Source organism: Callospermophilus lateralis, chromosome 1 (genome assembly GCF_048772815.1).
Source record: "Callospermophilus lateralis isolate mCalLat2 chromosome 1, mCalLat2.hap1, whole genome shotgun sequence".
Classification (NCBI taxonomy): domain Eukaryota; kingdom Metazoa; phylum Chordata; class Mammalia; order Rodentia; family Sciuridae; genus Callospermophilus; species Callospermophilus lateralis.
In genome coordinates this window covers 75,279,376-75,351,464 of record NC_135305.1, presented here as the reverse complement: position 1 = coordinate 75,351,464, position 72,089 = coordinate 75,279,376, and the positions used below count along the sequence as shown (strand labels likewise).

General features: G+C 34.1%; 1 protein-coding gene across 1 annotated transcript; it reads right to left on the bottom strand.

The window, feature by feature from the left end:
* Positions 1-13,988: 13,988 nt before the first annotated feature.
* Positions 13,989-58,370, bottom strand: Ahr (aryl hydrocarbon receptor). Its single transcript, XM_076835213.2, has 11 exons — positions 57,669-58,370; positions 46,516-46,703; positions 33,827-33,930; positions 29,919-30,008; positions 27,585-27,708; positions 24,513-24,643; positions 22,907-23,109; positions 22,143-22,252; positions 21,368-21,509; positions 18,009-19,251; positions 13,989-16,221 (listed from the first exon to the last, which is right to left on the bottom strand). Exons 1-11 carry the CDS (start codon positions 57,731-57,733, stop codon positions 16,075-16,077), a joined length of 2,547 nt encoding a protein of 848 aa, XP_076691328.1. The 5' UTR covers positions 57,734-58,370; the 3' UTR covers positions 13,989-16,074.
* Positions 58,371-72,089: the final 13,719 nt, after the last annotated feature.

Here is a 72,089-nt window from a genome sequence, read left to right as displayed (position 1 = left end):
GGGTTATTAGCTGGGGGTACTTTTGCTTCCAAAGGGACATTTGGAAATGTTATGGAGACATTTATGGTTGTCATGCCTGGGGTGGAATGCTACTAGCATCTAGTTTGTATAGCTAAGGGTTACTGCTAGACATCCTATGTATGTAGACTAGCCCCTCACAGTAAGCAAGAACTAATCCCCAAATGTCAACAGTGCCAAGGTTGAGAGACTCATCAATGAGTGCATGAAGAAAGGAATAATGTGTGTTAGGGAAGGAAACTTGTTATGAGTGAAAGCTAGTAGTTGTGTTCCCAGGGAATATTTTGCTAGTTGCCTAGTTGCAATTTTGCAATGTTGATTATTACTTAAGAGGAAGAAAAGCATGCTCCAACTGAGTGGGAGACACAGCTACGAACTTTTTAATCATGATAGGTCCCTCTGCCAAAGATACTCAGGAATAAAATTTGTGCATTAGTACAAACAGAAGAGGACATATCTTATGCAATCTACCTCCAACCTTGAAACTTTGCTTTTGAAATAAGCACTTGAAAGAAATTCTATTTGTTTCAGACATAGCAAAAGAATTCTCTGATGGGAACTCCCTACTATACCAGGAAATAATTCATGGTGGGAAGTCCTGAACATTTTTCTCTTGGAGGCTCGTGTCCACACAACTAGGCTAGAGTGTTGCCTAAAAATACTCAATATTCCAAAATGAGGGCCAGCAGTTTGGGTGCAGGAGGGAAGCTTGTGAGAAATTCAGACTCTCAGGACCTCCTGGACTTACTGGTTAGAGCCTGCAATGCAACAAGATCCTTCAGGGATTCCTATGTATATGAAGGATCAAGAAGCTTTGCTGATGATCTTCATTCCATGGTAATAAGGCCTATTTTGTTGACACCATGAATAAAAGGATTTTGCTGTTATCAAGATATGTGGGCATTTGTTTATGACCAGCAATGTTGCACTGAAAAAGTTAGTTTACCTTTTGGGCTTCAATATTCTCATTTGTGAAGATGAGAGGGTCTCTGAGTTCTTTTCTAATATTGCAAGAATTATAATGTTTTCCTCCAGTGTAAACACAATCCATAATGGTCTAGGTTGTCCTAGTAAGTGTAAATGTGTGAAGCACAGGGTCTCTGTCCAGTGCCTAGGATATGGTCAGAACTATATTAATAATCATTGAATTCTTATGCAATTATACCTCAACTTTGAAACAGCTTACTGAAGGGGTGTGCCTTGGGCCTGATCTTTACATAGGTATTCTTTGCCACCCTCGTTGCCAGAAAATTATGTATAAATTGACCCATTACCAAGAACCAGCTTAGCCTGAAGAAGCAGGTCCTGCTGGGAGTGTCAGCGTGGGTGCCGATGCCTTGCCTACTTGCTCTTGGACACCCTTATCTGGAAGCAGATTTCCCAGCCACTTTCTAGCCAACACTGTCTGAATGCAGAATGCTGGGTAGGGAGGGATCTTGAATCATAGCTCACAGAGGTGAAAGGAGATCTATAACGCCCCTTGTTTTAAGAACTACCTCTGGGAAGTGGTTTGGGGAGATGGTACCTCAGCCTCATTGTGGTGATCATTTCACAAAGTAATCATATATCAAAAGACCACACTGTATACTTCAAACAATTACATCTCAATGAAGCTGAAAATATATAAATGAATCAGACCACATATTAGGATATAAAAGTGTTACATTACATATAATATCTTAAAGAATATATTTAATTGGTTAAAACATTTTTAAGAGGTTTGTAAATAATAAAAATAGCAGGGAACGAGCAAGACCATACTGCAAATAAATCATAGAGGTCACCACCCCTCTGTTCTTGAAAAGTCCAGGAGAAACCCTCAAAATCTTTGCCTTTTAAAACGATGGGATAATTAAAGTAGGAAAGTAAAATTTAACTTTTACTATAAACTAAAGCATAGAAAATTTTTTTTAAAAATCATCATTGTACATTTAGTCAGTAAAAAACTCTTCTGTGATCTAGAGATGGGAATAATGTAACATTTCTTCATTTCTCAAACCAAGATAGACCTGATCCCAGCTGCCAAATACCAGACAGCAGGAAGTCCAGCATTACTTCTGCTCCCTGGGTCTTCAAGAATAACAAGGGCTTGTGCCTTGCTGCTTTGGCAGGTTACCACCAGGTGGAAGGCCTGGAGGTGGCACCCTGACTGGACATTAATGCAGACCCAGAGCAAATCTTCATACCAGGCTCTGCACACATCTGGCTGGCACTGCAGCTCCAGGAACATTCAGCCTCCTGCCTGGCCCCCTGCAGATGGCTTCATAGTGAGTACCATTGCCTCATAGCCTATACCACTCATAAACTGATGGTTTATGCCAGACCCTTTAGACACTCTAGGATTTTTAACTGGAGCATTTCAAGGGAGTTGACAGGTCTGGAACCTCCCTTGTGTATAATGGCACCATTGCAGAACCAGAATAACCAAGAAAAAAAAGAAAATCAGCTACCATTAACTTTGTCAAGATGATTCCAAGATGAACTATAAATGTTAAACAATCTCCTTGCATTCATTATATCTGTTATCATAGGTTCTAGCATTCAGGGTTGTGACCAAAATAAATTTTCTTCCTTTCATTCCATTCTTTGTTTTGTTCTTACTGAGCGAGTCATTCCAAAGTATGTGGTGGAGGAGGGGAGACTTGAATTTGATTAGAACAAAAATACATAAAATAACATGAACAGAAAGAAATAAATGCAAAATAACAGCAGAGAAAAGAAAGAGTAGGAGGTTAATGCAAACTAGTAAGAGGTGAAAATATAACTGTGTGGGCTATAACAACATAAAGCATTGTCATAGTTGTGCCCTGATTTGGTTTTAAGCTTCCTTTTGTTCAAATAAAAAGGGAGTTGTTTACAGTTTGATGAGGAGAGAACATGCTATTTTCCTAGTCCAAACAATAAAAACAAATGGTCTTTTCTAAGGTGTTTAAGTATGATCCCTATAGCCATCTTTCTCATACACTACTTTTCCTAGTAACTCTCTATGAAAACTAAGATAAAAACACCAGAAATTCAGGCAAATTCTTTCTGCAGATGGCCAAAATAACATGGCTGAACTACAAAGAGTTTTCTGATGGTCAATTTTGATCAAAAGAAGATTTTAGAATGTTTTTATAAATGAGACAGAAAAGAAAACACACAGTGGATACTTCAGATGTGAAGATAGCATTCAATCTCCCACCAAGTGAAAAGCTGGACTGGGGAATGAGGTAGAAGCATGCAGGAAATTCTTGAGTCTCTTTGCATAGGCAGCAAAATGGCAAGCAAGTTTAACATGGGCAGAAGCTTCATATCTGTTCTGAAGCATATTACAAAATAAGGACTCTGAGCCATAGAAAATACAAGTGAAGAGCCTGGGGTCTTTTACTTCAGATGAGATTTTTCTCAAGGTATCTTTCTTGGAACGTTGGCACCATAAGATGAGCTCTGAAAATGGTTTTGGGGTCAACTTTGGAAAATATTGCGGACCAAGGTTTTCAGAAAATCACAATGTACATTAACACTGAAGATCTTTATAAAGGAAGCTGATTAACTATACATTGTCCAGTGTTTCCCAAATTTATCTGGTCACCAAATTCACATGTTGATATCTCATGTGACTAATATTCTATATAACACACATGAAAAAACATTTTATTTTAGTTTGTGTCTGAAGACAGTGACTTAGCGTGCTATTGAGATTAAAAACCCTAAGAAAATATTACTGGGAAGAATGTCAGGGAAAGAAAAACAGAGGTCATTAACTCAAAGTTCTTACACAACCATAGCCAGAATGGATTCCTACTTGGCTGACTTTAAACAAGTATAAAATGAAAGTCAACCTTCCTTAATACTCCAAAAGGCTGGTGAAAATTTACATATGGAATGTTAGCCATACAATGATACTCAGAAGGGAAAGCTCCTTTCTATATTATAAAATCTGTTTGGTAACTTCAGTTTTGCAATGAATTGTCAATTTAAGGAAAATATGGTAGTCTTTTATACAAACATTCTGATAATTTTGTTTTAAACTGAAATAGTCTCATAATTTCTTAAATGTCCAATTTGCAGGTAAGGGCTTTTCTTTGATACATATGCTAGTGTAAGAATAAATTTTGTGAATGGTCTTTGTGCAGAGACATATAAAGTAAACTTTGTTATATATACATATGTATGTATAAGAAACAGACAGCAAGAGAAATGTATATACATATGTATGTATAAGAAACAGACAGCAAGAGAAACAATAAGAGAGGTAAATAGGGAGCCTACATCCTGAGAACAAATATTTACTCCTCACACTTCAGATAGAGCTCTAATCTCCAGAGTATACAAAGAACTCAAAAAATTAAACAATAAGAAAACAAATAACCCAATCAACAAATGGGCCAAGGATGTGAACAGACACTTCTCAGAGGAGGATGTACAATCGATCAACAAATACACGAAAAATGCTCACCATCTCTAGCAATCAGAGAAATGCAAATTAAAACCACTCTAAGATATCATCTCACTCCAGTAAGAATGGCAGCCATTATGAAGTCAAACAATAACAAGTGCTGGCGAGGATGTGGGGAAAAGGGTACACTTGTACATTGCTGGTGGGACTGCAAATTGGTTCAGCCAATGTAGAAAGCAGTATGGAGATTCCTTGGGAAGCTGGGATGGAACCACCATTTGACCCAGCTATTCCCCTTCTTGGACTATACCCAAAAGACCTAAAAAGAGCATGCTGCAGGGACACAGCTACATCAATGTTCATAGCAGCACAATTCACCAAGCTAGACTGCGGGACCAACCCAAATGCCCTTCAACAGATGAATGGATAAAAAAAAAAAAATGTGGCATTTATACACAATGTGATATTACTTAGCACTAAAAAATAACAAAATCATGGCATTTGCAGGGAAATGGATGGCATTAGAGCAGATTATGCTAAGTGAAGCTAGCCAATTCCTATAAAATAAATGCAGAATGTCTTCTTTGATATAAGGGGGAGCGACTCAAAACAGAGCAAGGAGAAAGAGCATGAGAAGAAGATTACCATTAAATAGGGATGAGAGGTGCCTGGGAATGGGAGAGAGAAGGGGAATTGCATGGAAAATGGTAGGAGACCCTCATTGTTATGCAAAATTTACATATAAGATGGTGTGAGGGGGAAGAAAAAAGAGAGAGAGAAACGTGTCACAGTAGATTGGGTAGAAAGAGGTGATGGGTAGGGAGGGGAGGGGAGGGGGGGATAGGAAGGGCAGCACAATACAACAGACACTAGTACGGCCCTATGCATAAACGTGGCTGTATAACCAATGTGATCCTGAAATCTGTACACGTGGAAAAATAAGATTACATACCCCATTTGAATAAAATGTATGATATGTCAAGATCATTGTAATGTTTTGAGCAACTAATAAAAAAATTTTTTAAAAAAGGCAAGCTTTCTAAATATGTAAGTAAAAAAATTCCAAGTTATGTTTCCCCTAGTAACTGTAATGAATTTCTTTGTGTAAATAATAAAGTAATAATATTAGTATGATGCACCATTGTGCAAAATAAATATAAATGGTAACTTACAAAAAAAAGAAACAGACATGATATATATATATATATATATATATATATAATATTTTATATATATGGTTGGAGCTGTATATAATATCCACAGGTGTGTGTGTGTGTGTGTGTGTATGCATATATATATAATACACATTAAAAAATTATATATACATATATATAAATAAATATATATCTCCTGTGATTTTAGGCATCCACTGGAAGTCTTAGAACATATCCCTGTGGATTAGTGGATCAAAATAGTTGGATTTGGAAATCAGATATCTTGAGTCTAATCTAATTTTTGATACCACCAGTTAATATTTGTGTAATGTTGAACAATCTTGGCTTCTTCCTTTTCAAGAAAAACTCACCTTATAGTGTAGTGATAAAACCAATTCCAATAATAGATCTGAATTTGCTGTGCAAATAAAGAATGACAAATATATGCTGTACTGTGTTCATATAAAAAGCATTCTGATAGTTTGGGTCACTTATGCTCATTTCATAGTCTTTTCTTAATCCTACTGGATGTTATCTTGAAATAGGTAAAAATTTAATATATATATTTTTTCATACACAAAGACCTGGGACACATATAAAGCATACCCAAAACAGCTTTGTGCAGAAAAAAAAAAACAAAAACATTTTAAGATGGATAAATGACACTGCTTATATATTGTCTAATCCACTGTAATAGAGTATTTTTCTTCTTGGATGAACCAATATTTTAGGTTTGTTTTTTTTTTTTTACAAAAACCAGAGACATTATCAGGGCCCTTCTTCAGAAACACATGTGAGGCTGTGAGCAACGCATTTCCTGGTTGCTCACCTGAGATAAATATCTGGACAAGGCAAGATGGTAATGTGATTTTCCATATTTCTTTGCAATGCTAAAGCAAGGCTGGGGTGCATCAGGCACCACTGTCAATCTCATAGAATGGGGGCTCTTTTTTCAGGTCCAGAAACATCTCAGGGCAAAGAGGAGAGACGGGAAGTACTGCCAAACCTTCCTGGATCTTTGCAGCATGCGAGCAAAACTGTCATAGTCAAGTAGAAGCAAAGAACAACTTCCATTTTTCTTTAGTTATTATCGTAATGGAGGAGTAGATGCTTTCTTTCCAAATGCATCTCTTGTGTTCTTAAAAATCTATAATCATTGAGTACTTTCCTATTGTTGCTGTAATAAATTACCACAAACTTGGTGGCTTAAAACAATACAAAGGTATTACCTTAACAGCGCTGGAAGTCACGAGTCCGGAAGTCAAGGTGTCGCAGGGATGTGTTCCTTCTGGAGGCACTAAACGAGAGTCGGTTTCCTTGTTTTTGCTGGCTTCTAGGGGCTACCTGATTTCCTTGTTGTGTGGTCCTCCATCTTCAACACCAGCATCATAGCTTTCTTTTTCTCACACCCTCTCTCTCTTCTCTGGGTCTGTCATCACACCCCTTTCTCTGACCCTCCTACCTGCCTCTTATAAGGACCACTGTGATTACATTGGGTCCACCCAGATGATCCAATTAACTTCTGTATTAGTTTTCCTTTACTTTAACAAAATACCTGAGGCAATAAACTTAATAAAGGAGAAGGTTTATTTTGACTCTTGGTTTCATTCCACAGTTGCTAGTCTTCTCACTGGAACATCATGCATGGGGGCAGAGTGAAAGTAAGACCTCATGGCAGCTGGGAAGTAGAGAGAAAAACCGGAAATGGCCAGGGTTCCCACATCCCCTTCCGGGGCACACCCCCAAGACCTAACTTCCTTCCACTAGGCCCCACCTCCTATAGGTTCCACCACTTCCCAATAGTGCTATAGACTTTAGTGGGTATTTAATATCCAAACAATAGCAACTTTCCATCTCAAGGTCCTTAATTTATTAACATCAGCACAGTCTTTCTTGCCATCTAAATTAACATATTCAGAGGTTCTGGGCATTAGAGTATGAATGTATGTGGCAGGCCGTTGTTTCATTACTATAATCATCTTTGTCATTTTGATTGAATTTTAAAAATCTAGCTTACATATCTGTAAAACTGGAATTATTATATCTACCTCATGGAAATATAGGAAATAAAGGAAATAACCTGAATCAAGCAACAGGCAGAACAGCTGTCAGAGCAAAGCCTTTACACAGTGGCAGCCCTAAGATCTAGTCTTAGTTAGTAGAAATAAGCTTAGATCTTATTTCTACCAAGACCCGAGTGACTGGAGGTCCCGACTTTGCCTTTATGGTCTCAGTTTCCTCATCTCTAAGGTATAACTTGAGTTTCCTCATGAGCTTGTGTGAGTTTGCAATAGTGATTCAAGTTTCAATTTGACCCCACCCACAAAAGAAAGTACTTAACAGTTCCCCCACAGTCTCATTTATTTATTTATTTGTGGAGGTTTTCAGGGGCTATTTTAAATGCGTCAGCACAGTAAACTCCCTCAAATCTTTCCATTCTGGTCCCCTTGGTTTACTTTGGTTTGACAAAGGAAAGAGATAATATGTATAGGAAACAATAGATCTAAGACAACTATAATTGGGCATATGAGAGAGGCCAAAAGGAAAAAAAAAAAAACATAGGTGTTGCAAATAATTTTAAGTAAGCAGGGTAAAAGGGAATGAACATGCTGGTGTCACACATCTCTAATCCCTTCTACTTGGGAGCTGAGGTAGGAAGATCTCAATGGTAGCCTCTGCAACTTACTGAAATCCCATTTTAAAATTAAAAAAAAAAGGACTGGATGTGAAATTTACTGATAGAGAGCCCCAGGGTTTAACCCCCAGTACCACACAGTACCACGAAATCAATAAATTAACATAAATATACATATATATGTATATTTATGTATATAGAAAGAAAGAGGAAAATAGAGAATAAGCATGGAAAAATGTCATATAATCTGGAGAGACAGACAGGATCCCACCCATTATTCATAAACTATTGTCTTTGTACCTTAGACACTACTTCTACGCTGAGTCAATTACCTCCTATAAAGCTTGCTAAGTTCTATTGTTTATTTAAAGATAAACAATAGTTTATCTAAAGGCATTCATGAATAGTTTATTTCTATTCCAATATTTTCTCTACTTCACTGCATTTACTGACTGCATCTTTATATGGATAATACATATCCTACCTTAAAAGATTTTTGTGGTGCTTCAAGAGGGAAGAAATAGGAGGAGCAGTAATGCAGAAGCACAAATGCTTTTTCCTGAAATAACAGCAAGGGAAGCTGCTACATGCAAGAACAAAGCTGAATTTTTGTGATTCCTAACAATGTGAAGAATTAAATTAAATAAATGATACAGTACTTTTTCAGAAAAGACCAGCATTTTTCTAAGTGACCTAGTTATAGATATTTCTAGTTTTTACTTAGAAACATAGAAAAAAATAATGAACAATGTAAACAGCCCTGCAGAAGTTTTTTGTTTTGTTGTTGTTTTGTTTCCTTTAGAGTAAGAATGATGATGGTGATGATGGTGATGGTGATGATGGTGATGATAGTGATGTTTTGGACAGAAGAGTCTTTTTCTATTACTCAGATTTCCACGAGGAAGGATGAATGCTCCCAGCCTCTTCTTGCTTTGTCCCTTAAGTGATAGAAGGGCAAGGTCCGCAGCATTCCTTAACATGTCAGTCTGATAGAAGGAAATCTATCAATGGTCCTGGGTATGAGGAATTTGGTGTCTCCTTCTCTCTCTCTTTCTCTTTCTCTCTCTCTCTCTCTCTTTTTTAATGTGTGTGTGTGTGTGTGTGTGTGTGTGTCTGTCTGTCTGTCTCTGGAATTGTAGGAGACAGTGACATGAAGTAGTGGGCTGGCTTAGTCAAAGTATCCAGGTGTGGCTATGCTAAGGGTGGACTTTTAAGTTGAAACTCAATAATCCAGGAAGGCTCATGGGGCCTGCTTAAACTCCGGCCAAGTGAGTGTAGGGTCACTCAAAGCACATTGTGGTTTGGATCAGGCCTCTCTCGTCTAATAATTAAGATATGCTTATGATTTTTAAGGATTATAGAAGGACAAAGAGGTCCAAGAGTAAGCAGGAAAATAATTAAGAGTATAGTGTTACAGAAGCCCAGGTAAGAATGTATTAAGGAATGATTTCTTAATTTAATAGACCATTTGCACATGTGAAATTGGCATAGTTAAATCCAAGGTTTGAAAAATAGAAGTTGGCAAGGAAGCAAAGAAAGCAAGTCTTAGCCAGCTGCTCGGTCAGATGTATAACAATTCTTTAAAAAAAATGTAAGGGAAAAACAGTGGTGATTTTATTTATTTTCCTTTTTAGAAGAGGATTGTTATGCTCATAAGCTGAAGAAACCAATGTAACCAATGACTAAAGATGTGGGAAGACAGGGGTAAGGAAAACCTGAGGGGAGAGCTGGTAGGAAGAAACGTGAAAGGCAAAAACGTAGAGAACCGGAGATTATGTCAGACTCTTCACTCAAGTTGGAGATAATGCCATTGTAGAGTGAGAAGACAGGGCCACGGTGGGACAGGTGGTGGGGTAGAGAATCCATTTATTTCTATGAATCAGGGTTTGCTTGGTAGTTCTGTCAGAAGGGACTCTGGATCTTCCTCTTTTTGCTTGATCATCATAGGTTTCTTTGAGCAGCCTTTCTGGAAATATTTGACAAAATTTATACTTTCATATATTTGGGTATGTAAGGTACATCTATCTACAAAGAAGGATGGCAAATGTCTCCCCCCACCTCCAATGTAACCAGCAAAATGTCAGGGCTTTTGTGCTAAAAGAGGGTGAGATGCTATGGCTGTAGGCAATCATCAATCTCTGCCACAGACATGGTAGGAATCTGGTAAGGTCAATTACTTTAGTATTGTGACTTTTGTCTAGTAAGACTGCTCATTGGGAAAACAAAGTGTTTTGGGTTGGAGTGACTGTTATCAATAAGAAAATGAACAAATTCAGGATACAAGTAAAAATACTGCTCAAGTCCTGATACCAAGGTCCAGGCTGGACTAAAAAAGGGCACTGTAAATTTAAGGGTCTGTAGGTCACAGAGGCTAAAGAGTTGAACAAGATTGAGAAATGATTGGGAAAGTGATTAGAAAAGGAAATTTTGAGATGACAGAGGTTAGGCAGTTACAAACAGCAGAAGTATGAGGTTGGCTGTACTTAGATGGATGGAAAATAGGTTATTATAGTTGATGCTAGGAGATATGAGAACCCAGCTGGACAGCAAAGTGAAAAGGAACATTTTAGGAATTGGAAACCACCTATTTATCAACTCAACTGTCAGCAGAATGAGAAGGACTAGCGGGGTATGGGTATACCTACAAATGAGAAGCGGCATTTGCAATACCATAGGAAAATATCAAAGGCAGATGCTTATTGGGTACTTGTTCTGTGGCGATTAAAAACATTTTTACATGAAAATTCTTAAACGATTGTGAAACAATTTTAAATTGTCAGAAAAGTTGGAAGGGTATGAAAAGAATTCCTTTACCCACCTCCCACAGTTCCTCTATTGTTGATGTGTAATGTAACCATGGTCTTGGTGAAAACTAGAAAACTGACCAAGTGCAATAATTTCACTTAGACTTCTGAAGTTCTCACTAGTGCTCCTTTCCTATTGCCAGATGCCACCCAGGGTATGCCTCTTTAGTCTCCTCTGATCTTTGACAATTTCTTGGCCTCTCTTTACCTCTTTTTCATGACCTTAACATTTTACAGGATGCTCTCAGGAATTTTGTGGAAGGTCCCTATATTTGGCTTTGTCTGATGTTTTTTTATGCTTAGACTGGGTTTTTTTTTTTTTTTTTTTAACTTGATCATTTGGTTAAAATAGTGTTAGATTTCAACAATGTAAAGTTTTTATTTTTTCCTCATCTGTACTCTTATGTTTTGGAAGCAAGTAATTGAGTCTAAGTTAACTTCAAGAAGTTGGTAGAACCAAGGTCCACATGTTGGAGGGTAGAGTAGCTAAAGATATTATTGGGGATTTTTCCAAGGGAATGATTTTTTTCTTTCCTAATTTTTTCTAGGCTTTTACTTAAATAAGGATGTATTGATGGACATTTTATTTTTTAGATTGTAATCTGATACTATCATGATGTTTTGTTGCTCAAATTAATATAGTTTTGGCCACTGAGAGCCAAGTATTTTTACATAAATTTGTTGAATCCTCCAACAATCTAGTGAAATAGGTATTAACTATTATTCTCATTTGGTAAAAAAAGGAAACTCAGGTTCAGGGAATTTAAGAAACTTTTCTACTGATTCATTTCTTGCATGTGTTGGAGCCAGGGTTTGCCCCTCATAGTCTCACTCCAGTCCATGTGATCAGCCTTGTTAAGTACTCAGCAAGGAAAAGGATGTTCCACAAATGCCAGAGGTGAGACAGCTTATCACCTCCTTTTACAGGTAAGATAACATTTGAGGGTGTTCCTCTTAGAGAGAGTAGCTGCAGAATAGATAAGTATGCATAGAAAGATCATGAATAGTCAAAACTAAGCCTCTTGCCAGATGGGAAGAGGGAAGAGAGACTAACAGAGGGGCAGGGAAGGAATGTTAGGAGTTTGAAGGACAAATAGTATCATGAAACCTAAAGGAAAAAAAATGTTCTTTGAAGGTGAAATCTGGTTGCAGGGCCATAGAAAATCAGTCTATGGTAAAAAAAGAAAATTTTAAAAAACCCACAAAATCAGATTTAGGGTGACCAAAACTGTTTCTCAGAAAGGAGTCATAAGGTAATTTAGTCAAGAAAAGGGATGGAGTCCCAAGTGTATTTTCCCCAGGAAAATACACACAGACTAGGAAGAAGTATGAAGAAGCTATTTGCAAGAGAATGAGAAAGGAAGGGAGAGCCAAAGAGATGAAGGAGTTTTGAGATGAACATACAGACAGATTTTAGATGAACTTCTCCATGTTATTACCCAAACGGACATCTGCAGAGTATTAGAGAAGTATCACCCAGGTCTGTGGGTGGCCAATACTACTGGGTCAGTGTTTGGCAGACTTGGTGAGCTGGGGCCAAGCTGGAGTTGTTCATGGTTGAGGGAAGCCACTTGGTTGAGGGCAAGCAGAGATCAGAAACAGATAATGGTGGTGCATTGCTCAATCACAGGGATCCACTGTGAGAAATGAGATATGAGATGATTTTGTTGTGTGAATACCACTAAGTATACTTATTTAGATGGTATGGCCCACTACACATGTGTAATAAATGCAATCTGTTGTTGACTGAAACACTGTTATGCAGTGCCTGTTTCTGGATTTTTATTTTTTTATTTTTATTTTTTACTTTTTTTCCCCTTCAGACTAAATAGTTAAAAACAAATGGTTTTGCATGCATATTGCCTTGGGTCCAATTTCTAGTATCACAGAAACAAAACAAAATAAAACAAAAAGCCACCAAATGCCTGAAAACCCTGAATATTTTAGGTAATTCTTAAAAGACAGTGTTAGTCTTTCTAAAATGTTCTCCAATAAGTGTGATGCTAACTTATGATCTGTTTTTTGAGAGAAATACCTGAAGGGCCACACATAAAACTAAAGTAAAACTAATTGTTTCTGGAATGAAAACTTCGCTTATCTCAGGAATTATTCTTCAATGAATTCCAATTGCAGAATTCTTGGAGACTGTTTAGCAGTTATGAACTTAAGGTCAGGGTTTCTGTGTCATTTATACTCATTAACAATAAAGCCCTAGGTTTGGGCAATATTTTTTCTAAAGCAAGCATAAAATGTACTTAAAAAGGGTTATTTCAAATTTTTTCAGAAGTATTCTTAAATTCTTATTTATTAAAATGGGGTTTTGGATTTTAGTCTTAGATCCTAATGCCACCACATTTATAACAATGGCAATACAATGATTTTTTAAAATGCAGTCTATTTCAGAGGCATTTTAACTTATGAAGTTATTGAAAGTTTGTTTTTTTTATATTTAGGTAAAGATCAAAATATCTAGGGACAGGATTGGATAAGAAATTTATGAATTACTGACTTAACACATCCTTAAATATTGTAGGCTACCTTTATCTAATGTAGTTATAACACAATACTACACTGTCTGTAATCATTTCCTTTATGAGAACCAGAAAGAAGAATTTACATAAAAACATTATTCATACTTGGTGACTGTTTTATTATCGTATATATTATTATACACAACTTTGATAGGAAGGATAGTTATACTCTAAACAAAAATCTATGCATGGCTTATGTAAGCAGTAATAGTTTGAAGGATAGAGAAAAGCCATGAAAATGTTCACCCAAAATTGATTAATAGTGAAAAATGCTAGTTTGTACATATAATGATTGAAAAGCTTCATAATACATTGGAATGCTTATAAATCTTCAGGTATCATAAGAACAACATGGTATAGGAAAGCTCAAATTTGACAGTCACATCCCTAGATGTGTACATCATCTCAATACAGCAGTTAGCATTCTTTCTTTCTTTGGCACTTAGCAATACAGACAAAGGTATATTTGGTTTAATGTGATTTTTATTATTCTTAAATTTTAGTTATTTTATATAGTTAAAAATATACAATACTACTTTAAAAACTTTAAATTTTATAAGTGTATAGTTGATTATCATCATATTCACAATTTTAAAAGCCTATTTTTTTCAACTAAACAATTCATCCCTTACATGTGAAAGAGACTAACAAAAAACAGTTTATAAGAAGACTTCAATGAGAAGTTTAAACATAAAAATAGAATATTAATCTAGAACACTGGTCTAAATCCTTAGTGATACCTCAGGCTGAAACAAATTATGAAATGTTTAGACATATTTTTTAACATTTAAATTAATCCTATAAATTCAAAATTGTGACTTAAAAAGTTTAGAATTGAAGAGATTTTGTTTGAAGCCTTATTTATATACATTAATTTACTAAAAAAGAGAAAATAAATGAAAAATAATGTATTCTAATACTACATTTAAGTTTGAGATTCCATCAGATTTTAAAATAATGTATGCACAATGTTTCTATAACCTTCAGGAGTTATATAAAAACAAAGCAAAAGAAGAATCGCAGATAGTAGCATTTTTTCCTTTAAATCATTTGAGGACAGTAAAATTGGTAGGGTGATTAAATTTGCCTTATGGAATACAGGCCATGATAGCATAAAAACAACCTAATGTTTAAAGGTAAATAAACTGTGTGGCTTTTTCTTAATATCAACTTAAAAATTAAATTCATTATTTAATGTAAGAAGATACACTGATAAAATATGTAAAGCCCAAACAAATTATTTATGTGCATATATAAGGTATTCTTATATGAAAAGTATTTTACAAATAATTTTGTTCATCATATCTACACAATGCACCATTCATTTCACTCATTACAATACTTTGCACTAAACATTGCTATCTCCAATCTTAACATTCCTCAAATATGAGGAAAAACAAATCGTTTCCACTGTTCTAAAAGTGAAATTTATAAAGTCAATATATCATAAAGGATTACAGATCTAAGATAGTTTTTAAAGACATTTATACACATTGAAATGAGTGCTTTGCTTAATTTAATTAAAAAGCTAGACATAAAGCTCTTCTCTTCATTGCGATTCAATAAACATGGTTACATTTAACAGCAATTTTTTTCACACTGAGACATCAACTATCATTGTGGAGACTTTAGTAAAGGTATAAACAGTGATTATCTTTTTGGAAAACACTGTTGAAATATAAGTGCTACAGTCTTAATATTTATATAATAATTAAGAAATAATTTGAAAAGACATTTTACTTTCAAAATTTTTCAACATAAGGCACATAGCAATATTTAGTCTAGAAACAACTAGATTACATAATAAATAATTATCTTTTCAAACATTATTTACCCTTTACCTGAAAACAGAGGGTGAGTAGTGCAGTAAAACATGCCTGAATTACTTAAAATGATTGGATTTAGGAAACAAATAATATTTATGTGCCAAAAGAATGTTATTAGTTTAAAAAAGGAAAGGAACTTTTATATAAAATATACATCCTACAGTGTTATAGGTAGGAAAAAATGTGAGGCACTTAGATTAACAGTGTAGGAGGAGAGCATTGAGATTATCTATTTGTAAAAGCACCAAACCATTTATTTTAACATCTGAGATAAAAGCAGAGGCTAAAAATATAGGGAAATAGGTTAGTCTTGTACCTCTGTACTTAGTCTACTAATGAGAACCCAGAAGTTCAAACTGAAAGTGTTTCATTTTTATTCTGACAAATAATTTACATAAAGTTTTCTAATTTGAGAATATCAAAGTTCCCCTGAATAAGTTTTGTGTCTTCTGCAGTGCTCAGGTGATATGAAACGTAGATGGCATCTCACTACTCTGTGGTACCACACTTTCTATTGTAATGATGATAATCTACCACAATGATATGTTTTTAAAACTCCTTTTGTAAAAACAAAGATTAAAATTTGGTTTGGAATATCAGTGCGATCAACATGCATCAGTGCCTCCATGTGTACTTGCTGATGCCCAACATTTACAGTTTTATTGTTCTATGATCCTTCACAAATTAATCTGATCCAAAAATTCAGGTGAAAATTGGACTTGGAATTATAGGAATCCACCAGGTGGCAAGTCAGGGAAAGGTCTGGCTTCTGATGGATGATGAAGTGGTTGCAGATGAGTGGTGGTCTGAGCATTACTTAAGTTGTTTAATTCAGCTGGATATGTCTCATTTAAAACACCTCCATTCTGAAACTGAAAACAAAAACAGTATTGCAACTTATTAGGCAAGATCTTCCAAATGTCTTAAGTCATTTAATAATACATTAATATGTATTTAAAAAAACAGTCCTGCATATTGTTAAACTTCAAATTCCTTTACTACTGCTGAATTTTAAATCTTCCATTCAGTGAAGACATATATTGAGACTGATAATATACTGCATATATTAGTTATATTCATAACCTTTTGGTTTTCCCATTAATTTGACAAGAAATTTTGAAGGTGGTACAGATGAGTGATACAACTGTCTCACTTAGGATTGCCTTTGGGGTAGACAGGAATTGCTGGGTCAAAGATTAACAGTCATGAATCACATTAAATATTCTGTCATAGTGGGTTTGCATTGACCAGACTTCATCTCAGTAGACTATATGATCAATTAATTTATTATATTCAGGATTGCAGGTGACCTAGGATTTTTCCAAAAATAGTTCTTGTGGAGAGTGGACGGGTCCCTGATCATTGGCTGATCCCACGGTATTGGCAAAAGCCAAGCTTGGGAAACATTGCTTGCCAAAAGGCAAGGATAACAGCCCGGAGACTCTGCTCTGATGCTTAACAGTTATCAGACATTCCAGTACAATGGGTTTCCTAGGTGCAACAGGACAATAGCATGTCCTGCTAGGATGTTCCTAGCACTGTACGTAACAGGATAGCTGCAAAAATGTTTCTTGCTCTGTAACTTCTTAGTGCACAAAGAAGCCTGTCCATTTGTACATAATAACCAACTAGCCTCCTGTCCTGGCCTCTGGTAACCTCTACTCCACTCTCTACTTCTATGAAATCAATACTTTCAGTTTCCCTATGTGACTGCAATCATGTGGTATGTATCCTCCTATGTCTGGCTTTTTTCACTTAGCATAATGTCTTCCAGTTTCATTCATGTTGACACAAATGACAAAATTTCATCCTTTTTATAGCTGAAAAATATGCCATTGTGTATATAAACTACATTTTATTTTATCTTGAAGATTAAAATTTAATATAATTAAAGGAGGTCAGAATAAGAACTAAAAAAACCTTCACTATCATTTTCTATTAAAAAGTTCATATATAATTAAACTGAATGTATGAAAAAAGCCAGATAAAACAATTAGAGATAAAGATTCAAGTCACATTTATAAATTCTTATACTCAAAATATGCAGTGAAGAGAGATCAGTGAACTTAACTGTAGTCAAGGTATTCTTCAAAACTAACTTAGATATACTTTAAAATGAACTAAATAATTTATACACACACACACATATTGTAAATGGACATAATACTTTTATTTATATATTTATTTTGTTGTGGTGCTAAGGATCGAACCCAGGACCTCACACAATGTTAGGCAAGTGCTCTACCACCCCAAGACCCCATGAACCAAATATTTTGTAACAGAAAGGCATTAATGGAAACATATTCATGGACAGTCAGAGAGTAGATGTTATCATCAATATTAATTATTTTTTTAAAAAAATAACCATTTTTTAATTTAAAGTGTATTTGCTGCTAGAAGGGTTCTAATGACATATCTGAAGTATGCATCAAACTTGATTCACATGAAAAAAGCCAACTGGTTTACTTTTTCAAGAATGTGGGCAGGGACAACAAGATAAAATTATATCACAGATATAATTAGAAATTCTATCTCCAAAAACACAGCAGATAATGGATTAAAATCACGAATTGATGTAAAAAATGTTAACTTACGTCTATTTATTTATAAGGTAGGGAGAATCATGGAAAGGGTTTATTTAGCTCTATAAAACCCTTACCTTGTTTAAAAATGCCTGTGGGTCTGGAATTGTTGGATTGTACTGCATCTGATCCACATGGGTGTGCTGAGGATCTGGCTGGCACTGATACATTGACATGGCCCCAGCATAACATGTCTGAGGAGTTGTTATGGTTGACTGCAGATTCATTCCATGCTTTTGGTTTTCAGGAACTTGTAAACAAGTGACAAAATCTTCCAAATTAGAAGTAGAAGGGTATAGGGACGGCTCAAAATTTCCTACAGGAAAGTCCAACTGTGTACACTTGGAATGCTGTGGTAACACAGGCTGATTACAGGGAACAAAGTTCTGTGTATAAGGCATAGTGTCTATGTCAGATTTGTAGGGAAACTCTTGACTGGCCCCATGTAAGTCTGAAAAGACACTGTATTGTTGTAGGTCTTGTTGAGGACAACTGCAAGGCACAGGCTGGTTAGAGTTCCAATTTGCAAACATGCCATTAACTTGCATATGCTTCATTTTCTGACACAGTTGTTGTTGTGGCTCTGCTACTACTTGCTTTTGGTGGTGCTGTAGATGCTGCTGCTGTTCTACCTGTAGGTGTTCCTGTACCATACAACTTGGGTTCAGAGCCACAGACTGTTGTTGTTGGTAACCAGAACTCAGGAAGGTAGGCTTATTTAAAGAATCTTGGACATATGTTAGGATTTCATCTGTTATGTCAATGTCTCTGAAGTCAACCTCACCAGAAGAGTCAGTTCTGAAAAATTCCTCATTCTGCATGCATTTGATATCTTCAAAATCAATGCCTAAGTTTTTCATAATACTATATAATTCATTATTTTTATTATCTGGAAAGAGCCCTGTGTGAACTCCAGAAACTGTTGGGTTCATTTCCTGAGAATGTCCAATTTGCTCATGTTTTAGGATATTATCATTTCCCACTGTAATGATATTGCCTTGCGAATTACTGCATTCACTCACAGGTTCATTAAAAAAATTTCTTTCAAAAGGTACAGTACTTGAAGCAGGATAGTGATAAATAGATTCATCTTGTTGTATCATGGCATACAGGATGGAACTGGGATGCAGAGAATCCTTATTTGGAGTTGATGTGGTAGCATAGTCTTTTCCACTAGTGCTGGTTTTATTCCTTATTGGCAAGGCATCCATTATGGGAGGAACAGGGTTGGTAATCTCGTACAACATAGCTTCTCCAGTAGTAAACATAAAAGGCAGTGTCATATTTCGTTTTCTTAAATGCTCCCTTCCTTCTTCATCTCTAAAATTGTATATAAGAAAGTCTGCATATATTAGGAAGAGTTTTATCATAAACATTTTAATGAAGATATCAGAAAAGATTAATAGCAAGTAAAGCATACTATAACTGAGTTTAACAGAAGGTAACATGGACTTTATTATTTTGATATAAATTATTCTCAAGACTGATGCTATAATGTTGTTTCTTGGACAAATATATTTAAATAATTTAGATTTCCCCAAAAAACTTAGTGTAGTAGTTAATTCCATACTCATGTAACATGCTTAACCTGATATCCTGCAGAAAAAATATAAATTTTTGTATTCAAAAATGTAAAAACAAACTGGAACAATTTAGAATCTGAGGACAGGCATGTCTAAATGAAACAAAACAAAGAAGCACTAAAGAAAAAGACTGGTACAACTGGCAATATGAAAACCAAAACTTTTCATATTTTTGCAAAATAATTCATAAATCAAGTTATATAGTCTAGAGAAATATTTTAACATATACATGTACTTATAATTTAATATATAAATACAAAATATCATATTTAGCATAGAGAGCTTCAGTGAATCTGAGAGGCAAACAATTCAAAAGAAAAACTGGCAAAAACTGGCAATTCATATAAAAAGTCCTAGAAAGTTATGAAGAGATGCCCTGTTCATTAGTAATAAGGAAATGAAAACAACTAATCTCTTAGTAATTGACAGAACACACACACAAAATATTAACAAATGTACCAAAAGGCAAGATGAACAAACTAGATCACTGAAACATAAAGAGCACTATACTCCTAAACAGTGGAACATGGGTTGTTTACAAGAGCACATGGAATATTTCAGCAACACGGACCATATTCTAGAGAACAAAGCCATAACATATTTCAAATGACTGAAATCCACTCAGAGAATGTTCTGACTACATTGGAATTAAGCTAAAAGTCAATTGCAAAACAACAGCTAGAAAAGTCCCCTAATGCCAAATACCACAATAATACTATATTTTTAAATAACCCATGAATAAAAAAGTGAAAATTAGCAAAAATATTTTCAATTTAACAATAAAAATAAGAAAAAAATAATAATGAGTAAACATAACGAAATGGAAAACAAATGTATAATAGGCAAAATCAACAACCAAAAGTTGGATCGTGGAAAAGGATGGTCTTCTAGCAATATTAATTGAGGGGCACAAATTTGTATAGGTACATACATTTGTGTCCCTCAATTAATATTGCTAGAAGACCATATACATTCATACATTCATCATGTTCATGGGATGGAAGACTATATTATAAAGATATTAATTCTACCCCAAATGATCTATAGTTTCTATATCATCCCATTCAAAGTTCCAACAGTTTTTTTGGTGGGACTGGACAACTGATTTCCAAAATGTATATAGAAATAGAAAGGGTAAAGAAGAGCAAAGGCAATTTCGAAGAACAATAATAAAAGCTAAATAAGCAGGTATCAAAACTTATAATAAAGATAGAATAATTAAGGCAATATCATGGCACAAATAGAAAACTAGACCAATGGAACTAGACCAAGAAAGTTTAGAAATAGACCACAAATAAAATTCTCTGATCAATATGCAGTGTAGTAGGGAAAAGTCAACCTGTTAATAACTGTCTTTTCAATAAATGTTACTTATCAATTTGATATACATAAAAGAACAAATCATCTTGATCATTACCTCAAGCATGTATAGAAAGCAAGTCTACAGAGTGGGAGAAACATTTGCAATGTAAATATTTAACAAGGGACTCATTTATAGATTACATAAAATCTTTCAAATCACTGCTGTGTTTAAAGAATACATTCTAAAGCAAGCATTGTATTTACAGAGGGCACTAGGTTTCACCTTTCCTTCATAAGCCCAGGAAAACTCAGGAGTTTGTTTTTTCTACAGTGTTCCATGTTCAGCTGTTCAATAAAGTGTGTTGATCCTGTCTTCGCAATATTTCTCACCTGTGCCCTCTTTTTTCTCTACATATTATTTTAGCTTTTCAATGATGATTTCTAGACTCATTTTGTCTTAGAATTATTTTAAGTTTTCATTTAAGACAACTTATAAACCAAATTATTATCAAAAAATAAAATTAGGAGATATTCTAAGTCTTTGTACTTACGTTAGAGGTCTCTGGGTTGAGATGATATAATCTGGTCTTCCATTTTTATAAACTAAGCGTGCGTTGGACTGGACCCATGTCCATCCATTGTGTTTTGTAAGAAGCCTGAAAACCGTCATGCCACTTTCTCCAGTCTTAATCACTTAAATAAGATTTAAAAATCAAGTTATCAAACTCCAAACCAATACATTAAAGATAATTTCTGAAACAAGGCCTCTCTGATGTCTTTCTGGATATATTTAATTTATCATTAATTCTTATACATATCTTGACAAATTTTAAAGGCTTGAAAACAGTTCTTTAGACCTGTTTTGCTCTTGCTCCAGACTAAACATTTGAAATGTTGAAGGGAAGGGTAAGTACCAGTTGATAGACTTCAGTACCACATGCAAGTCTAGAGAGCAGCTTGTTGGGGAAAAAAGATGAAAAAAATAATTTCCTTTTAAATAGGGAATATTTTCCAATGGCTCAATACTTGACAATTTTTAAATTTAAATCTATATTAACATAGATTATGAATTATTAATGCCACTTAAAAATTCCTGAGCAAAACTTCATGGGCCAAATATGGCCGTTTTTGTAGTAATTAAACAGTGTTCCTGTACAGCAGCTGTACAGGAGTTAATGAACAAAAAGTGTAACTCTCATTAATCAAAATAATATTAAGCAGCAGTTTATTCAAATAGTTTCCTTAAATATGGTCCCTAATGTAATAGTTTAAACATGCACTATGATATATTTTTTTCAGGTTTATTGGTAAGGAATTACAACTTACTCCTAATATGTAATTCGGCACAATAAAGCATATCAGCAGCATGAATAAACTGATATCCTGATCCTCTTGAACACAGCTCTGCTTCAGTATAGCCTAAAACAATCTGTCCTCTGTTTAAAAAAAAATGTAGAATAAGAATGAGTTAAAATTTAACATAAGTAATCAGGATAAATTGGTTATATGCTCTTTTCTAGAATATTTTTTACTTGACATTTAGAATTTCACTTTAGTAGGTAGAAAAAATTAACCACATCTATCTAAATTTGCTCTCTTGCTCACAGTCATAAATTTAGGTTTTAGCCTGTTTTCTTCTGAATAAACAATGAAAACTAGTACAGCTAAAAGTGAATCTAATAGATCAGACTGTAAAAGTAAAATAAAGTCTTCAGTAAAAATCTAGAATGCTAACACTGGAAGTGCTAACACTTCACTTTGGGGGGACTAGATTTGTCAAATTACCTCTCTGCATTTGCATACTAGAGGAGAAAAGCACTGGCAGTGTTGACATGATATCTGAATGCTTAATATCATTCTACTACATAATTTTTAGAAAACTACCAAGCTTCTGGGGCTAAAAATTGTAAAAGAAATGACAAAATGTCATCAGAAGAATGAACCCTGCAAGTAAAGTACCTTACTTTAATAGGATACACACAAAAAAGTAAAATAATAATGGCTAATACAATAAACAAATAATATTATAACCTACATTGAAACAAAACATACATTTGATGAAATAAAAGTAGAAAAGTTGTTTTACTCACTTGGCATCACAACCAGTAGGTGTAAAGTCTAGTTTGTGTTTGGTTCTAAAGATGAAATTTTTGGTTCGAATTTCAAGTATGGATGGCGGTTGAAGCGGAGTAGCTATTGCAAACAAAGCCAACTGAGGAGGAAGTATTGACCCATCTTTCCCTTTCTTGTTCTGTCCATGAAGATATTTTAACCTTCCTTGGAAATTCATTGCCTTAAAAAACCAAAAATAGTTCATTAAAACTAACAGTATAAAATGGTTGAAATTTCAGTTTCCAGCCTGGCAGTTATTAGGGTTCTTGAAATTGCATAAAAGTTCCTGAAGCTGAGAACTGCTACTTACTTTCATTGTTCTCTCCACAGAAAGCCAACTAAAACTATCCCAAAAGGTTGAGTGAGAAATATTCTAAAAACCACCCCATGCTTCTAATGGTCCTGAGAAAAATATCTGTATCATTTTCTAGGCTTGCAATTGCCCTATCATTTTCACCTACCACGGCTCCTTGCATCCCATGCACTTGCTATATGTTTTCTCAATGGAAAAAACAGTAATAAGGTCATCAAGAAAAGATCAGTTCTCAAACACACATAAGCTATGTTTCATAGCTCACTGTAATCTTCCTCATGGAGATAAAACACAATTTTGTTAAAACACTAAAATGAATCATGAAATCACATGAAGAATGGAGAGTGCTATTAAAGAATAATTTTTAAAAACAAGAAATAAAGACAATTAAAGAAGAAAAGATCAGTTAGTTGATTAAAACAATATCACCCCAGTGGATAATTCTGACTCAATTTGACAGCAGCTCAAAGCAGAATGTCTTTTGCACATAGACATTCTACCTCAAAAATAAATAATAATTAATCATGAGCATCAGTAACAGGAAACCAATATCAAAGCACAACTCTAACACAGAGTAAGGAAAACTATCTTCAGATATACACTCATAAACACACACAAATAATTGTTTAGTAATGGTTAATTTAAGATTTGATTATCTGATTTAAATTCTCAAGAATTCACAAAAGATGCAATTTGTTTTATATTCTCTTTTCCTGTATTTGTAGAGTGAACTGTTAAAGGATACATTTAAGGAACAGACCACTTCCACTCTTGAGTATTCTGCCTAAGCTTTTTCCTACTGTTATTCCATACAGATGTTCAGACTACACAGTGAAACATCATCCCATGTCAGACATGAGTCTGCAATCATCAACATACAATCATTTTTCAGGTGTGTAGAAAAGGACACAATATTCTTGTGTAGCAAGCATTAAACCCCAAGATGGTAAGCATTTTCTGATTAAACAAAGGCTATTTAATTCTCTATATCAAAACTAAAAAGCCCTAAAATAGCCAAAATACAAGGTTTCATGTTATTTCATTGAATTTTTATTATTAATTATTAATAATTGTTTTATTAAAGGACAGGATTTCTGAGTCACGGAAAATAGTCAAACTCTGAAATAATGTTAAAAATTTACTTTTCTTAAATTATTGAGTAAACTTTTCAGACTGAATTCAATTATGACCAAAGAAGGGCTTCAATGAACTTTTCTTTTGTATTTTTTATGCCTTCATAGAAAGAGTCAGTCTAAGATTTTGTACCATACCAGAAAACCAGATGAATTATCCAACAGACACCTTAGCCGGCATATGAAGCACCTCTCCATAAAGGAAGAGTTTTCTGGAGGAAGTTGCTCTGGGCTATAATAGACTCCTGGCTGTGTGAGGCCATGAGTTTCTGTAGAAATAAAAGCAGCACAAATTTTATTTTCCATTTTGTTGTAAAATCAAATGTTTGAACAGTTATAATTCATGTTAACATGTAAACTGAAGTTTGTATTCTGAATTTAAAAAATCATTTTCAGAGATGATTCTATTAGGAAAGTGCCTTCCCCCCCTCTTTCTAGTTAACCCAAACCTAACTTTAAACAATGGTCCCTCTCTTGCTAGCTAACTGAAGCCTAGCTTGTAGCAAGAACTGGCCTTGAATAGGAATAGAAACTTACCCTTCCCCAAATCATCTGACCCTCATCGTGAGCCATCTATGGGCTATGTGTGTGAGCTACGTGCACTTGAGCCTATGAGGGGACTGGTCTGGCACTATGCACTTTTTCGGGTGTGTGAAACATGTGTGCCTTTTTCTGTTGCTCTGCCTGTGATCCCACTCAGCACCTGAGATGGGTGTGGCTTTCCAAGATGTCAATCAACCTGCTGACCACAAGACATCACCAAGCAAGACTCCACCCTTCGAAATCCAATCCCTTGCCTTATTTGGGTGGAATATTCTATGAATGGCTTTTCCCCAATAAATAAGGGGGTTTCAGATGTGCTCTATCTTGTCTCCCTTGCTCCCCTTGCCTTCCAGCATGGGAGCTGACATCTGAGTTCTCAGAACCATCCCTGACCCCACAAAAGGTATTTCTGTGTTTGTGTGGTTTTTTTAGTTGCCAGCCCAACCAGCTGGTGACAGACCCTTACAGCCCAACCAAGAATGTTAACCCTGCCCTTTGAAGAAGTGGCAGCAGTTGTTTCCACTGGAAGACGGTCTCCCCTTAAGAAATCCCTTGCAGATTTTCTATAGGTGCAGCACTCCACTCTCAGGGTGTCTACCTGGCAGTCTGCTCCAATTTAATCTTTTATTATATACAATGTGGTCTTTCTAGGCAGTTAACCTTATAGATTCAAAAAAACAAAAACTTATTTTAATACACAGAACTTAATTTTTGCTTACATTTTTATTGAGCTATCACTATTAATAATTTCCATATTTTAATGTCTTTTTTGTTTTCTTAACACTTTGACAGATTTCTGAAAAAACTGCTTGCATCAAGAAAGGCTTTTCTAAACATAATTGGAGAAAAGATAGCCTCTTCAACAAGTGGTGCTGGGAAAACTAGAAATCTATATGTAGTAGATTCAAACTGAACCCCTATATCTCACCCTCCACAAAACTCAACTCAAAGTGATCAAGGACCTTGGCATTAGACCAGAGACCCTGTGCCTACTAGAAGAAAAAGGTAGGTTCAACTCTATCATGTCGGCTCAGGAATGGACTTCCTCAATAAGACTTCTAAGCACAAGAAGTAAAATCATCAATCAATAAATTGGACAGTATCAAACTAAAAAGCTTCTTCACAGCAAAGGAAATAATCGAGAACATGAAGAGAGCCTACAGAATGGGAGAAACTCTTTGGCACCTGCATCTCAAATAGAACATGAATTTCCAGGATATATAAAAAACTCAAAAAAAAATTAACACACACACACACACAAAAAAAAAAAAAACCCATAATCAATAAATGGGCAAAGGAACTGAGCAGACACTTCACAGAAGTACAAATGGTCAACAAATTTGAAAAAAATGTTCAACGTCACTAGAAATTAGAGAAATGAAAATTAAAATTACACTAAGATTCCATCTCACTCTAGTCAGAATGGCAATTATTAAGGATATAAGTAACAAGAAATGTTGGTGAGGATGTGGGGAAAAGGGTACACTCACACATGGCTGGTGAGGCTGCAAATTGGTGTAACCACTCTGGAAAGCAGTATGGAGATTCCTTAGAAAACTTGGAATGGAACCACCATTTGACCCATTATCCTACTCCTTGGCATATACTCAAAGGACTTATAGTCAGCATACTACAGTGATACAGCCACATGAATGTTTATAGCGATTCAATTCACAATAGCTAAGCTATGGAACCAACCTAGTTGTCCTTCAACAGATGAATGGATAAAGAAAATATGGCATATATACACAGTGGAATATTACTCAACCAAAAAGAAGAATGGAATTATGGCATTTGCATGTAAATAGATGAAGCTGGGGACTATTATGCTAAGTGAAATAAACAAGTTTCAAAAAACCAGATGCTGAATGTTCTGATATGTAGATGCTAACCCATAACAAGGAAGGGAGGGTAGGGAACTATAGAAGTTCACTGTATTAGACAAAGGGGAATGAAGGGAAGGGAAAGAGTATGTGAATAGACAGCAGAATGAATTGGACATAACTTTCCTAAGCTCATATATGAATAATTGACCAGTGTGATTCCACATCATGTACAACCACAAGCATAGAATCAAAATTGGATTGGGTTGCATTCCATGTAGGGATAATTTTTGAAATTGCATCTTACTGCCATGTATTATCTAAAATCAACAAATAAAAAAATGATTAGGCGTATATCCAATGGAAATGCCTACCTATGTTTACCATGTGAAACAATGTTTACAACAGCATTATGTGCAAACTGGAAACAATTCAAATATGTATAAATAATTAAAGAATAAATAAATAAATAAATAAAAGGTCTTTCTATATTTGCTTATGCTAGTTTACTTTTTATTTGGTGCATTTTAATCAGAACTATTTACACATACTCCAACTACAACTTTGTGCTTTCTTCTCACCTTTCATGACGTTGCCAGTTATTTTTATTAAAATGTTTTTATAAAAATGTATTGCTCTCTTACATGAAACTCCTCAATGGCTCTCATCTGTCAAATATTCCTTAAAGCCCCAGCTCTGTGACCTGGCTCTTGCCTATAGCTACAGCTTCACCTCTTTTACTCTTTGCTACCTTTAGCATGGAGTTCTGTATCCTAAAGGTTCCCAGCCTCCTTTAACAGAAACATTCAAAACCACCAACACCATCCTTTGTAAATATTCTTACCATCAAGTCCTTGTCCAGCGTCTGTATGCTGAGAAGTGTTCAATGCCCAGTGCAGCTGACGTTGAAATTCAGCTCGGTCTTCAGTATGGATAAGTTCATACACGCTCTGATGTATTACATCAGACTGAAGAAAAAAGACAAAGAAATTAAACGACAGCACAGACTAGGAAATTTTATGGCCTACAGAAACAATTTCAAAACCTACTTGTTAGTGGTGATGAATGTAAATAAAATGATTGCCAAAGCTCCCTGCAATCCAAAATAGAAAAAGCTGGAAAGAGAGACTAGCATTATAACTGATAAACCCAATGCTACCTGCCATCACTTTACACCATGCATGCTTTTTTTCAAATAGGTCACCTCCCCATTCCTTAAATGTACAATATTAAGATCTGCTTTTGTTCTTTATCCACTTATTGATCTTTTAAATCTGACTTCTTCCATGAATACTTCCATTAATACCCAGGTCTCCTTGACTTCTTTACTCTTAATAGTATTCATTTTGTATTTCCTTCACTGTTCCCTAAAAGTTTTCTTTATATTAAGTTTTTGATACAAGCAGACTCCATTTGTGTAAAGGGATCATGCCTTCACCATATCACGTCCCTCATTCCTCTTGCCTCTCTGCATTTACATCAGTGCTGAGCTCCTTCCTTTAAATTAGTTTTCCTAGTTTTTTTTTTTTTTTAATGCAACTCATGTTATGATACATATCTGCCATCAGATACCACACACACACACACACACACACACACACATACACGTTTCATGAAACTATTTTGTGTGTGATGATATTGTGTGTTCTATATTATTATTCCATTTCATTCTAAGCAATTAAAAAAAAGGTTGGATGGTGATCTACTATATAAACTGCATTATTATCCATTAATGGGTCACAAATAGCAACTTTAAAAATGGTGACTTAAGGGGCTGGAGTCATGGCTCAGTGGTAGAGTGCTTGCCTGGCATGTGTGAGGTCCTGGGTTAGATCCTCAGCCACTGCATATAAATAAATGATAAAGATCCATTGACAACTAAAAAATATTTTTGAAAAAATGGTGGCTTAATCTACCACATGTGTCTCAGGTACTGAAGTTTTCTTAAATCCAGGAAATGTGCATGCCTGAGAAGTTAAAATGGAACACAAGAGTTTCTCAATTGATATAAATCATGATGTCAAATCATGGTTAATACTATTATGTAATTTCATTAAGTTTTAAACAAACTTTTTTATGAACATTAATATATTTCTTTTAAAATCACAGAAAACTAAAATTTAGGTTTTGACAGTAGCCAGATTCTAATGCTTTAATCATTTAAATTTAAATCTCTCTAGGAACTTAATCTACTAGCATTAAATTGTCTCTATGCCATCCATTAGGCAATTGCCAGAATTATCACCTAAATTACAAATTAAAGCACACACATTCCTTTAAACAAAAATCTTTAGTCCATTGTGTTGATAATACAGAAAAAAAACACAGTCTGTATAAGAACATTATATAGACAATGTTATTCAGTCCAGCAGCCTGTGAGAATGTTAGAAATGCAAACTGAATTAGAATATCTGGGAATGGAGCACAAAGATTTTATCAACTTCTTTAGGTGATTCTTGTGCACATGTAAGGTCTGGATACATAAGAACAGCAAGCATCTGAATATACTTACAATTTGTTCTCAATCATATCACACGTTCTTGTCCATTAAATATGCAAAATACTTTACAACTCCATTTATTCACCCTTCCTTTCAATGCTGTTAAATGAGCCAAATGTCGACTTCCTCCAATGACTTCCAGGGTACTGCTTACAGTGCTTCTAATTCAGCTGGGTTCCCTTGTACAGCCATCTGATCACTACACATTTTTTTTAGTTTGGCTTCAATCCATTTCCTTTAGAGTATTTTCCATAATCCATATAAATCATAATTAAAGGTACAAACCATGACATTTTACATGTACCTTTTCATAGCACCTCACTAATTTCACAGTTGTCATATGTCCTCTGAGAACCATGTTATTTGATGGCAAATATTTTCTTTTTTGCTCCAATAAACTCTACTTGCCTTAAAGTTTGTTATATGAGATTACTGATTAGTGAAACAAGAAACACAATAACCACTAGTCATACAAAATTTCAAGATATCACAGTGCTATAAATTATTAGTATTAAAAAATATATTGGCTGCAAATATAGCATTTTTATTTTTATACCATCTATATATTTTAATTGATATTTTATGTATACAAATGGTTAACTCTGTCCCTGAACTGCAAAATATAAGCAGAAAGTTCATTTTCTTAAAAAGTAGTTTAAATAACAAAAATATACTTACTTGCTGAAAGCCCAGGTAATCTTGTATAGTAGAAGAAGCATAAAAGACCAAAGCATCTGTAGTAACAACCAGTACAAATCCATTCAGAGCCTACAAGGGAAAAATGTTGTAAAATTAGCAATGGAAATTAAAGTTGTTATACATACTGTCAGAGAAAGGCTATTATTTTATCTCTGAAAAATCTCTTCAAAATGATTAAAATTATATCTCCAAACATAGACATACCACATACCTTGGTAAAAGAAATTCATACTTCTGATTTGGCAGAGAAAAAAGAGATAAATTTAAAGCTAAGGCCCAGAAACTTTAATTGGTATCCTATTTTTCCTCATATTTTAGCTTTTCTGAAATTAATATGTCATACCTATCTTTTTTTTAAACACAGAGTGTACAGAAATCATTCACTATTATCCACCACACTGCTTTTTTTAGAGGAAAACAGCAAGTAAAGATGCAGATTTTGGGATTTTTTTTTCAAGATGGTAGAATAGAGGAGGATGCTTTCCTGGCTGTTCTGTGGAGTGAAACCAAGAAAGCAGATAGGCAACTACTTCTCAGCAACATGGGTGAATGGGAAATAAAAAAAAAAAAAAAAGTGGGGATGTTACCAGAATTTAAACCTGGACATTCAAAACGGATCAGGGACTTAGGATATTGAATATAATAAAATAGGGAAGAAAGCACCAGCACCAGCACAAGCTGCACAGCCAATGCTGCTACTGGGCCAGAAGTACCAGCCAGAGCTGCCCTTCTCTGAGCAAAGTGGAGCCATAAGGGAATTAAAGCAACCCACATTTTTAGGAGGCCTGAGGTGTGTCTGGGTACAGAGCATTTAGAAATAAGGATTCTGCCCAACTAAACTGAAAGGTGCGCTGCACAATATCCTTGTGCAGGAAAGAAGCCACCATCTCTCCAGGCAGCCAGTGAGGGACAAAGGAAGGACCCATTTTGCAGCCATGATGCAGGGGATGGTAGCTGAAGGAGCTGATTCCTGGCAAAACCAGTTTGGCCTAAAATACAGGCTCAATAAACACACACCGAACATCAAAGAGTATGCTTAAGTGGCCAGGAGAAAATCAAACACAGAGAGAGGTTTATACAGGAGAAAATTGATCCTGGAAACCCATCCAGCTATACCCCTCCCCCTCCAACTTAGGTTCTTGCAGGACCAGCTGAGAGACACACCTCTGGTTGGGGATTTGGAAGGCTGCAAGTGGGAGAGAATGAGTTTGGAGACTGAACCCAAGACCAGGAAATGTGGGGGCTGCATGTGTCACAGGGGACTAGGAAATGGCTCCTCCACCAAATGAATAGAACCCAGGAGAAATCCCTGGGTTACAGACTTCCAGTGTGGACTAGCAATTACTGCACCCTGGAGGTGAGCTGATTTAAAATCTCCAGATCAATTGGCATTCATTAAAGAGCCTGGAGCCCACCTAAGCCTAAACCCTGCCTCTAGGAATTCTACCTACAGGATAATCTCTCCTACTCCAGTAATCTGGAGGATGGAGCATCATGCTCCAGATGACCCCACCTAAAACTGCTGAGAAGAAGCAGCTGAGAATCTCTTGAACTCCAACAGAAAGAATTCTTTAACTTTTCATCAAGAATTATTTTTCTTTTTTTCCCTTTCTTTTCTCTGTTTAATTGTAACCTTAATGGTACACAGACATTTATACAGCCTCATATTTGTGTTCTCATTTCTAGCATTTTTAAAGCCAGTTATGTTTCATAGATCAGTTTTTTGAGGACTAGAATGTTTGAAAAGTATATTTTAGGTGTTTTTTTTTGTATTCTTTTATTTTTGTTTTAAATTTTAAAAAACTATTACTAAAAATTATTACTTTTTATATATTTTTTCTCTTACCTATTTCCCTTGGTTCTCTCTCTTTTCTTCTGCTCACAGCCAATCTCTATTGTCCTCTCTTTCACTCTTCTTTTAATTTTTTACTTTCATCTTCTCTCCTCCCTCATAATCATAACATCCTATATCATTTCTGTTCTCTCCCTATGTGCCATTCAAAATTGTAAACCCTTTTGCAAACTTACTGTTTTTATTATAGGCAATAACTGATCAGATAATTTATGTTTATTGTATAATTAACATTGTAGATATCGTAGGAAGAACTATTTGGTTTAATGTTGATTAGGTGTTGCTATTATTTGTCTCCCCCTTAACAGTGAAGGACTGGAAAACTTCAGGGACACTATAAGTCCACAGGGTAGAATTTCTGACACCTCAGATTCATACTATAAAATGGGTAGACACACAAACAGAATGAAAAAGCAAAGGAACATAATAAAGTTATTTTATTATTTCATTTTGTTCCATACAAAATAGTAGTAATTTAAGCTAATCTAGAAAGTAAAATATTTAAATTTTTCTTTATTTGCCTTTATTAAAAACAAAGGAAAAGATTTCTAATCCAAAATTTCAGGCCATTTGGTATACTGCACCTCTGGTACTCTCCTTCACATTTTAGTGATTACTAGCTCATAACTACAGGTTGAAAATAAGAAGCAGATGGCTTTATGATAACTATATATATGAAATATGCTATTTTCTCATGTCTTCAATGTTTTCATTCATTTTCTTCACAGAGAGAACAGACAAGCATGGCCCTAATCAAATCACAGTGTGTGATGCTTCCTACTGACCAGCAGTTGAAAAATGGTACCAAACACAATCTGTAATAGGTGGGCTTATTTTAACTATGGAAGCTTTCCTATTTTAGGTAACAAACACATAGATTTCTAGCTTTGCATTAATATTATTCTTATTTATTATGTTTCATTGGTATAAAACATATCATACAGTTCGAATCATAATTTAAACCAATTTAACAACTGTTGTATTAATTAGTCCATATTTTCACTTGAAATAAAGAACTTCATTATCACCTTACTATATAACCGTAAATGTGTTATATCACATTAAGTGGCAATTATTGGAAGGTTTCCCTGTAACCTGAATAAAGAGTATATATTTTAGCTAACGTAAACACAAAGATTCTCAGCTGGGTGTTAAGAGAGGAATTATGTTTGAATATTTTCAATTTACTTAACATAATGGAAGCAGAGTTAATTTTTGCTATCAGCAATTTGGGCACAATTACAGAATAGTAATAAAAACATTACCCATTATTAGGCTATACTGCAGCATTCAATGAATGAATTTATAGAATTACCAAAACTTTTGGCAGCTTTTTGTTACAATAGTAAATTGAGTTCTTCCATTCAGTTCACTATATGGAAGTATAAATTATCATGTAATGGTGACAATTAGACATGACACATAGCTCCATTCTATCTTCAACAAAATAAATATCTGAGAATGCTAAATGAGAATCTAGCATACTCTCAGTTCTAAGAAAAAGAAACTACATTTAAAAAAATCTTTTTAAAATACTTTTACAGACAGATCTATCAGAAACTCTCCCAGATCTAAAGCATAGAAAGAAGGCTTGCAGTTGTTGAGAAAAATCTATGTAACATATTAAGAAGCCACATACATTTGCTAAAACTAAATGTAAATTATAAGATAATATTTTTAAAAACATAAAATTTGTGTTAAGAATAATTTTTAAACTTTAAGTAAATATAGTTAACTATTTTAATTGAGTCACATTCCTGAAAAAAGTGCTTATAAATCCAATGTCTTAAGTGAAAATCTTTAAAATAAGCTAGAGTTCTTCCTATTTGTAGAAACCTAACAGAGGGTGATTAGAGGGTGACCTCTAATTAATCTACTTCACATGATTCCATTTGGTCACATTCACACTACTGTGGCAATTCAGATGAAAGTGGCATAGAGCACCAGCCAAGTACTACATGAGCTAGGAATCAATAAAGATTAATTGGTTAATCTTGCATTTTCAATTGCTTTTATTTTAAGATACTGTGTTTACCTGTAATAAGAATTCTCCTTCTTGCAAGTTCAGGCCTTCTCTGAATTTTCCTCTACTGCTATCCTGGCCTCCATTTCTGTCAGTGGGAGAGGATTTTAATGCAACTGTAGAAAGAAAACCAAAATGACATAGTAGGTAGATTTTAAAATAATCACTATTAAAAGCTGTAACAGAAAACTTCTGAACACCAAAGAAACAATTTGAAATACTGGTGTCTACAGACACAATCATGATGTAAATAAACCTTTTCACAATGCATGATTTCCAATTCTATGCTCATAACAAAACTGAAGGAGCTAATCAAATTGTCAGCAAGTTGACAGACTGTTTAAAAATAGTTTGTCACAAACTTATTCTATGACTTTTACCATACAACTTAGAAATTCCAAAGAACTGCATGATGATGCCATAAGTACTCTCTTCCCGCCCTTGCTCCATTCCTATTCACTTATTTATGAGACTAAATTTCCTCAGACTGTAACTTATAAAAATGATTTTAATATCTAAATATCAGGGAAGTAGTGGTGGTGAAGAGAAACAATCAACCATCTCTTATTAGGAGATGTATCTCTAAGTAAAGTTTTGAATCCACTAGTCTAGTTTTGGGATAAAAAACTATTAATACTGTTATTAACTTCATGTTATATTCATAAATCAACTCATGGAACAATCACATATGAAGGGAAGTCTGATGGCATAGGAAAGGCAGCATGTTGTAATGCTCTCTTGGTGTGTGTGTGTGTGTGTGTGTGTGTGTGTGTGTGTGTAGGGGGTATTTGTTTGGGAAGAAACACAGCTGAATAGAAATAATAATTATAACTACCATTCTACCAAACATTTTCAAGTATTATCTCATTTAAAAGCACATGACTATTGGTATCTGATGAGCACACATCTTAGCTCTGCTATTTACTAAGAGTGTAAGCTCTTTGAGGATGTTTCCTAAAACAAGTGGTCATTTTTTAAAAAGTCCATCCTGTAGGGTTTTTGGGAGGAGGAATAATAATTTGTGAGGTTCTTGATATATAGTTGATCAACAGTTCAGTAAATTGTAGCTTTAATTATTAGTATTTCCTGGTACTTAACAGTCACCTTATTATAAAGCATAATCTTTTAAGTACTTCAAATTTTTATCTTTCCATTTTTCTGACTCTTTTGTAAACTGACATTTTAAATAAAAGAAACCATTAAACAAAACCACCTTGGCAGTTCTCTGAAGACTCCTTATTTCATTAGATTTTTATATGCCAAAAGAGTCTGGCTCAGTGAAAAGCTCGATTTACTAATAACAAGGTTTTGCTCTCAGTTTCAGCAAATCATCACACAAAGCATTTTCATGTTTGCAGTGTATTTTCTGGTAAAGCAATGCATGTGTCATATGAGAATCTTAGGCCAAGTTCTTGCCTTTGCTGAAGTTGAAAGACATCTCACTGAAAGAAGAGACCAGAGCTTGGCCTCTGAATGTAACAATTTTGAAAAGGCCAGAGAACAGATTTCCTTAGGCCAAAAAATTGGTTGAACTAAACTGATCTAACAATTAATCAAGACCAAAGGAAATACTTAAACTTTTCTCCCTGAAAGGTAGCAGAGAGAATGGCTTTTCTCCCCTTTCTGTTCTGTAAGTTACATCGTTGTTGTTTCTTGCTTTATAATGGCCAAATTTGCTTGAATATACTAAAACTTTACAATGCCGTTAACTAAACTCAGTTCCTTTTCCAGATGCTCTAGTATGAGGCATGATTTAAAGTCACACCAAATAGGACATATTGTTAAAGAGAAAATAACAAAACCCACCCAAACCTTCACATACAAAATCAGCCTTAAAAGAGAAAGATAATAATTGCCAAATTTAAATGGCTAGATCAACAGGAATATCTTAAAGTAATTTTTAACCAATGGAATTGATGTCAGTTCCAAGTAGAGTTACTGATAGGAGAAAAAGACAGATAAACATTGGGAGATGACTTCTTGACCACTGAGAACCTGAATAAGAAATTAAAGAGACTATTCATCTCAGAGTAACTTACAATTTGTTTGGGGGCTTTTACTAAGGTATTTGTAAATGGAATTAGATGTGAGATCCTTTAAGAAGGACATATAAGCTAAGGAAATGAAGAACTAGAAAAGAATGCTAAAAATATTAAGTGCTAGAATGGGATTTAAGTAAAGTGTTATGAGAACTTATGGGTGAAAAAAATAATAAGATCAAATTTCCTCTAAATAATTCTTAAAATTCTAAATGTTGAAAGGGTAATATTTACTACAGTACTATTTAATTAATATAACAATATAATAATTCTTATAATTCTAAATGTTGAAAAGGCAATAAACACACACACACACACACACACACATATACACACGCACACACACACAGCTTAAGTAGGAAAAGTGACCACAAGAAATAGACGAACTCTAGATAGGACAGAGGGGTAGGAGGGGAAAGGAGGGTGCAGGGGATTAGTAATAATGGTGGAATGTGATAGAAATCATTATCCAAAGTACATGTATAAAGACATGAATTGGTGTCAACATACTTTATATATAGAGATATGAAATATTGTGCTCTATATGTGTAATAAGAATTGTAATGCATTGCGCTGTCATGTATTTAAAAAATAAAATCAATAATAAAATAAAATAAATAAGAATTATATAAAAAAGAAAAGTGACCACAAGTGTATATAAATGCATTTGGGAATCATCCCTGACAGGTTATATAAAAAAACACACAAATAAGTATTTCTGCTGTTCCTGTTAGTCATCAGTAAAGGCTTTAAGTAACTGTGTAAAGATGAGTTCAGGAAGGGTGCCCTCCCTTGACAGTTCCATCTAAAAAACACTACTGTGACATTTTAGGAAACTGCCCTGGCTGCTCCACCAGACTATGCAATTTTTACCCTTCCATAAACTTTCCCCTCATGTTCTTGATCTCATACCTACTACTCTCTCTTCTTAAATCATCAAAAGCTATATTAATTAATACTATTCACTTTCATGTATGTATTGGTTGTCTTGATTGTAAAGCAATGGAAGAGTAAGATGGTGACAGCACTATTTCTGACCATCAGAGTGACTTTTAATTTATTACTTAATAGCAATAAATGACACCAAGCACATACTCTATGCCCAGTACTTATGTTTTATTTAATTATTAATGCCTCATGATGCTGGCATTGTTTTATTGGAATATGTTAGGAAATCGAGACTTAGGGAAATTTAAGATCTTTCCCAGATTCTTAAACAGAGTTTTAAGTGGTAGAGCCTGGACAAAATCCCAGGTAGCCTGACCCCTGTGTGTGTGGTGGTTTTTCAACTTCCTGCCAGAGATGGAGATAACGAACTCTAAAATGAGTTTACATACTGAAACCATCATGGAAAACTTATAATAAATTGCACATCAGTGGGGTCATGATTTAACTGAGTACTTTCTCATCTCATAGGACTGCTATGATGACTGACTATGAGATACAAATTTGAAAGTACTTCATTCAAAACTGCAAACCATTATATAAATCATATGCCTAATAGGATGTATAACACAATTTTAAAAGTACACCACTGAAATTAAACGTATGACAGTTCACATAAACAGAATATAACATCAGAAATCAATCACTAGCTAATTCTACTACTTGGGAAGCATCTGTTGTACTGTCACAGACATTTATTAAAATGTTCCCCATTAGTGGGATACGTGCCACCTTCCCAAGAGAAAGGAATACAGATACAGTGAAATGCCAAGAAATTTCAACTATTTCCTCATTGAGAGGTCTACAAAGGAATTACAAAATATAAATAGGAATTTAATCTAATTGATGATGGAATTTAGAATATAAATATATTATAGCATTAACAAATACATCATGTTCCAAATGCATTTTTTCCAAATGCATTATTCCTACATGCATTTATTCATTTCCATGTTTCTTAATATGCTAGTTTCCTTCCTTATACATTTAGGTTCAGATGTCCATTTCTCCCGATAAGCCAAATACTTTCTCTTAAAAAAAAAATATGCTTTGAATTGTTCAAAAAAGAAAATTCATGAGGAAGAAATATTGGTTTGTGGCAGATATATTTGTATTTTGTTATTATAGTTTGCATTTAAACAGAAAGATTCCATGATAAATTTTGCCAAGGAAAAGCATATGCCCTTTAAGTCCCTAATAAACTGCTACAAATTCAATTCATTTTACAATAATATTTGTCATTCCTATTATTACTTTGACAGGGAAAATTAAATTCCATTCCCACGTTGATAGAAGAATAAAAGAGAGCAAAGCAATGACTAATTATAAAATTCAACCTAACACATAAACTTTTATACAAGAGAAAGGGTTAAGTACTGTTGTCTTTTTAGCAAATCTAAAAAATAACCACGATTTTCATTCTGAAAAAGTACCTATACAAACAGAGATATGAAAAATTGTGGTATATATGTGTATTAAGAATTGTAAGGCAAAAAAAGAGTACATGTATAATGACGTAATTTGGCATGAACATACTTTATATACAGAGTTATGAAAACTTGTGCTATAAATGGGTAATAATGAGCGTAATGCATTTGACTATTGTCATGTATATAAAAAAAAAGGCCTATTACAACTCTCAAGTGAAAACTGACTTTCAAAAATGTTACTCTAATATTCCTCCAGTTTCATATTCAGTTATATACAATTCCTCTGTAACTGGTTATGCCTCTGCATTAATGGAACCAATAAGATTAGTTAATTTAGCTTTTCAGTATGGGAATGAGTTGTATTTAACTTTTCACATATAGAAAAGCAGAATTCAAACTGCACTTTAACTAACATAATATAACTAGTCATTTAGAACAGTGATTCTTAAACTTTGCAAGGCGTCAGAATTACCTGAAAAGCTTATTAAAATATGTTGCTGGGTCCCTGCCCCCTATAATTTCTGATTCAGTAAGTTCAGGATGGATCCCCACATTTGTATGGATAACAACTCCCAGGTGATGCAGATGACCAGGTGCCACTCTTTGTGAGAACAATGACTTAGAACCTAAGAACTTAGGAAATAATTTAGAAATATTCTGGATGCAACATCTCCATATTTCCTAAATTAAAATCAACATTTAAAGAAAACACTTATTAATATTACTATTGGGAAATAATAACTCTAAAAACAATTTTACAAAGACAGAACCAAAGTATATAACTTAAGACTGAAGCAGGGCAATAACACAATAGCACATTATGTGACAATAACAATTTTAATTATAAAATTTACTTCACAGATCTAGTATGTCCAGGACTAGTCCACTACAAACCTAAAACAGTAGGCAAGAATTATTATCATCCATGCTGAAAGGATGAAGAGTGTGGAACAGTGAGGTTAAAGATCTTACTGGAACCCACAAAATCAGGGAGCTGGACACTGGCATCTCCTACCCACCAGTGCTCTCACTAAAAAGACACTCTTTCCCTCTGACCTCCTGAGGCAAGAGATGGGATGCTGCCTCAGAACACAGAAAGCAGGCACTTGTCACCAGACATGATCAAGAATCCAATTGACAACAAGATATTCTGTGAAATGGACAATAAAAGGTGGCCCCACATCACGTGGGAAAACTTCAGGACAGGGGAATAAAAAGCAATGAACAGGAAGAAGTCAGTATGGACAATTTTAGGCTCATTAAGTTAACCAATCCAATTTGACTGCTTGCCTTTCATCCTCTCTATGAGGACAACAGAATGATTTTATGACAACCAAGGACCAGAAAATACCTCCTCTTGTATTTACTCTTCAGCATGACTTTAATTTCATTTTGGTTACATTTTCAGATACAATTTTTCTCTTTGGCCCTGTAACTTAAGAACTTGACATACCAAATGACAGCATCTTAAATGAACTCACCTCAGCACAGTTTCTTACTCCCAAATTTGCTTTCTCCACCTCTGCCCATGCTTAGAACATCTTAGCTTTGACATTTTCCCTCTTACTCTACATGATCTTCACTTAGAATAATCTACCTACTTTCATGGTTAAAATAGTAATAAAACTATTTTACAATAACTCCAAAATCTAAATCTCCAGCTCTGAACAAACAAATGAGTCTGAGCTACTAACTAAAATAAATTGATCAGAAAATTGAAGGGCTGTAAGGCAGAATTTAAAAATAATGCATAAATACTATTAATAAAAAATGACTAGTGTAATGTACCTGTTTGCTTTTGAACTTTAAAATGATTAATTTAATGTTATATGTGAATGCAATTTCTAAAATATTAAACAGTTCACAATGCCTCACTAAAGGTCAAAAGGTTAAATGTCTGTATTTGAAAATTTAAGAAAAATAAAAACTGCTTAAAGTTGGCTGGCTTTACCATGTCAATGGTGCTGCCTAAAAAAAATGAAAAATATAAAGGCAAAAATTTATGACTAACTCAACCTCTTCATGGCCAATCAAGGACCTCAGAGACATATAACATGAATTAACAATCAAAGGGAACATATCAATAAATAAATTAAAAGACAGAAAAGAAAAAAAATGTACAACACACAAAGACAACCCATTTAAGTTCAGTCTGAATCTCAGACAGGGATTTGTCACTTTTAAGTATACATAAAAGCACACCAGCAAGCAAACAAACAAGACACAATCAGGAATGAAACTGTCCTGTATGAAATTATATCATGAAACACTATACTCATTCATAGAATACAATGAACTACATAATGTAAATCGGGATATTTGAGGGAAAAAGAGATTAAGTTCCTGATCCAAAGACGTCATAATGTTAAATATAAGACCCAATATTTGAATGTGCTCACTCAATAAGAATGTGTTACTGTTCTTTTTATTCATTCATGTTTGAATCTACTTGGATTATGTTAAAGTCCATAAATTAAAATCTTAAACAACTTCTAGATTTATAAACTTTACTTATGGAAGTTATCATGAATCTTAGAATTAGACTGTCATGTCTTAGAATGTGCATATATGGTCAAATCACTATCTCAGAACGATAATGCTATTGGTAAATGAAACTCAGCAAACATTTAATAATTTCAAATATGTCAAACTGCTATACCAACAAACCTACTTTGGACATTCCTAGAATTAAGAAACCACGTTTGTTGTGACACTGACTTCTGCAAATTACTTAGCATACTACTGCAGATGACTACTGTATAACTTAAAAATTATAGCAAAGCATGTGAAATACAGAATTTCCATGAATGAAAAAGCAGATATATAAATCCATTAGACTTAATGAAACATCAATCCTTGAGAGAAATTTATTATTTAATTCATTTTTACTGATTATTCAAGCTTCTTGGTACACAGACACACACAGACACACACACACAGTTTTTCAAGAATACTGTTGTAGTTTAAAACAATACAGGACTGAAATTCACATAAATGCACAAGCTGAAGATGAATAAACACAATTGCTCTTTTGTCAAAACCTAATGAACTGGGAATAAACAAAGAATCTGCAAAAGAATGACAAAGAAAAGAGAATTTGTGGGCTTTCATTTAAAATAAATTTCACAAAGATCCATGATAGACAATGAGGTTAAAAAAAAAAAAAAAAATGTTAGGCCAGGCACAGTGTTGCATGCCTGTAATCCCAGTGGCTTAGGAGGGTGAGACAGGAGAGGGCAAGTTCAAAGCCAGCCTTAGCAATGGAGAGGCACTAAGCATCTCAGTGAGACCCTGTCTCTAAATAAAATACAAATAGGGCTGTGGATGTGGCTCAGTGATCAAATGCCCCTGAGTTCAATCCCCAGTACCAAAACGAAAAAAAAAGGTTAGATAATCACATCTAATATCATACCTAATAACTGTTAAATCATCACCTCTAATAAGTTAATTGTATCTTCCCTTCCTTTTGCATTTTAAGATTTCATTAATTTAAAATATTCTATCATATTAATAACTACACTATAAAATGGTGATTATTTTAAGCATGCATAATAAATCAAGACTGAGATGTTCTTCTGCAATACATAGTTCTTAAGCAGGAAACTATTTCTTATGACAATTACAAACATAGGACTTTAGAATTATACAATCAGATCCTCAAACTCAGTTCTGTCAGACTTAAAGGTAACCTAGACAGGAAATCACCTTCTTGTTTGTAAGTTCTTTTTTTTACAAAGTAAATTTATACATATGAATTGTAAGGATGTCATAAAAATAGCCCATGACTCAGGTATAATGGAGGATGTAAAAGATTTCATAGTTAATGATTACATTTTAATTTTTACTATGAATATTTTACTGAATTAATAAATGTTGCATGACAGGTAACATCTACTATTGTAGAAATAAACATTTTTCTGCCTTTTTTTTAACCTCATTAGATATTTGTTTTTAAAAAGTAAAGATAGGAATTTCCAAGTGTTTACTTTGTTTTCCAAAATTTAATTTTGGGGGTTGCTATTAAAAAAGCAGAACAATTGGAACATAATACCTACATGATAATGAGCATTTAAAAAGGTAATAAGAAAACCTAACTTTTAAAAAATTAATATATACCAAAATTCCATTGCCATACTCATTAGACAATGTCTACTGGTCTACTGTTTGACAACTGTTAAGAGATACAATATAAGAGGAAACAATTCTTTCCCTTGACATTAACAATTTCAAAGGATAGGTTGAAACCACCAAAATCACAGTCTCTGTAAATAAACCTCTACTGATCATAGTCTTATTTAAACTTTTAAAATACTTTCTACCTCAGAGATAATGTGATAATTGAGCTTAACATACAAATAGTTATCAAACTACTTTGAACTTTGCCATAATGATAAATGACTAAGTCCTGTTCAAGTACATAAAAGTTATATTTTAGAATTTTTCAATTAATTAAAAGTACATAAACATTAATGTTATACTCAAATCTTAAGTGTTGCTTTTTAGACAGTAACAGCAATACAGTCATGGCTTCAGAGATTAAGAAGATTCATCCAAGTTGGATTATTTAAACGTGCAATAAATAGATGTATTTTCTTGGAAAAATATCTATTGTTGTAGTAAAACTTGAGTTTCCTTTCTAACAAGATTGTATGATTACTCGTTTATATTGTTCTTTCCGCAGGAATTTACACACCCCCTGTTTGCATCCTGTTATTCATTTTGAATTTCCTTCACTTCGATATACTGTTTCCCTAACAGTGGGAGAGTGGATCCAACTGGGCACAAAATCCCAAGCAATGTCAGCATGCTCAAGTCTCCTAGTTTTTATTTAGTATTTATTCAGTTTGTAAGGGTGACCTTCAAAATTTTATTCTCTTTGTGCTCTAAAATGTTGTGCTGTCTTCCCTGACCATTAGTGATCTGGAGAAGACTTGGGATCTCTTTTGATTTTAATCAATATTTTTTCCCCTTGCTTTCCATCTCACTGTACATTCCTGGACTGAACAACCTAAGATACCAAATCAGATGTGTGCACATCATTAAAATCCAAAGAAATACATTTAGGTTCTTCCTAAAATTTTGCATTTTTAAATTTTTCCTTCTACAAGGAAAGCAAATAATTATTTAAAATTAAAAAATAAGGGATAATCAAGGCCAAACTAAGATACTGTCAAAGACTCTGTAACATGCTCATTAAAATACTGATTCCTGGGTTTTACATAAAACCTACTGAATCAGCATATAAGACATATACCCTAGGATGTGCACTTTAATAAGCTTTCCAGGTAATTTTTAATGCAAAGTGAAGTTTGGAACTATTATTATTAAAGATCTAAAATTAAAAGATAATATAATGAATAAAGGAATTAAATGAATAGGTAATGAGAACCTATTGTCAAATACACTGAACGAAAATTTTTTAAAAAACTCATTAAGTGAGAGCTGAGAAAATACTTTTTAACAAATGCTGTAACATTCTTTTAAAGATAAATTCCGGAATCTCCTCTGAGGCATTAAATAACAGGACACCTGGCTATTCATATATGTGTGTGTGTGTGTGTGTGTGTGTTTACACACGTACACATATAACATGCTTTAAATGTACATGTGTGTATATGTATATGTTCACATACACACATCTGCCTTGAGGGCAGTAATTATGTTAGTACTTAAATGGCATGCTGGTTAGTCTAAGCAGCTTCAGTTCTGGTCCTCTGCTTCAAAATAGGAAAAAACTTCCTAGTTTTTTTCCCTCTTTTCCATATATGTAGTCTGATTCCTTATTATAAAGGCAAAGAAAAATGATTCAGGTCAGTAAATATTTACCAGAGTCTAAGGACTAAAGCCTTCCATCCTAGTTGAAATACTTAAATTTGCAATACATATATTTTCTTAGCAAAATATCTACTGATAGTAAAAAACAAAACAAAACAAAAAAACCTGAAGTCCCTTTCTAACAATATTGTATTATTACTCATTACTCAAACATTAAAACTCTCTAATGACAGGTGATATCTTATATGGCATGGAATTCCCACTACACAATGAAGCAGTAGGCTCAGCATACCAATAAATGCTAAAGATCAGGACAGAATTCCATGAAGCTGGGCCTGGCTGCAAGGTTACGATCTATAGCAGTGACTCCCAAAATTCAATATGCATCTGGCCCCACAAGCAATGTATGATTCCATGGGTGTGTGTGTTTGGGGAGAATTAGCATTTCTAACAAGTTCCCAGATGGTGCTGATATTGCCTGTATAGGTACTACTCTTGTGAACCAGAGATCTAGGGGAAAAATCCTCAGAGCTTTGCTATATAAGGGTTCCCAGAAAAAAGAGAAAACTGAGATATGATCAGGAAAAACAATATAAGGAATCCAGAGACTTGAGTTCTAGTTTCAGATGTATCACAAAAAGACTAGATAACTAAAACACACACACTCATGGACACACTACCGAATACTGCGTAAGCAACCTTCAAGATGAAGGGTTTGGTAAGATGAAACTGAAAATTCCAAGACTTTTTATTCAAATCTGAGAAAACCATAGTGTCTACTATGAAACTTTTGAATACATAACCCTTCCTGAGATCACTACTTGTAAATTGGCATATATTAATAGCCCAGACCACAAGTGTTATACTATACAGCTTTTGTCCAAAAGAAAAAACAAGCAAGCAAACAAGCAAGCAAAAATATGCTCAGACTAAACACATCAAATCACAGAAATATGAATCTAAAGGGAAACTGTTTTACAATATTCTAAACACAAATAACAAATTCAAGTATTTGTAAATGTGTTGTCTAGATACTGCCTAGTGACCTAGATCAGCACTCTCAAATCATCTGGGAGCCTGTTAGAAATGCAGAATCTCTGGCCACAGAGAATAAGGATCTGCACCTGCACATGATCCCTGGGTGACTGTAAGTACACAGAAATTTGAGAAGCATGGATATAGGCCACTTGGAATTTCCCATTAATTCCTTTACTATAGTTTGTAAAATAACATTTTAAAAAGATAATTTCCTTGAAAAAAATCTGTTTTAAATTTATAAACAGATAAAAAAAATTAAGGAATTATTTTACAGGAGAAAGTCCACTGGATTAGACACAAGAGAATGAAGGGAAGGGGTGAGGAGAGAATAGGAAGAATAGTAGAATCAATCAAATATAACTTTCCTAGCCCTGTATTTGAATACATGACCAAGGTTATGACCACATCATGTACAACCACAAGAATAGGATCCTAATTAGAATAAGTAATACTCCATGTATTTATAATATGCCAAAACTCATTCCCTGTCATATATATCTAAAAAAGAGAAAATAAAATAAAAAAATAAAAAAATTTTAAAAATAGACGATTTACTATATATTCAAGACATAAAAAAAATCACATTGAAAATAACTGCTTCACATTGAAACACTATTTTCAACAAAAACTTCCATATGAAACACTCTATGATGACAAAATACTGTATTATTAAAAAGACACAAATATCACGTAGGCCCTTAGCTCCAAACCCTAACTTTCATGGTTGAGTAAACTGAGATACAGGGATGCTACCTGTTTTGGTTAAAGTCAAATAGTTTGTCAGTGGCAAATGGAGAATGAAATCCAATTCTATTAATTCCTATGCTGACGAGCTCTTTCTAGTGAAGAAAAAAAATAATTATATTTTCTTGCAGTAAATACATAAAGGAGTAGAAATACATATATAATTTTGAAAGGATAAATGAAATAACATACCACAAAAACAAAAAATCCAGCAATAATATATCTTTGTCTTCTAAAAAAGAGAGAGTAACTTTTTTTTTTTTTTTTTAAGAGAGAGAGACAGAATTTTTTAATATTTATTTCTCAGTTTTCGGCAGACAAAACATCCCTGTTTGTATGTGGTGCTGAGGATCGAACTCAGGCCGCACACATGCCAGGCGAGCACGCTACCGCTTGAGCCACATCCCCAGCCCAAGAGAGAGTAACTTTAAAAATTAAACTGGAAGATAGAGAACTTGAACATATAATTGGACCATAACTTCTAGATACATGAATTTCAAAGACTGACAGCATATATCATTCAAGTGGCTGCATCTGTTTAATGAATGAAACTGGAAAACTGATTTTAGAAATAATTAAATTTGGGTTTGTCACCTAAGTTTTTCTATATAGTAGTAAACAAAACTTTCTTTCACAGATGGCTATTTTTTACAGTTATCAACAAAGAAATATCCATGTTTAATATAAGTATTTTATGTTGTTACAGAAAAATTAAACCCTGCTGTCATACCATCAAAGAAGCTCTTGGCTCGCAGGTAACTGACACTAAGCCTCAGAACTGAAAGTTTGTCCAGCTTATTAATAACATCTTGGGGAAAAGGCAGCAGGCTAGCCAAACGGTCCAATTCTGTATTAAGTCGGTCTCTATGTCGCTTGGAAGGATTTGACTTGATTCCTTCAGCCGGGATTGGCTTTACTCTGAAAAACAAACAAAATACCATAAAAATCCTTTAAAAAATATAAACCAAAAAATTCTATTGCATTATAACATCTCTCAAATATTTCTCTAATAAAACAAACTTTAAAAATCTACTTCAAGTTTACATAAATCTTGCCCAAATCTTCCTTTTATATCTTAATTAAGAAAAACAAGGGAAAGAGTAAGATTCTTCATAATATTTTATTAAAATGCTTATGAACTCATCATAGGAAAAATGTTAAATATATTGTATGAATACACTTACTTACTAAACTTCATACATATGAAGTGTTGTAATTCCCAACTGACAAGTCTACTAGGATATTTTTTCCCCTCACCCAAACACAGCCATTATTAGAGGAAAGAAAATAAATGTATAACAAATTATGTAAAAATCATACTTCCTTTGCTGTCTTCCATAAGAAGTATCTTAGCATCATTTAGGTTGTAGATGAATAGAAAAACCCTATTTAAAAAGTTTATCTTCACCATTCCCAGCTTCCTCTATTTATACATTTCATAATCATTCCAATAGTAACGATTTCCCAAGCCCTCTTGGTATCTAGAGATGTTCTTGTAGCCATTCAATGTGGTTCTCAAATATTAAAATAGTAATAAGTGCAACCATAGTTATTTATATTTGTTTAATTAAAATTAATAGAGGTTAACTGTGATTACTGGAAACTTTTGCTTTCATTACTAGGCAATAACTCCACTTAATAATAATTAAGCTTTCATAGTTTGTAATCTGAATTAGAAAGTTCAATGAAACCTCACTTCAACTTAATCCAGAGATCATCTGATACCCACAGTGAAATATAGAGAAGACAATAGAAAACCAAAATGATTTTTAGACTATATCTCTTTACACCTTTCCAAAGAATTCTTAAAGACATTTTTGACAAGCCAAATGGAATTATATTTTGTTAAAAAGTGGAAAATAACCTGGGTAGAGTGTTATTAATTTGATTCAATCAAAACATTTTTACATAATTCATATTTAAAATGATATACATGGAAAATAAATATTTTACATAGACAATGAAAAAGTAAATATGGAATTTTAGCGTGTTAATTACTCAACTCTAGCAAGTAATATCTTCAGCACCTTATTTCTGTTTTTCTCTATAATAGTTCATGTTATTTCTATTTTTAAAAGGGTATCAAATTGGCAAAGTAGTATATAGATAAAAGTCAATACTTTCTCTAGACTATTTTCCTATAATCATGCTGTATCAAATCAAATCATTTTGTAATCAAATTCAAATCACATCTATTTAGTGTATTTCTCTAATTAACCATATGAATTTCAACCTTTACTTATAATTCTTGTCTATAGCATTATATAGTTCTCTACTGTTTAATAACTAGTTAACAAATACTTATTCCCACTTATAATATCCTAGATAGCCCAGGAAAACACTCTTCTACATATTCAAAAAATGTCGTGGAAGCTATGTAGAAGGAACAACTGCCTTAAGAAAAATATTTTATAGAAAACGGTAGCATGAGGGGGAAATCTTGAAAAATGCAAAGGATCTCATAAGGAGGTACAACTGGGGGACGGAACTGTGGGAAGTCCCTATCTGCAATGTGAAGCACAGATTGAAAGTGAGAAGGGGAAAACTGTTGCAGCCACTTTCTTTCAACAGTCCTTGAACATTTACCATGTACCAGGTGCAGAACACTTAGCAGTGAACAAAACAGACAAAAACTCCTGTCCTCATGGAGGGTACATTTCAGCTGGAGGACAGGGAAACAAATGAACAAACATACAGTTTTTCCAGGTGGCGACTGTTAAGAAAAATAAAGCTGGATAAGGAGTTAAGGAGAGATGGAGGTGCTGGTTTTGACAGCCAGGGAAAGTCTCCCTGATGGGATGTTTCAGCAGGGGTATGTATGAAATCAAGGAGGAGCATGTGGACACCTGATGAAAACATTTTCAAAATGGAGAAAACACCAGGTTTCCTCAAAGTCCAGGTAGAAAACCGGATTTTGCTGTCTGAGAGTCATCCTAAGCTTTGAGTTGGGGTCTGCACAATCAGCCCTGTTTTATCAATTTGTCTTTGGTGATAGAGAATATGGAAAGCAGGGCAGGGGATTGCTAAAGTTAGGATTTCATCACCAGGAATTTCTTTCCAAAACCTACATCTGCTTACGTTACTCCTCCGATTAAAAGGTCTCAGTAGCTCTGAACTGTCCACACTCTCTTCACAAAACCCTTCATAACCTTTCTAGCCTCTGTCTACCCTCTGGCTTCATTTCCTCCATCAGACTTCCTTATCCATTACATCCCAGAACTAAGAAATTTCTTAGAGTTATCAACATCCACTTTGGTACGTTAAGGCAACCTCTTTGTTTTGTCTTACCCACTTTGAGTCCTTGCTCAAAACTTTTATAAAAAGTCCTCCCTGGGCTGGGGCTGTAGCTCAGTGGTAGAGCGCCCGCCTCCTTGCACTTGTGGGACACTGGGTTCGATCCTCAGCACCACATAAAAATAAATAAAGATATTGAAAAACAAGTCTTCTCTGATCTGCTTTATAGTGGATTAGATACTCCCAAATGGCTTCTGTATCTTGAACAAATGTTTTACAGAGCCATTACATTAAGGAATACTCTATACAAATAACTTCACATAAATTGAAAATGTGTACACAGTCTAGTCCTGAACTCTTGGTAACTTTCCAGTGATGATTACAAAATACTGGGGAGAAGAGAGTAACACAAACACTGAAGAAAGACAAGTTATATGACACAGGGGAAACAACAGCAGTTCTAAAGCAGTCTCCACGTGGTACTGCTACCTGTTGAGTGCTGGCTCTTTGTGGTAGTCAACCCTGCACTAGGTTCTGAGGCTGTTTCTTTACATAATGCAAAACTGCCCACATCTCTAATATACTGCTGTATACCTTATGAAATATTTAGCATGAGAATCTAATTTCCAAAAGTCAAGTACTGAGCAACTTCTCTCCTCCGTATAGTTGTCTATCGCTCACATTACGACAGAAGCATTGTCATTTTTGTAGCCCCAGGGTCCAGCACAGTAGTTGATTCAGGGTAGATTCTCTATTTATGTTTGCCAGCCAGAAATGTTGAGAAAAGAAAGGATCAGAGCCTGCCCACAGGCAGTGATGGTATGAGTGGTAAGAAAGGAGTGGCTTGAAGAGAGGTTTAACCCAGACTCAAATGGGCACTGAACTAAGCCTAGTTGGTAAGGGAAGTAAAGGAGAGGAAAGCACTGATCCAGGAGAGGTTTCAGATGACTCTGGGCTTTGTAGCTTAGAAAAAAAACTGTGTTTCCCAATGGGAGATACATTAAAAAAGTGATACTTGGCTTGAGTGATACTTGCATTTAGGTATAGGCCTGAGGAAGAGCAATATCTGCCTTATCACTCCTTATCACCCAGGAGGAAGAACCAGGATATCTAGAAGCCACAGAAGAAAGTAAAATACACAGAAGAATTAAGTAAGGTCAGGATAGAGAAGTACTCAGCACTTCAAATCTGCTGTGTTTCCACTAGATTTCAAGCTTTTAAACAGATTGTTAAAGTACTACATTTGGCCCTGATTTGTAAGAAATATTCAGAATTATTTTGTGGAAATATTTCATATATGCTCATACAAATAAAAGCTGCACAGAATAAATGTAAACAACCAACTACAGTCATCATTGGTTATACTAATGTTTTTATTTTTATAATGTCTTTAAACCTATACCATAATACAATGGCAACTAATGTTTAAATAATAGGTTACATTATAAATATAAATAAACATCACTGGGAGATCTGGAGATCAGAAATCTGAAATAAGAGAGACTATGTAAGATGTTGATGAGGCAAAGAAGCAATTTATTATTTTTTTAAACCTTAACCTCAAAAATTCTGTCCCAACTTGTAAAACAAAACTGTTGTGAAATCAAGGCCCTAGCTGACTGCATGTCGTGCTTCTGTTTTAAAAGCCCTGCACACAGTAACTACTGGTGGTAACAGGCCCCACAGTATGTCCAATAACAGTCTGAATGTTATCTTAAAATCTTCATAACCTCCCAATCTAAATGTTAGCCATCTTTTGTGCCCAGTGATTGAAGCAAAGTCCCCAAAATTGACAATCCAGTTTAATAACAAAATTAGTTGAAGTTTTTTTTTATATATTTACTATAAAGCATCAAAATGACAATGCAAAGATATAATTTCAGTGATCCTATAAACTTAAAGTGATGTTTTCTAACTAGGAATTAGCTCTCAGTACTGAGGAACTTCTATAGTCACTACTTTTTTCGGGGCAATTTAATCTACTATCACTGTTTCAATCTACCTGCCAATAACTGCAAATATCTTTATTGGCAGTCCCTGTCCCGTATGTCCCCATTCATGTTTTCTGGAACTTGGGCCCACTCTTCTCAGCATCTATAATGGTCCTACTTTCCATCCACCATCTAGGAAATGTGAAATATTCCTCAACACAATCCCTCTACCAAACAAACTACACCCAACAAAGCCCAACCTCAACCCATATATGTATATGTACTCATCTCTGAATAAAAAGCTCAAGTGCTTATAAATTTTGTGCTTATTATAACATTACAGTCAAATTTCATTTATATGGTGGATATTGCTGGGTATTTTCTTCCCTATATGAAGAAAAAATAATTTACAAAAATTTCTGAGATTTCTGGTTGGAAGTCACTTTGAATATGTCGGAATTCTGCCACTATCCTATTGCCACTTTCTAGTTATGACGGGCTCTTTGCTTTCCCTGTGAGATATAAAAAGCATAATTTCTAGCACAACACATTAAAAATAAGAACCAAGAAAATGAAATATGCCCTAGGAATTGCTAATATTCCCATAATATTTTAAAAAAATCATTATGAATGTTCTCTTTTCTTAATTTTTCTATGAATGTTCACTTTTTTAAAAAAAAAATCAATACCCCTTGATCCTACATAAATCTGGATCTTTCATACTAGAATCACTGAAACATGGCCAGAAAAATTTTAAGTGATGGAAACTTGTTAAATTAGTGAATCTCAAATACCTACTATGTGCATGGTACTACATGCACTAGCTCTGACAGCTACAAAGATAAAAGAAGATTTTATCTTTAAAGGGCTTACTTTTCCTACTAGGAGGAAATATATACTATACCAAGACAAATCAAGCATAATATATTGCTCAAAAATTTATATGCTATAAAAGTGATATACCAGATGCTTAGAAGAAGATGTGGGCATCTAAATCAGGTGTTAAATACAAGCAAGACATTTCTGGTTTCATGATAGTAGAAAACATAACTTCTACAACTATCTTGCTCTTTCAGAAAAATCACACCAAAATAAGGAAAACAAAGAGAAATACAAAATGTCTCCAATAAACCTAAGAAACAGCTAAACCTAGATGCAAATAAATAAAAAGATGGAAAACAGGTAGAAAAGAAATCAATGGTAGCACACAACTAGAAGAAGAATGTAATCATAGCATATGATAATAAGCATAAAACTTATTTCAGCAGTAAATAATATTTAGATAATTAAAAATAATGAAATATTGAAAGTGAATGTAATTCAAAATTGCCATGATGGAGACAGATGAAAAAGGTTAAGGAGAGCTGAAAGAGTGCTAAAATCCTTAAGTACCACAATAAGACATCAAAGGATAAAGCCTAAATTGCTAAATTTAAGGGAGTACCATAAACACACACATGTATATGTATGCAGGCATATGCACACTACATATATATACATACATATAATTGACTTTTTAAATGTACATGTATATTATAAATAATAGGAATACATTTAAAACAATATTTAAAATAAAAGGGAGGACCAATTGAAAAACAAAAATGAGATAAAGCACATTGATATGTAAAGGACACCTCAAGTAGAATATATGCAAACCTAAATGTTCCTATTATCACACACAAGTGCAATCCTAACATATAAGTGCAATTACCTTCTCAACCTTTATTTGCTTATGAAATTGACAATATTTTTAAAGCAAAAATGAAAGGATATAATCATATCCACAGACTGCCAATGTAAATATAATTAGCAATCTTTTTGGAACTAATTTGACACTACCTCTTTGAGTGTCATATTTGATTCAACCCTAAAGGTTCTACCCCAAAATTCCCCTTGTAGGGATTTTTCCTAAGGAAATAACTAATAACTAATATAAGAATTTACATATCACAAGGATATTCTCCAAAATACTAGTTAAAATATTGACAGATTGGAGAAACAGAACTTCCCCCAAAATGAAAACAGTGAAAATTATGGAATACATGGCTATGTAGCCATTAAAAAACAATGTTTTAAACGAAGGAGGTAGGTAACAAATTAGCAAGATAGGAAAAAGAGACTCCAAGAGGAAAGGACATGAATGCAAGCATGGGATGAGCAAGTATAAATCATGATGGGAAATGGGAAATAATTTACTTCAGCCACAATGCTATCTGAGGAGAAACAGTGGACAACAGGAAATCCTTAGGATATGGGTGTACCATATGCATCACTGAACTTGTTCACTAGACAGTACTGTGAAGCTGGTTAAGAACATAAGCTTTAGAACCAAAAGACTTGGGGATCCATCATCCAAACTCAGGTTTTTTATGTACTACCCAACTAATTCTGTACCTAAACTTTGGTATCTATCCGTAAAACTTAATATTGTTTCCTTAGTACTACTATAAAAATAAAATAAGGTGGTATATGTAAAACATTGTTTTGTGTCAGAGTAAATGCTAATAAACAGTTGATTGTTATATTAAACCACTATGCAAAAAGAAGTGTGGAAGTACAAACGAACTATTGTTAAAGATTTGCATGGTTTTGCCAGGTGCTTTGGCAACCTCCTGTAGTCCCAGAGACTCAGGAAGCTGAGGCAGGAGAATCACAAATTCAATGCCAGTCTCAGCAACTTTGCAAGGCCCTAAGAAACCCTGTCTCAAAATTTTAAAAAGGGCTAGGATGGGATGTAGTTTAGTGTTAAAGGGCCCCCTGAGCTCAATCCCTAGTTATCAAAATAAATAAATATGTAAATAAAAGATTTACCTGGCTTTATTTCTATGTAATTGTCTTAATTAAATTCAGGAATAAGCATGTGCTACGTAAGTTTATTCTCAACGAAGTGACACATTTCAGTAGCATCTGAAACTGAGAACACAATCATCTACTGCCTCTCACTGTTTCATAGGAGAATTGATTGTTCTGTGATAATGTAAGCTATAATTATTTAAAGAAAAGGACTTATGTTCCTATCTCATCTGTATCTTTAACAGTCTTCACAATTTATAAAATGCTCATTGTTCTATTAGTTTTAATTGTGATAGTGGCAGTGTAGGAGTAGATTGTCTTGTTTTAGTCATAAAACTTGACTAGATCTATAACAGTCAGGAAATTCGATCTCAACTTTTACTTCAGATCCAGTGCTTTCAATGTGTACAGTAAACTTTCTTTCCTCTTTTTGTCATTTAACGTTACCTATAAACATTTTTACTCACTTCAGTTCATAGTCCAAAGTGTGAGAGTATTGATAGCCACAACATATAAACTTTCTGAATAAAGCTATTTGAGGGAAATGATGGAGAAATAGTTAAATAATTGAAAAGACCCACCTTTATATTTCAAATGCTTGTTAGAAAATGGCATCACACTACATCTATATGAAACATTTAATGAGGATAATATATTGAAAATAATAATACATAAATAAATGTATTATATAAATGAGGTTCGTGATGTTTAAGGAGATGGAACTGCAAGTTGGCAAGAATAGCAAGAAAGACAATGCTTTTATATCAATCTTATTAGTATGTTAATGAAGTCAAAGATTTCATCAGTGTGCATTTTAACAGAGGACCCTCCAATGCTCAGAATACTTCCAGTCCTGACACCTCACCTCACTCTTTCTGGCTTAATCCCCACTACTGTTGGAATCATCTTTCAGCGTGGCTGTCATCAACTCCACAGCTATTCTTTGTAAACATTCAGTACTAACTTCCTAGAAATATGGTAAATTGAAATGCCATTAATTTTTTTCTGTATTAGTAAAACTTCAAAAATATATTCAAATTTATTGTCGCTGAAAGAAAAACAGATTCTATTGAATCCTACAGTGGGCTTTTCAACTCTCTTCATGAGACAAAATAGACAAATACACAGAAACTCTTTCATCTCCAAAGAGAATAAAAGAACAGGATGTAAATAAAAATGTCTGTTCTCTCTTTTAGAAAGTTTACTAAGCATGGAACAATATTCGAAGAAGAGTTAGTGGATCCTACTCCTAATATTGTCATTGAGATTTTCTTCTTGAAGGTAGAAACATGAGATTGTATGCAAGGTTGTTACAGATTCTATAAATTCCTAACATTCATTGCTCCAAAAAGAAGGGGAACATCTATTCAGAGTCTACTTTGTACAAGACACTTCAGTGAAATTAAATTTAACACATTTAAAATGTATTTCCTACTAATAAAGATAATTTTCAATGTGACACCTACCACTAGAGGGAGTTTATTTTGCTCAATAAATTCAAATGACTGAAAGAGCTTCAGGTTAAAATTATGTCACCTACTTTATTCCAAAATTTTATGGAATTGTATAAGCAAATGACCACCTTTTTAAACAGTTCTATAATAAATGCCATAAAATAAAATAAAATAGCTATAATTTAAAGAATCCAAGTAAAGTAAATCAGAATAGCATAGCATTTTCAAGTCAATATGTCTTTTTTCCAAGGTTATCATGTTTTAGGCCTCATTAGCTACAAAATAGTAGTTTAATTTAAAAATTCATATTAAATTTACTAGAAAGTTTAATGGTCTCATTCTTTGAGCAAACTTTGATTAACTGCATTTTTATTTTTATTCAGGTAAAAATAACTTCAACACTTTCACTTGCTCATCTAACTGTCAGCACTAGACTTTTCTTATAGAAGAAACTGGTGACACTTAAAACATCTATATGATTAGAAGCAATGCATGGTGATTGGTAAATGTTTGATAAACATTTATAATAACTATTAATATCTATAATAAAGTGTGGATGAATGAGAATACTTATAGTAGAAGAAAGTATTAAACGCAAGGATATTAAAGTCTAAGGAAGTATCAAAATGCATTCTACTGCTATGTATAACTAATTAGAACAAATAAAATAAAATAAAATGCATTAAAAAAGTCTAAGGAAGTACATTAAAATATTAAAATAATATAATAAAAGAACATCTCATTCAAAAGGAAAATGTAGTATATTAAAAGGGAAAATCTTTTATAAAATATTAACTAGAAAACCCCAAATGTTAAAACTTTATGATGAATATAAAATTAAGGTACTTGATTTTGTTTATAAAGCAATCTATGTCCTTTTATAACCTACTGACTGAAACTTAATGTCTTTAAAACCATTCAGGGCTTCAAATTTTCTTACCAAACACATAAAAGCCTATTATAAATTATGCTAAGTGTATCATTATATTAATAAATACATGGAATAGGCATTATAGAATGCCTCTCAGTTTTAACCATCAAGAACAAAATCAAATTAGAAAAACATGCTTTACTTTACAAAAACTTTCTACAAAATAAAAATATTATAAATCAATGTCTCAGAATTGTCAAGACAGAAAATTGCTGACTAGACAATATTGCTATCAGATACACTGTATTATAAAACCTCTTTCTATATTATAACCAGTCTATCTACAGAGGGAAATCCTCTGTTAATGCAAAATTACTAAGTCAAAGATCTGGAGACCTATGAGAACTGAAATTTTTAAAGGAAATTAAAGTTCCAGAAAAATGAAACTTTAGGTAACTAACTTTAAATACTGTATAAATATGAAACTGCTATTTTTCTGGGTTCTCATATAGGGACAGTTAAGTCAAGTTTTAAGTGAAAAGTACACTTCTGATTTCTTCTGACTAAAAGTGTTTTTAAAATTGTTGACGAAAATTTGAAAAATGCTGATGAAACTCAAAAGACAATAATACATCAATAAGACTCACAAAAGGAAATCTGTCTGAAGCGCTGTTTTTTTTTTTTCTGAAAACACCTTTTTGATGTATTTATTTGTCATCTTATACAAACATTCCACCAAAACAAACACCCCAACACCACCAAAAGAAAAAAAAGGAAGAAATTCCAGTGTAGTTACACTATTACAATTGACAAAACTTTGAAGTAGGGGAAAAGGGAATTACAGGTAGATATTAAGAATGAAAACTTCTCTCTCAATAAAAACTGTTCTAAATCTTTTACTTCACAGAGCCTAAAACCAACCCAAAGTGATAAGAAAGCTGCTTCTAAAGATAGCTAAGAATACAATCCCCTGTGGAACCTGCCCACTGCACACTCCTACCTGCTCCCATCCCTGTAACTCTTTTTAACGATATTGTCACTACTAAATTACTGCCTAATAATTAAATAACGTGGCACAACATTAAGCCAACTGCTGAGGAGGAAAAAAAAAATGCCTTTAACAGCACTCTGCATCTTCCTTCAAGACAGCACGTGTTTGGCTCTTTAAAACATCTCACCCCACAAAGCTTTCTACCAAGAATCAGAATTAAGACTGTCCTCTAACCTAACCCATGAGGATATTTAGAGTGGAGAGGGATTTCAAGACAGGTTTAGGCTAACTAATCCAGGAACACCACAAAGCAGGTCAAAGCTGTCAACAAATTAGTACCAAATAAGAGATTACAGAGTTGCAAATGTCAGAGGGCGCGTTTGCTCTGGTAACCCGGGGTGCAATTATTTTAAATGCAAAAACTGGAAATAAGAGAATCCCAGTCCTGGGTTTCTCCTCTGGCCTTCAACTCTCCATTGGGCGGGCTGTGTGGGGAACGGACCTAATCCCCCCGGATCGCGGGGATTTGGGGGCGGGGTAGGGCCGCCTCCCGCACTGGTGAGCCTGAGCGCCCAGCCCCCGTGCTGAGGACGCGCTTCGGAAACTCACGTTTTTTGCACCGGCTTCCGCCGTTTGCGACTGGCATAGGTGATGTTGGCGCTGCTGCTGTTCATGGTGCCCAGCCGGTTGCAGCTCCTTACCGGCACAAACAGCCCGGTCCCCGGACTCTGGCGACCGGGAAGGCGGCGACCGCCCGCACGTTCCACGAAACCGCGCTCGCTCCACCTGCGTCCTCCTGGGACAGTGACTAGGGCGCCGCGCCCCTCGCGCCTCGCTCCCGCAGCCTGCGCTGGTCCAGGTGAGCTGCCCGGGCCTGGCAGTCGAGGAAGGGGGGGTTGTGGGGGGAAGGGCGAGGGGCGGAGACCCGTAGCGAGGAGGCGCAGGTGTCGTCTACACCCGCGGAGGCAAGGCGGTGCTGCCCGAAGGTGAGGTGGTCCGATCGAAGGAGGAGCCTGGGCGTCTGTTTAGAATCCTGGCCTGGGTCGCGCGCGGTGGCGCCGCGCCCCGTGACCGTCACTGCTGCCCCTAGGGTGAGGGAGGCGCCGCAGCGCAGCTCCCGGGGCTTCCCCGATCCTGGGTGCTTCCCGCCCGCGGAGCTCAGGCACCGGCCACCAGTCCTTGCTGCCACTTGCTTCCGTTCGGCTACACGCCTGATCCTGGACTAAGCTGGCGGTCCAGGGCACGCTCTCGGGACTAAGCGTCGAGTGGACTCCCCTGACGCAGCCTCCCGCAGCCGCGCGCACCGGCTGAATAGCAGAAGCGTCCCCGACCCCACACCGGCCTCGCCCCGCCCTGCCCTGATCCCTGGTAGCCCCGCCCACCTGCTGGGTCCCGCCCCACCACCGTCTCCCTTAGGGTCACACCCTCATCCCAGCACGTGATGACGTAACGACGTAACGACGCCCTCCAGTAGCCATCTTCATGAGGTCCAAAGGAGGGTTTTTTTGTTTGTTTGTTTGTTTATTTGTTTTTTTTCCCTGTAGACCTATTTTCCACCTGAGAAAGAGGTGTCAACGAATTGTGCTCAAAAATTTTTATGTATATATCTTTGATTATATCAAGATATGCCAAGTTGTGAGCTTAATTCCACTTATTTGATACTGAGTCGGCTAGTCAGCTAACTTGGCTAAGACTTTCAGTGAGCTGACAGATAACCAATGGAACTGTAAGTGTTCTAGTGGGGAACGCTTCCAAAAGATACATTTGAGTTGATACTTGAAGAATAGGAGGAATCTTCTTGGTTATTATTATTATTATTATTAGGAAGAAAGCATGAGAGCATTTAGGATATTTGGGTGATATTAAGTAATCTTCTATGATTGGAGAAGAGGAGTTGGAATAAGAGTCTGATACAGAGTTGAAGAGAAAAACTGGAGATAATATTCAGAAATTCTAGAAAAAAAAATGATGAAGCCTTGATGAAAAGTTCTGATTTTATTCTATGGGAATGGAAATCTTTTAAAGATATTAATCAGGAAAGTGACATTATGGTGTCTTGGAAAGTCACTCTCAGAGGAATTTGCAAACTGGATTACTGGAGAGCAAGAATGCTTGCAAAGAGAGTAGTTAAGAAGTTGATGAAATAGTCCAGGTGAAAGCGCAAGGAAATAGCAGTGGTTAGAGATGAGTGAAGAAAGCATTGAAAATTTTAGAAAAGTGTAAGGGAAGAGGAGATGAGAGAAAACAATCCAGGATGGATCCAAGAGTTCTGACACTTCATGTTAACCACAATAGTGAATAGAGACAGGAAAATGTTTGCTCACAGAGACCAGAGGGCACCAATTTAAGATGAAGATTCCTAGATAATTTCTCACACCATACTTATTCCTACATTTTAAAATATCTTCAAGTCAGTCTACTTTGTGAATTTGTCACCTAAAATTCAGTGCAACAAATTGAACTCATTGACCCTGAAGATCTCCATGATCATTCTTCACTCCACCTAGGAATCATCTTAAATTCCTCTACATTGTATGTGGATCTAGAAAATACTATTGAATTTTGTTGGTTGCATTATCCACAATTCAATTCCCTCCACCTGTTCTCAATAATAACAGAAAAATAGTACCCTGATTAAATGCCAATTCATTCAGGATTCCTTAGCTTATTACAATATCATTCCCTTCCATACATTAATGCATTCAAAAGATATTGTGAGAATACCTACTATGTGCCAGGAATCATGCTAGTACTGGAAAATTAGTAGCAAACAAAACCAGAAATACACTATGCCCTCAGGAATTAAGAACATATGGAATGTCATAAATGTAATGGGGAAGTACATGATTATGTATTATGTTCTAGTGGATAAATTTTACCTAGTCATTGAGGCAGGCAAAGAAAGGTTTTCCCAACAAAATAATTGAGTTGATGTCTGAATAGGATTACCTAGGAGAAGAGCATTCTGTGTAAGTAATGACCCTTTGGTGGGAAGGAACCTGGCAAGTATGAAGGACTAAAAGAAGTTTAGGATGAGCAGAGGGGAGAGGAAATAATCAAATTGCATTTCAGAAAAATCACTATATCTGTATGCTGTGGGGCAGATTAAAGATGGAAAAGTAAAGTGAAATGGATGGTGGCTTCTTAAGAAATCACTGCAGTAGCCCAGCCAAAAAATGAAAATGCCAAAACTAGAGTGGCAATGATGATGGAGATAAAGAAAATATAAAAGATTTGGTAGATACCTGGGAGATGTCAGATAAGAGGATACATGGCAGTGAATAAAAAGGATATGTCAAGAATGCAATTCATAGTTTTCTGGACTTGTGCATCTGGTGGAGTTAAAAATTATTAATTAACCTTCAAGCCTCATGTTTGAGGTATCTTTGAGACATCTAAGAGAAGATGTTGAGTAGACCAGCTCAAAGAAGAGGTATAAGCTGGAGACATAAATTCAGAAGTTACTGCATTTAGGCAAGAGAATATGGAGGTGTCATGTATGTTCATTAAAATGTCAGGAATGTATACTAGAAAAGAATGAGTAGAACCGAGCCCCAAAGAATTATAGAGCCCCATATTAGAACTCTGTATTTAATGGTAGATAAAAGATTATGATACTGCAAAACACATTGGAGAAAGAATTCCTAGAATGATAACAGGAAAGTAAGATGACTATATAGTGTCGTGAGGGACAATAAGCACAAATGTTGGTAGATGTTAACAGTAATGAATACTGTTGTTTTAAATAAAATGAGAAATGAAAATATCATTTTTAGCTCTTTGACCTGAGGTCATGGATGACTTTAGTGAATGCTGTGTTAGGTAGTCACATTGAAGTGGGCACATTGATGACATTCAGAATGTCAGAAAATGGTACCTATAAGCAGATGATTTCTTTTGTGTATGTGTGTGGTGGGGAGGAGGTGGTACCAGGGATTGAGCCCTCATGCATGTTAGGCAAATGTTCTATCAGAGAGCTGTATTCCCAAACCTTTTTATTTTAAGCTAATCTAAGTAGGTTGCCCAGGCCAGCCTTGAATAAACTATCCTCTTGCCCCAGCCTCCAGTATAGATGGGATTTCAGGCATGCACCAATGGGTCTTGTCAAATGGTTCTTCTTTTTTAAAATTTTTAAAAAATATTTTGCTTTAGTTGTAGTTGGACACAATACATTTATTTTATTTTTTTGCAGTGCTGAGGATTGAACTCAGTGCCCTGCATGGCTAGGTGAGTGCTCTGCTGCTGAGCCACAACCCCAACCCCTCAAATGGTTCTTTTTAAAGGATTAGTGGTTAGTGATGAATAGGAAAAACACTAGACAGGAATTGAGGGGGTTTTTTGTTTTGTTTTGGAGCCAAGCATGCTGGTATACACCTATAATCCCAATCACATGAGAAGATGAGGCAGAAGAATCCCGAGTTTGAAACAAGCTTGGGCAACATGGTGTTGTTGTTGGTGGTGGTATTTTGTTTTGTTCCAGGTTTTCAGGGGGTGATATTTTAGCAGGTGAGAGAGATGGAGAGATTTACTATGTAAGAAGGACAAGGAGCAGCGAAGGAATAATAGAGATTATTGATAATAAAAGCAGGAGGGAATGAGTATCAAAGTGTAAATGGGAGATTAGGACTATAACAGATTAGATAATAGTAGATATAGCTTCCTAAATGCTTTCTATTAAAAGTGGTCCACAACTTCTCATGGGGAATTATAGGAAGTGCAGAATCTGTTTGTCCTTTCTAAGTCAAAACCTGAATCTAATAAGTACTTCCAGGTGAATCAACTGTGTATAAAGTTCGAGGAACCATTCTATACAGCCACTGGAAGAAAGTGAATTTTAGATCAGAAAGATGAAGATGTGATGGGAGAATATTTTAGCATGAGCTACAAAGGAAGTGTGTATATTGTAATTTGTAGTTTTTGTTTTAATTTTAGAAGAGCATAAAGTAAAAATAATCTGGGAAGGGGCAACAGGAAGTTGAACATCAATCCTATATCTGAGCTATGTCATAAGGGAAAATAATTACATACCATCTGGGAAGGCTTGTAGGGAATAATATCCTCCTGGAGAGCCAGCTTTCAGTTTAAGGCAAAAAAAAAAAAAAAATCCCCCCAAATATAGTGCATGCAGCAGGAATTTACTATTTATGGATTAGTGGATTAGCAATTCCAGGAGCACAGAGTCAACTATCTTACCTTCTTTTCCATTTCTTTATCTCTGTATAAGCATACAGAGCCATTCTATCTAAAGTGTATAAAGTGTAAAAGAATAATTTCTTCCCACCATAGTAAAAATGAACATCAAAACATAATTTATTGATTCTGTAGCTTATAGCTCCTCATTAGAAAAATGGTGTATTCAATGTATTATATTCAATGAATTGATCTTCATTCAGTTTTTTTTAATGTCTACCCTTTTTAGAGTTGTTAGCATTCGATTCAGTCAATGTCTATCTTATCTTTACCTGCTTTCATGCTTTTATTTTCTGTTTGACTTTAAAACTGTTTTCATTATCCAGAAGTAATATTATGCTATCTTCTATGACATAGCCTCAGTTAAGTAATAGATCTTTGGACAGCCAGGATTAAAATAAAATGTCAGACAAATTTCCAGAATTCACTTCATTTGAGTAGTGACCCCATGAACTTCCCTTTAACATTGTGCTTAGCATGTTAATAAAACCAATTTTTAGTGTAAAGATATTTAAAGAAAAAAATACAAACTGATTCTTTCTAGAAACTATTGCTTTTTATCTCTAATTACCAGAACATGGTTCTCAAAATATGGTTTGTGGCATAAAAATCTGCTAAGATTTTTAAGTTTTCCCTGATTAATTTTTAGTAGCAATATAATTGTTTCCTTTTAACAATTTGCTGATAAGGATTCATGCACACTTGACTGCCTTAACCAGAGAATGCCACTCTTTTAATTAGTGAAATGAGTTTAACTTCTGAAGTTTCAGATGCAGCTATATGTCTATAGGTTTCTGAATGTTTTAGGACTTGTAAGTATCAGCTTATAAGTATACTTATAAGTATACGTTTAGAATAAAGGAAAACAACTGCTAAACCTTTTCTGTCACAATATATGCATTCATTCATTTCGATGAGCAAAATATTGTAGCACCTGTAATATACCAGACATTGTGTGATACATGGTGATATCAGACATGTTCCTGTTGTTTTAGAACTCACATTGTAATAAGAGAGATGAGAATAGCTACATAAATAAGTGTATAATTGCAATTGTACTAACTGCTGCAAGATAAATTATCTGAGCATGCTTAATAGGTAGATTTGAAATAGGGGAAGTTCTCTGAAGAAGCTTGAGCTGAGACCTAAAGCAGGGGTAGGCATTTTGTAGATGAAGTGGGGAAGGAAGGTTATTGGAAGAAGACAGAAAATGTATCACTTTTTTGTCCTCTTCAGTCCTACAGCTCCTTACCTCTGGGTCTCAGAATTCTTTTGTAACTCATGCTCTACATCTATGTCTTAGATCACACATTATAATTATATCAAGTGTTTATTTATTTATTTATTGGTACTGGGAAATTTAACGCAGGGGCACTTTACCACTGAGCCACATTCCCCTCATAGTAGTTTACATTTACTTAATTTTTGTTTTCATTTTGAGACAGAGGCTCACTAAGTTACTTAGGGCCTTGCTAAATCACTGAAGCTGGTATTGAACTTGGAGTCCTCCTGTCTTAGTCTCCTGAGTCACTGGGGTTACAGGCATGTACCACCACATGCTGTCAAATATTTTAAAAATCATAGCCCATGCATTCCTTTAGATCTTCATGAAGCTGGGTTTCTGTAAGTTGTGAGGAAGTACAAGTACCAGGAGAAATTACTATGAAAGAGGAAATGAAATGCTGGTTTCAAATCTGATGTGAAGATTTGAAAACTTGTACGGAGTCCAGTGTAGGTGTATATCACATTAAGAATGAAATAAAATTAAATATGTGTGTATTATTGTGTAAAATAACTACTCTATTGTTAGGATGGACATACATGAGTTTGCACCTATCTGTGTAATAAATGAAACTATTAGGTAATTTTTAAGCCTGTATCTATTAAAAAACTACTGAGACATTAAGAATCCCACAAACCAAGAAAGTTTTGCAACCTTGAAATAGCTAATTCCCTCATTTAACAGGTGAGAAACTTCAGGCCCAGGGAGATAAAGCCTATAATCCAGATCTTCTGACTTCTATTCCAGTCTAAATGATATTATTTCACTGTGAACTGTTTTAATTCATTCCTTAAAAACAACCACTTATCAGTTGTTTTGTCTCTAGCACTGATGACTCTAACATAGACAAATACATCTAAAGGCTAGTTCTAAATTCTTAATGCAGTCTTGCTTAGATATTCTTCAACAATATCATCATCAGAAGCCACAAGTAAGTAATTAACAGATGTTGAAGAATTTTGTAAAGATATTTTAGACTGATTTTAGTCTTAACTGTGACAGGGATATGCAATAAAATATAGAAATAGTCAAAAATATTTTCATTTACTTAGGGAATATTTTCTTAAAATATCAATATGCATTAAGTTTAAATTTTGATTTTTACTTTCTGGAACTCTTTCTAATAAATGTGATTTTTGATTATGGGAAAGTTTATAAAGAAAACTTTTTTCATATGCTAAGATTCATATCTGATTTATTAGCATTTTATTAAGATATATAATATAAATATAATTTATATTAAAGTCATTTAACTTTAAAGATAAATGTATTTTGGTAGATATAACAATATTTTCTTAAGTAAAGTAAGCTAAATGAAGATCAAATGCAATTATTTTAAAAAGAACAAATATATTAATTTGATTTCTTCAAATTTTAAATAAATGTAAACTACTTTGAAAGGCTGATCTCAAATCTATATCTTAAATTTGCTAAACTTTAAAAGACTAGTGCATTTGTATGCATATTAAAACTGCCCAACAATGTGTTCTTTCTTGAAAAATGTTTAACTTAAATTTAATCAATCTGTGGACAGTAGTTCTCCTCCTATGTTGCATACTGTAATCACATAGAAGCTTTATAAAATAGAGTTGCCCAGGCTCTATATATGTCATGATTTAATTTGTCTGGGTTGTAGCCTGGAAATTAGGATTCTTAGGCTGATAGTGGTATCATGGTTATGTTGGAGAAGATCCTTATTCTCAGGAAATGCAGAAAAGAGATGGAAGATAAACGAAAGAATACACAAATGAAGATTCTGTACTTACTCAAACGGAGAACATGGGATGAATAATATATGTCTAGTTGTACATTTCAAGAATTTGTCAGGCATATGCTGATTATTTTTCTGTATTATACAGTCAGTTACAAATAATAAAATTCCAATAATTTCTAATAACTTACTAAACTTTTTACTTATTCTTATACATGGGAAATTTCTCCTTTATCCAATATCTTTTTATATAATCATCATTTACTTTTCTATGACTTTATAATACCTAAATAGTCAGGATTTATAAGATTTATATACTAAAATAATATTTTTTAACCTTTTGGGAAAAAAATGTTAACTTGTACTACAACTTCAATATTTTCACTTTAGAGTTTTGCAAAACAGGTAGTATAAGTAATATCCTTAGAACCTCCTCAGTCCAACTGCTTACCAAGCATCATAAAAATCTGCCATTACCTGATTGGTAAGTTGATAATGATAAAAGAGATCTGGTTACATATTTAATCAAGGGGATATAGTTGAGGGTGCAGTGTCCTGTAAAACAACATGTTCTCCACCCTTTCCTCCTAAAGCAGGCTGTAAGAATTTCCCTTGTAAAACTTCAGACTTCAGTTGAGTGACTTTCCTGCCTGATCATAGATAGAATTCCCATCTGCCTTTACAGAAGTAAGGAGTTCTAATGGAGATGGATTAAAAGCATTCAATTTATTCCAAGTTCTTGGACAGCTCTCTTACATTCTTTTAGTCACTGCTTTGGGTTAATCCATTCTGGTCATCCAAGTCTATATATAAAGCATCTCATAGTGTAGCAGATGGAGTTTAGTGGCAGAGTTCTTGCCTAGTCTGTATGAGACCCTGGGTTCAATTCCCAGCACAGCAATGACTGCAGTAATAATAATAATAATTTTAAAAAGAATAAAGCAAATATGTTTCAGGAAAAGTCATGTAAAGAAAAGAATTATTTTGCAGTACAATAGTATCTGAAGAAATAAGTAGACTATTTTATAATGTAAACAATTCCTGTCTAAACTCCAGAAACCATTTTTTTAAAATATTTCATTTTTTAGCTATTTGTATATCAATTTTCTTTATTATTTAATTATTTAAATACACGTTGTTAATGCTCATATTTATGCCGAACTTTGTATACGACATTTTAAAGCAAAGCACCAGGAAAAAAAAAAAGCCAAGATACCTGATTTTAGAAATACACCAACCCAAATCCTTAAGTGCTTTGACTTATATATAAAATATACAAAAGAAATAAAATGCAAACTTTGACTCTTTTGAGTTACTCTAGAAGAGCTCAGAAACAAATGTTAACTTCAGTAAAAACTACATTAACAAAATGATGAGAAAATGGAAGTCATAGGATAATACAATCCCCCAAACCATTTTGTTTCAATTATAGAATTTGTCTATTTTAGGGCATGAAATGTTGATATTGAAAGAATTTCCTGAAGTATCTATAAACATGCCCTACATGAAAAATTAATAAAGGAAACAGACTTAGATACAGCAGATTAAAAAGTCAGTTTGTTCATATTCAAGGTATTAAACAATAATAAACTAGGTTGTGGTTTTCAGACACAGAAGCTTTCAGTCTTTATTACTAAGTATCATCATTATCCATCTATCTAAGGAAGGCATTTTTTTTCAGCAGTGCATGAAACAGTACTTAATAAATGAAAATTAATAGCTCTTTCCTCATCTTTTAACAAACTCCCAAAGATGAGAAAAATATATCAGTACTAAAAGTAAAATGTTATATTATTTAAAGCTCTAGATGTCATTACATTTTAAGGGTCAAGTCTCTAGCAATTTGTTTAAATATTATTGGAAAACTATATAGTTTAGTGACTAAAATAATAAGGGATAATTTTGTTATAAGTAATAGCAATGGCTTGTTTTTTAAAAAAAAATTTATTTTAGTTGTAGGTGGACACAATACCTTTATTTTGTTTATGTGGTGCTGAGGATCGAACCCAGGGCCCCCCACACATGTGAGATGAGCCCTCTACTGCTGAGCCACAGTCCCAGCCCCACAATGACTTTTTAAGCAAGTAATGCCCAAATTCTGCATTGCTAATTTCTATATTAATTGTGCTCAGGTAAAGAAATAAGTGGCAAATATATTATCACTACAGAACTTTAATGTTTGATTTTCTATATTTTCTAAATTTATTCTTAGTGTATACTGAATAAGAAAGAAAAAAGTACAGAAGGAATGTCAAATGTTATAAATTTTAATTAATTCTTATTACAATTGATAAGAACTAGTATAGTATCTGAAGAAGTAAATATTTTATAATATAAAGAATTCCAACCTAAACTTCATCTACTTAAAGCATAATAAGACTAATGTTTTTGACACTTAATTATAACAGACCATCTTAAAGCAAATTTATAAAGCATGTAGAAAAATTATATATGTGTGTGTATAAATATATATATATATATATTCACATATAGGTAAAATCATGTATATATACATATATAACAGTCATCATCATCAAGTTCTCTTTAGCTTCTATGAATTTACAGCTTATGGTTTCTGATCAGTTTTGACAGAATACTGACCTATTTGTAAAATGATACTATCCAGACCGTTTACCAAATAATAGAGTAGACTTGACTGTGAAAAATTTTCAAAGAAAAAAATTAATGTTATGCTATTGTAATATTTATTTATTTATTTATTTTCTAATTCAAATTTAAAAGTTAAATTGAACTTATGATTTGTGTTACCTACATAAAAAAATAGGAAAACTCTTTATCTCTTGTGATCTCTTTAACACATTTCCACATTTATATGTATGCATATTAACAGACAAATGCACACATGTATAATGTATATAATATCTTTTAAGAGTGAAAACACTAGCTCCTTATAAAAGGTGAGCTCCTGGGCTGGGGTTGTAGCTCAGAGGTAGAGCACTCGTCTACCATATGTGAGGCACTGGATTCGATCCTCAGCACCACATAAAAATAAAATAAAGATACTGTGTCCACCTATAAGTAAAAAAAAAATAAATAAAGAAAAAATAAAGAAAAAAAAGGTGAGCTCCTGAAACAGGAATGTTCAGATTTTCCTCAAGCTAATTGTTTTTTCTTGCAATTCCCCTAAACTTCTCTTTGGGATAATCACAATCTTCACTATTTATATGCAGAATAGAAAAGTTCCTTTTGACTTAAAATGTATCCAAATGTTATAAACTTAAAATTCTCTATCTAAAATATGTAGAGAGAACTATCTATGATATTGATATAACCTAAACTATACAAGACTTAGGTAATTTGATCTTCATCATTTGATCCTTAAGAACAATATATTGTTTATTGTGTATTCTTTTCTATATACTCTTAATACAAAACTACTATCTTTACTTCTGCCAACAACTTTCGTTATTTCATTTTTTAAAAAGAGCAAATGAATCTTTCATAACTAATTGTAGTGGTTGTATCTTCCCTTCTTTTATTCCTTTATATGAATTTAATCACCTCTTGAATTTTTAACCTAGAACTGTTACTTAAGTCTAAAAAGAAAAGTATGCAATAATTTACATTTTTATTTTAAGGTATAGATTAGGAATGTTTATATTTGGTCATTAAATGTACATATAAAAGTTTTCCCCAAAGTTACTTGAAATCACATTTGAAATGGAAATTATTATGTAATTGAGCATGAATCAGATATTACTGATGTGTTAAATTTTCCATTTTATTCAAGTATTTTCTTTGCATATGCTGTGTTTTTTATTTCAGCATGAAACTAAATATCTAGGAAGATTTGCTTGAAAGAGCCTCCATTCTGTTTTTCCTTTATGTATGATTAAAATTCAAGATGATTTGACATCTCAAATATTTACATTTAAATATTTTTCTGTATATGCTTAGCAGAAAAGATAAATTAAGATAAAGAAAAGGTTACAAATATTGCCATATTGGTAGCTTTACCCAGGAGAAGGAAAGCCACTAATGCAGCCTCTAATAACGTCCTTTCCCCCATTTTAATAAGAAGGTTTGTGTTGTGCTGACATTAAATGGATTAAGCAGCAATCCTGCTGAGAAAAATACTCAAAGGTATTAAACCCTAGCAGTGTTGGTTTAACTGTAAGTACTGTAAAATAAGATTAAGTCTGAGTTTGGAAGAAGAAGTAGGTTTGACATGAGACTAAAAGGTAACAATATTCACAGATGCCTGAATTAATGCTTCAGTGAAAAATATAATTAGCACAAGATTTGAAAATATGTCTCCTTTGGCAAATGTCTTCAGAGAGTAATCAGTGCTGTAGACTGATGTAGTGGAAAGAGCACTGGGCAAGTGGCCAACATCTTTGAATCCCGGATTGTTGCTCTAGCACTTGCAAGTTCTGTGACCTTGAATAAGAAATTTCCAAAATCTTTGAATCTTCCTGTGATGGATAAGGCCAATTGGTAACCATTCTCACATCTTTACAGTGTGTATTTCTGTGCTGCAGAGGCTGGAAAACATTTCCCAGATTTCCATGTCATTAAACTACCAAATGCAAATTAGGCTCAGCCAATTAGAGACATTTGTTAAGATTCAAAGGCAAAAGTCAAGTGGCTGTCATCTCCTGCTGTTTCCATTGTTTTCTGCTGAGATTGTAGAAGCATGATATGTGCTTTTGTGATATGTTCCATCATGGAAGTGCTAGTTGCAGGGGTTTGAGAAGATCTTGGGGTGACAGCAGTGATGACTCCCTGTGTTTTCCAGTAAATACCATAGTAGACTTCTGGATTTTTCACCCTTCTGATGGAAGCAGAAATAATAGTTTCCCTAATAAATTCTACAGGGTTGTGGAAACATTCCTGGATGCCCAGACTAGAGCCTCTATCTATAGCCTTTCTAATTATTTTATAAGCTTTTAATTCCCTGTAGTAAATCTCTGTCTACTTAAAATACCTGGAGCTTATTCTGTTTCCTACTGAACCCTAGTTGACACACATAAGCAAATTTCTGCCTTACCTTACAAGGGCTTTGAGAAGAGCAAATAACTATATTTAATTTTGCTTGCTCTTTTGAAAGATGGATATTCATGAGTTTGTATTCATTAGGATATACTTCTTATCACTGAAATGGATAGTTTCCAGTTCGACTTTATATTTTACTATTATTGTTTACTTTTTTGTGATGGTTATAATTATAATTCTTTAAATGGAAGTGAATTGACATACTTAAAGGTTTTCAACAGATTGAGAAGTTTTGTTCTGTGTTCTACTTCATACTTTATAAAGAAATAAATTAACCTCCTTTTCCTTCTATCACTTTCTTTTTCTAAGTATTTGTTGTTGTATCAATGAAACAAATGGCCATTTTACTTTTACAACAGCCCATGTGCCCAGTCACCACTAAGACACCAAAACTCTTCCAATCAATTATTTTTGACTTGTTTTTCCATTTTGACCTGGCTCCTGACTCCAGTCTCCATTCTTCCTGTGGCTTCTTCTATGCACTTTAGATGTGAAATGACTCATTTATTCTGCCTCTCCTAAAAGGATCCATCCTTTCCCCCTCCCCCAGGAGACTCTCTGGTGATTTATGTATATAATTAGATATCTAACTTTCTAACTTTTGATATCTCAAAGGACTTCAGTTTACTTAAGTGAATTTACTTAAATTCACTTGAATCTCCAGTTCTCAGTAGGTGAATTTAGAAAGTAAGAAAATTACATGGATTATTCATTACTTTCTAATATCATTGTACATGTATATATGTGTGTGTACACACACACACACACACACACACACAAATATATATATAACTCTATCATATAACTCTATTTCATGATTTCATCTGTTATTACTGAAAAATTCTAACTTTAATGAAATAGCTCCTAACTTTCAGATTTACCTCCAATTTCCCCATCTCATTTTAAATACTAGCAGAACCACTGTTCTGAAACTTTGTTCTCAGTAAACATGCCACTTTTATCTCAAAACCTGTTCTTTCTTCTTGTTCATGAAATCAATTTGAAGTGTCCATCTTAAGATTTCCTATCATCTAGTCTAACTTTATTTGTCTAATTTTTATCTTCTCCATCCCCTAACCCATGTCCTCCACTTAAATGAGACCAATTTTCTTATGATTTACTACATATGTCAAATCCATACTTCACTCTTTCTCATGTTTAGTAAGAAAATTTATGCTCCATTTACTCAAATTGCACACATCCTATAAGATCCATCTCAAAAAATACTTGCATGTGCCATATATTTTTCACGTTGACTTAGATTTTATCTTGTATCGTTTATGACTTTTTTCATTAATAATCCATGTTTCACATGTAATTGAAAAATGTGCTGGTGAAATATGAAGTGCTTAATCAATATGTGTTGATTTGAGTTTATATACTTACTCCAAACATAGCCTGAATATTTTATTCTTGATGTTAAATGTCCTAAAAGTTACATTCATGTTATTTTATCTTGTGCTATGGTCACTCCCAAGTTTTCTCAACAATAGTATCTCTTTTTCAGTTGTCAATAGCAAGTTATATAACTTATAATTCAAAATGGGAAGACATTTTATTTCTTTGATCTATGTAATTTTGTTTATAGACTCAAACCAGAATATTACATTAAGTATACAGTATAATATTCACTTCATAGACATAAAGGAAGCATTCATTCAACAAATATTTCAGTACCTACAGTGTGTAGGCACTATGCTGAAAATGGAGATAGCATAGAGAAAAAGATCTAGTCTTTGCTTAGCTTTCAGAAAATGTTTTTATACCAGGTTTTTTTAAAACCTGGTGAATTTTATTTTTTTATTTTTTATCCAACTAAAACTTATTTTCT

Bases quoted from the DNA above. Each gene is read 5' to 3' on its own strand.
- Ahr (XM_076835213.2), bottom strand. From the start codon at position 57,733: ATGAACAGCAGCAGCGCCAACATCACCTATGCCAGTCGCAAACGGCGG. The intron at 27,709-29,918 runs GTAAGTATATTT...TTTTTTCTTCAG, and splicing joins ATTACCTGGGCTTTCAGCAA to TCTGATGTAATACATCAGAG. The intron at 24,644-27,584 runs GTAAGAATATTT...TTATTTCTACAG, and splicing joins CGCTGGACAAGGACTTGATG to AAACTCATGGCCTCACACAG.